Source organism: Macaca thibetana, chromosome 5 (genome assembly GCF_024542745.1).
Source record: "Macaca thibetana thibetana isolate TM-01 chromosome 5, ASM2454274v1, whole genome shotgun sequence".
Classification (NCBI taxonomy): domain Eukaryota; kingdom Metazoa; phylum Chordata; class Mammalia; order Primates; family Cercopithecidae; genus Macaca; species Macaca thibetana.
The window spans coordinates 117402009-117474097 of NC_065582.1; the positions used below are offsets into that span (position 1 = coordinate 117402009).

The window sequence follows — 72089 nt, forward strand, 5'->3', positions numbered from 1 at the left end:
TCATTTCCCTTTGTACAAAAGAGATTTTAGGAGAAAACTCATTTGTGTGACCATGCTAGCGCACACACACCCCCGACTGCGACTTCAGTTAGGAAATTTTTACATTTCTGTATCTTCCAGTTATTTGTCCTGTCTTCCTATTTGAATGAGACGGAAATTCTGCATAACACTAAATGCAAATACTTCTCTCTCTTCTCTCTCTTCTCTCTTCCTCTCTCTCCTCCTCCCTCCCCTGTGGTACCGTATGCCATGGAAGTTAATCTTCCATATCTGACATCTTCCATGCAAAAAGCATACCAACTTTCACAAAGTGTAAGAGGAAAATATTGTCCAGGTCTTAACTAGGTCATGGAACCTAGTCAGTGAGCTGCTACAGGTTTTGACAGCTGTTCCTGGCTACAGCTCTGCTGTGTGCATAGGGGCTGCACCTCTCTCTTGATGCCAAACAGCAGAGCCACAGGGTGCTGATGGCAGTTAGTGCTGTGACAGTCAGCCAGCTTGGTACATTTCCCCAATTGGAAGGCTACTGCTTTCAGAAGTTAGCTTTGGGTACTGCTTTCTCTTATGTTTACAAAAAAACCACAGCCAAATGCCTTGCCTGCCCATCTGTGCCATATTAGACATCTGGGCAAACTTGGCCCTTGTATGCACATCAGCGTGATGGATTGCAGATTTGTTCTGTCAACTTCCACAGAACATTCCCTCAAGATACAGCTCTCCAAGAAAAGTCTCTTTACCTGTGTTTCTAAGAAGCTCTTTATCTTTGAATGCATGACTCATAAATTGGATACATTACAAGAGCTTAAGAAGCAGATTTATAGCAGGGATATTTTGGTAAATCTATTCATCCTGAAAATTCCCTAGGTTACTCAATTTAGTGATATTTAAGTATACTCCCTTTGCTGTTACATAATTGTTGTAAACAATATATCATTGCACTCGGTTTTTACGGCTGTTTACAAATCGGTCAACGTAATTTCAGGCAGAAATTCTCGAAAATGAGGCCAGCCTCTAAGCCATTTTGTGACGCTTACTTAAAAGCATTTTTTTGGGAAAAAAAAAATTACATAAATATTTTCACTTCATTGCTGTTTTGCCCTCTATCATTGCTACACACAAACCCTTTCCCCACCTCTCCTCGGTGTCAGACATAACTGCTGTTATCACTATTTTACTGAAACTTCACTTTTAAAGGTCAGCAATGACTTCCTACCTGAGCCAGTACTCATGTGATTAAAAAAACACTTTACATAGCTGATCACTTGGTTTTAAAAAGTTGTTCCCTCTTAGATTATATAACACTTCAACCAGCTGGTTCTTACCTTACCTTTCCAAACCTTTCTTAGTCTCTTCACCTGGCTCATTTTTTCCCACCTCACACTTAGAGGTTGACAATTTTCAATGTTCTTCCTCTAACTTTTTTGTCATCTTACTTTATTTTTTGCTTCACTTTCCCTTGTCATGGTATTTCACACATTACATAAGTTGTCTCTAATCCTTACACAATTTAAACTTGGATAACAATGAGCTATATACAAAACATGCCATGTAGTACATACATGGCAGCTCCCTCACTGTTTAAAAATGTTTTTATACAATACTTTAACATACAATGTTTATTCAGTTCATTTTTACTTATTCTCTTCTGCATTAGTTTACTATTAACGCTGAAACCAATTATTGCAAAGTTAATATGACATAATTCATTTTCATATAATTTTATAGTTCAAAAGTCCAAAATGGAACTTACTGAACTAAAATCGAGGTTTCAGTAGGTCCATGTTTCTTTCTGGAAGCTCTGTGGGAGAACTTATTCCTTGCCCTTTTCAGATTCTAGAGGCCATACAATTTCTTCACTGCTGGCTCTCTCCCCTGATCTTCAAAGTGAGCAATAGTGAGTCAAATCTTTCTCAGACTGTATCACTCTCACCTCCCCTTCTGCCTCCTTCTTTTATTTAAAAAAGTTCTAATTTTATTAGGCCCACTCAGTTAATCCAGGATAATGTCCCCATTTTAAGATCAGCTGACCAGCAACCTTAATTTCATCTGCAACCTTTTTCCCTTGTCCCATGCAACCTAATAAATTCACAGGTTCTGGGGACTGGGACATAAAAGTCACTGTGGGTAAGGGCCAGAAAAAAAATTATCCTGCTTACCGTATTTTTTTTTACCCTTTTTCACTAGACTATAACTTCCGCCCCAAATGTTCCTCTTATACTCCTTCAAAATACATTATAAGAATATTTGAAGCTTCATTTTTTAATCTCAGAATTGAGAAATAACTTTAAGGGAAAGAACATTTCAGTGTATGAGAAACTTCTGAATCCCTGTGTTTAGGTGGCATGTGTGGCACTGCTGTTAACAATGAATATAAAATGAAGCAGGTGCTACATCAAGGAAACATAGGCACTGGTGTTAATTATTATAAAATGAACTAGCTAATATATCAAAATAATGAAAAGGAGAAAACAAAGTTTCTGACTTCATCAAGATCTTTTATGATATGGCTTTTCTTTCTTTCTTTCTTTCTTTTTTTTAGAGGAGTCTCACTCTGTCATCACCAGGCTGAGTGCAGTGGCGTAATCTCAGCTCACTGCCACCTCCACTTCCCAGGTTCAAGCCATTCTCCTGCCCTATCCTCCTGAGTAGCTGGGACCACAGGCACACGCCAGCATGCCTAGCTAATTTTTGTATTTTTAGTAGAGATGGGGTTTCACCATGTTGGCCAGGATGGTCTCAATCTCCTGACCTCACGATCCGCCTGCCTCGGCCTCCCAAAGTGCTGGGATTACAGGCATGAGCCACCATGACTGGCCAATATAGCTCTGTCTTCATATTCTTGATGCTGAGTTTAATAATCTACTTACAGCTTTATGAAACTAGATGTAGTGACACAGTGTTCATTAGATGTACGCATTACATATATTTGTGAGGAAGGATTATATTCAATTCAAAAAAATAATTTATTTAGAGCTTGCTCTGTCTAAAACTTGCTCACAATTTTAAAAAATGCCAACATCAGTAACGCACAGTCACTGATTTGCCCTTCAGGAAGAAGAGAGAGAGACAAAACAAGGAAATGTCGATGAAGCAAATGAGGAAAGCAATTGTTCTACAAGGTAGCATTCTCCTCAGATATTTGCTAAAATTTCTGTGTGCTTTTTGTTACTGACCTCTCCCTAATTGTCTGCCTTAGCCCAATGAGACTGCTTTTATTACCAGGTATCAGCCATCTGTAATGAAAAAGCCCGGGTTCTAAGGGCAAGTATTTCTAGTACATTATGTTTATTTTCTCTACAGAATACCACTTTCTATATTAACAGGACTTCTATGTACCAGATATTTACATAGCATGTTTAATGTTACTGCAGAAGATAGAGAATTTGTTAGCAGAAAAAACAATTATTTTTCTACACTTCCTGTCTTTTTTACCTATAGCATCCTCTTCCAAGTTTGGTTAGTTATCCGTGTTAGATTTATTCTTACCTTTTTTGTCATAAGAGTAATAAAATCTGTGCAGGAAACTATAAGTAGTTACACACTAAAACTCTCAGAAGCGTGGTGAATACCCAACAGGTACTCCAGTTTTTGTTGAGCTGCTGTTATATATTTTGCATTTTTACCAAAACTACTGAAATTAATTTTCATTATTGACTGTTTTCAATAGCTCCCTTCCCATTCTGTGTTCAATTCATTGCTATTGAGGCTTCAAACTGATCACCCATCTGAAACTGGTCTTATCATAGTCGTTAATAATTGCCACCTTCCTAAATCTAATGGCCAATTTTCAGATCTTGATTTTATCTCTCAGCAGCACTTTATATGGCCAATTTCTACCTCATCCTTGGAAAGTTTTTCTTCATTTTGTTTTTGAAATGCAGTACAATCTTGTTTTCATAATACCTCAATGGCTACTCCTTCTTGTCTTTTGATAATTCTTCCTCTTCTACCATCTGTAAGTATTGGGGTTTTCTAGATTCATTTACTCAATTGTATACCATAGTGTCTATAGATCAAGAACCCTAATATGATATGTTTCTCCTGAATTTGAGGAGAGCCCCATATGCCTGTGTAATAAACATTTTAATCTACACACACACACACACACACACACACACACACACACACACACACACACACAATTTGAGCTCTTGATCTCTGCTCCACAATCCTTCTCCTGCTTCAGTCTTTCTTATTTCAGTTAATGGTAAGTTTTTCTTCAAAATTACCTAAGTCAAAAGAATCTGGAGTCATTCTTGATCCTCTTCTTTTTATTTCACAATACATCTAATGCTTTACTAAACGCTGTTGGATATATCTTATCACCTGTACTGCTCTTCTCCCAATCTAGGTTACAATCTTTTCTTGTTTGGATTATTGAATATCCACTTTACTGGTCATACTACTTCTGCCCTTCCCTTTCAGTCTATATTTAATACAGTATCCAATGTTCCTCTTAAAAAGTAAGTCATATTTTCGTCATTCCTTTCTTCAGAATCTTTTTTTTTTTTTTTTTTTTTTTGAAGAATGGAATGGCTTTTTATTACATAAAGTGTTAAAACCAAAATCCTATTAATGATCTACAAGGCCTCATGGGATCTGGTTCTTGCCTGCTATTTTATCTCATACCCTGCACTCTCACCTTCATTCAGTGCTTCAGCTGTGCTGACTTCCCTCTGCTCCTTCAAACTACTGAGCTCCTCCCTTTGCAGGGCCCCAGCATTTACTAGTTCTTCTTCCTAGAATTCTCAACGATTTCTGCAAATATCCACAAGGCTCTTTCTACCTTGTTTGTTCTTTTTGAGTGCATAGATCTAAGAAAAAATGCATTAAGGTTGGACTAACTTACTTAATTTTTTTAAATTTTACAACTTTACAGCGTGTTTTCTCCAACACACTATAAATGAGTGGCTTTGCAAGCTGTACTGTTTATCATCTATCATTTTTTACTTTTCATGTTTAACTTGAGAAGGAAGAGCTGAACTTGCATAATAGTAAAGAACATGGCTGCTGATAAGACTCTCAGGGTTTAGCTTTTTGATCAGCTGTTTAACAGTTGTTGAAACCTTGAACTCACAACTTTTACTCTCTTTACCTTGGTCTCCTCATCAGAAAATAGAAGAATATAAAATGCCTACCTCACAAAGTTATTGAAGCTGGTGAGTTAGTACATGTAAATAACTTAGAGTAATGTCTGGCAGTAAGTGAGTATTATGTATAGGTCTGTAATCGTCAACCATTTTGACTGCTTGGAGGGATCATGCTCAAGTTTTAGATTTGTATTGTACCTTAGATTAAGTAGTTTTATATCTTAGTGACCACAGGCTGATTTCTTAAACTTTGTGAGCCTCATGCACTGTCTGCTGTGCTTACTTTCCAAAGTGGTTGATATGCCTTGATAGTAAATCATTCATCAATTCTACTTTAATAGAAATGCATATTCTTTCTTATAAAGAATAAAAATGACTACTTCGAAGCCCAGATATTTTGTTCCTAGTAACTAGGTTCTTTTATCAAATGTAACATTGAGTGTGAAAAGCTTTGTTGAGTACCAGATGTGAGGACATAGTAGTTTCTGACCTCAAGAAATCTATAATCTAATTGGGTAGGAGAAACATATGCACGTAAAAGAACAAAAATGCAGAGTATAAATAGTACCACTTGAGGTATAGCTTTATGCATGTTTAAGACAGAAACATGTTTTATTCATTGAATACTATTGATAGAGGCAGGAGGCAGAGAAATTCTAGGCACACAGGGGTGGGTCTCTGGTGAAACCCCACCTTCAAACTGAAAAACCTGAAACCTGCAGCCCAAAGTGAGAACTTCTATTCCTGTTTGCCAACTTTCTCCCGATTGTTTTTTTCTGAATGTAGCCTTTTCGAGAGATGGACTGACTTCAGAGAGATGGCTTGACTTCGGGGAAGAGACAACCTGACCTCGGGGAAGGCAACCTGCCTTTCCTGTCCCCTTTTCACATCCTCTCTTCACTGAGAGCAGTTTTAATTGTTAAATAAAATTCTCCACCTTCACCATCCTTCAATTTGTCTGCACGACCTCATTCTTCTTGGACACCAGATGAGAGCTTGGGACACACTAAGTGTGGATATCCAGCAAATCTGTCACACCATACCTTTGCCCTCGCCAGTGGAGGACAGTTACCCACATGACGAGGCAAGAGGCCAACTGAGCTGCTAACACACAGCCGTCCATAGACGACATAACTAAAGGAACACTGTAACATCCCCTCTGGGGCTTCGGGGTGGTGGGAAACCTCATCTGGGCACTGCCGTGGGCCCTGCTTGCTCCTGTGTTGGCACCCAGAGTGGCTGACCAGATCCCACACTTGCCTGCTCACATGCTCCCTCCAGCAAGGGGTTGAGTATGGTAGGCCAAGTAAATGGGGCACCTATGCCGCAAGTCTGACAAAGGGGCCAAGAAAAATCCTGCATCACTAGCATGATGCCTGACACGATTTACCTTTTAAGCAAATTAAATAACTAAAAAACAATGCAATACATTTTGCAACTATAAATTCTGCCTTTCTTGGATGCAAAAACACTTTCTTCCTTCCTATTTGCAATTATTTCCTTCCTTGTATGCAATCCAAGGAAGGAAAGATCATTTCTCCTGTGATTGTCAGAAAAACTTTATGTTAGACCTTCAATTTGATCTATACCATAGAGGCCAGGATTTATACTAGTTAAAAATATAGTAAGGGAAAAAGTGTGAATCAAAGTAGGAGTGTAGAAAATAATGAAGTCCATTAAGAATTTAAGTAAATGGAATGGAGAAGTCATGATTTTTTAAAAAATGATGATGTCAGAAAACCGGGTTCTTATCCTTATTCTATAAATTGGATTCATTTAAGTAAGTGGTTTGATCTCACAAGTTCAGCAGATGAGGTTTAACAGAAGTGGTTGATAATCTCTAATTTATACATCTCATACACAGAATGAATAAAATTCAATGCAAGAGGAAGTATGGGTTGTGAAGCTGAAAACAATTTTAATGTTAGCACAAAATAAATTTTCCATATAAGTAACTATATAGAGTTATGAAATTAAATGATCAGATAGATTTGTACTACATTTAATCAGTTAAGACTGTGAATACTTTAGAAAGTTAATTTTTTTTAAAAATTAAGGTATGACTAAGGTAGTTTTGTTATTATTTAGGAATAATTAATCTAGCAGAAAATTCAGGAGAATCAATTTATCTAAAATATTTGGATTAATAAAAAGCAATGAAATAGCCATTGTAGCAATCCTCATGTTAGGCCAGACACAGTGGCTCATGCCTGTAATCCCAGTTTGGGAGTCAGTACTTTGGGAGGCTGAGTCAGGCAGATCACTTGAAGACAGGATTTTGAGACCAGCCTGGCCAACATGTTGAAACCCCGTCCGTACTAAAAATACAAAAATTAGCCAGGTGTGGTGGCTCATGCCTGTAATCCCAGCCACTTGGAAGGCTGAGGCAGGATTATCACTTGAACCCAGGAAGTGGAGGTTGCAGTGAGACGAGATCATGCCACTGCACTTCAGCCTGGGTGACAGAGCAAGACTCTGTCTCAAAAATAAATAAATAAATAAATAAATAAATAGCAATCCTTGTGTTAGATGATGAATAGCTATGTTGTTATTAGGTAGGATGATTTTGTGAAAGATAGAAAGAAAAATATATAATATTAAAATACTGATTTATATGTAAAAGTTAACGAAAATATTATTAGACAATGTCAATTTGGTACATAAGTACCTGAGAAAGTAAGTGAGACTAGGGTGAAGACATTTCAAGTTCTGAAGGAGTGAGATGATTTAGTTGTTTTGGAAAATTCAAGTTCAGAGGACAGAAGCCTTCAAAGGAAATATTAAATAGATTCTAAAGCAAGAGAAGGTTAAGCTTGAAAAATGATATTACAATAAATACTGGGTCTTAATCAAAGATATAATTTAAGCTGAAGTTTGTATAGAGGGAGCCATACTAATCTGTGTTTTCCTCATTATTATCCTTTTTACATTTCTCTTTATCAAATTACTACATTTCCTATGATCATGGCAACATCAGATCCATTTTCTGCATTTTCCATGATGCCTTTTATATTTTGTCACAGATTCTATGTGCAAAACCGATAAGCTTTAATTACAAGAATGTGAAGATTTCTGGGTAGCTTTTTTTGTTGTTGTTATTATGAGAAGTAGCAGCAAGGGATCAAAGATAGTCAGGGTACAACTGAATGTATCAAATCAATTTAATACATCACAGAGTAAAATCAACAGCCCAAGGTTCTTCGACAATGAACACCACAGGCTATAAAATTACAATTCAAAGTATGATCAAACAAAGCATATTGTATAATCAATCAAGCATTCCAACACAATTATCAAAATATACATCATGTCATAAGCAAGTACAAGGTTTATCCAAATTAAATTAGGCAATATCAAATGATTACTTGTGCTTTTCTCTCTCTTTTTTATAATTTATTCCCATATTTGCTTTTCAAGTTGACAATATAGAATTTAAATGTAGAAAAACTTTTTTTGTTGAAAAACAAAAACATAATGACAATAATTAAAACTTCAAAATCTTACTACATTTTAATCTTTATAAAATTGAAAACGCCATCTCTTTCTGGACTTGTGTTAATTGATGTTTTTTTCTTCATCTAGTAACCTGCAATGCCAACCTCAAAAATGCTCCCAACTGATCTCGTGACATGATTATGAGAGCTTTAACTGCAGTTTTTACAGATAATCACTGTTTTAAATTCTTAGAATGCATTAATAAAACAGACAAAAAGTTGAGACTTTGGGCTAAGGAGAAAAAAATCAGATGCCTTCTTCTTATAATTGAAACCTTAATGATGATGATAATTATAAAATGACGAGGATTAAAATACTCATCTGAGCTAGAACTGACAAGAATAATACATAGCAAAAGTACTTTTATAATGGCATTTTAAAATTATGGAGATTAAGGATGATAAAACTTCTCAAAGTAATTTTATCTAATTTAATAAAACTATTTACCCCATTCAATAAAACTAAAATAGTTCACATCTACTACAAAAGACTATGAAATGAATTTGGGCATTTTACCCCTTTTCACAGTTTGTTTTTTCAAAAACCAGTCTGAGACAAAGACTGATGTATAAAAGTTTTATTGGGAATTGCTCTTAGGATCAATTGCTGTGGAAGAAGCAAAAAGAATTAGGACAAGGTAAAGGAAGAAATCATGCTGCAATGCAATCTCAAAGAAGATTTCAGGCAATCCAATGGATATGAAGCTAAGGTGGCCCATCAGAGTTATTTATTTATTTTTTATTTATTTATTTATTTATTTTTGGAAACAGAGTCTCACTCTGTATCCCAGGCTGGAACGCAGTGGCGCGATATCTGCTCACTTCAAGGTCCGCCTCCCGGGTTCACGCCACTGTCCTGTCTCAATCTCCAGAGTAGCTGGGACTAAAGGCGCCAGTCACCAGGTCCGGCTAATTTTTTTTTGTATTTTTAGTAGAGACGGGGTTTCACCGTGTTAGTCAGGATGGTCTCTATCTCCTGACCTCGTGATCCGCCTGCCTCCACCTCCCAAAGTGCTGTCAGAGTTATTTCTAACTGAGCTAAGGGGTGGAATCTTTTATCCTCGGTCAAACAGACATCAAATGTGAACTGCTCTGAAAAGGGGGAATGACCTCATCATTGTAACTGTCTTCTACCGGGGCAATGCCAAGGGAGCTTGACCACTGAGTGCTATTTACTGGCAGCACTCTGAACACAGGAGAATGTAAGACTTCCTTATAAACAGGAGGATAAGAGAGGAACATCCCAGGATTCGCTGAAGTCCACCTCTTGACTGCCTGGACACACGTGTTTCTGTGAGTCCTTGGAGCAGCTCCTCCCAGCAGACTGTGATGGGCCTCTTTCCCTTAGGGAAACTGAGCTAGAGTCCTGCTGCTGCAACTCCTCTTGGGACAACAACTGATATTCAGTGTTTACTTAATCTTTTCATTCTAGATGCCCCTTACCCTCAGTTAGCCATTTTGATGGTTTTAAAGGTTCCTCTTGTGGCAGAAAATGGGTTTTCACCAGTGAGATATCTGAGCCTCTGGTCATTATGCCCTTTTCAAGCTTTTGCTGTTTCATTTTTTCCATTTAAGATCAAAACTGGTCAAGAGAGTAACTAAAATAGAACACATTATGTAATGGTAGTACCAGCTCCTCCTGATAAATAGGGTCAATTATCCCAGAAGAGATGATGGCTTTTTTTCTTGTCTGCTACTTTTTTGGCATGAGAAACGCAAAGTCTATAATCGGTAGAACTGCTTTCATGCCCATTTTTGGAAACCATGGCCTCTACCCTCACATAATATAGATTTTGAGTTCACGCCTGCTTTTAACACTGGATTCTTAGATCCAGTTATTCTCTCTCTTAGGAAACCTTATTTATTTATTTATTTGTTATTATTTATTTATTTAGTGTCTGCTTAAAGTTTATAGTGATTTCTGGAGAATAGCGCTCCAGCCTCACAAGATATTGCCTGTGAGTGGCTGCTGCACTGTGTCTTCAACAGTCTGTTCTATCATTCCATCAGGCCAACAACTTCTGCATCTTATAGTATATACAGTATATAATCTGGCCAGTAGATCCCATGATCTTATACTGACTCCTACACAGTTGTGGCTGTAAGTTCCTACATTTAACATGACGGTGTGTGTGATCCTTTGCAGGTGGGTCAAAACAATGTAAGTCCTTGCAGAACAGCATTGGTTGTGTTTTTGTGACCAAAAAGGCAAACACATACTCAGAATTTGGGTGTATTTCTGACAAAAATTTTGCAATTATTTCCAGGGAATAAGGGATCCAATGTAGTCAATCCATCATCAAATAGCTGTTGGTGTTCTCAAGGGATATCAGAATCTTGGTTGTAGTCTATTCCTTGCAGGTTGGACATCTGGCAACAGCAGTAGCTATACTAGTCATGGTAAACAGAAGTCCATGCTTTTGGCCTGTGCCTAATGTTCGCTTATGATTGGTCATTCTTTTAGGTTTCAGATTAGCAGGGATCCTTCCTGCTACTACTTCTGTATTCTCGGACCCAGTGTTTCCACTCATTTGGGACAGTAAGAATTACTGATGACAGAACTGGGTAAAGTCAAATATCAGTAATTTTGGTGACCTGGTTTTATAGTCCCATTTCCATGGATGATCTCTGATGGCAGTGCAATAGAAAAAAAAAAAAAAAAAACTTCACATACAATATGCCCACTTCCCTATGTATAGCCATGTGCCTCTAGCCCAGACTGCTGATTTTTCAGAATTTTTCCTCTAGACTTTACAACCAGCTAGTCAAGCCATTTTTTTCTAGTGCCTGTGAGTCCATGTGTGTTCTAATTTTATCTAGTTTTATTTTCTCACAAAATAGATGGCCAAATGTACTGCCCAGAACTCAGCACTTCAGGAGATTTGTGTCCTACTACTATCTTTTGAGGGTCACACTTGACTGAAGCTGTAATTCAGCTAGCATTCCCTTGTGGTTTGCACTCACATATTGAGCTGACCCACTTGAGAATGAGAATGAAACTTGAGTTCTGTCTTTATTTCTTAAAAATCCAGAAATGGGGATCGAGAAAAAAGTGCTGTTGCAAAAGTGGTAAATAACATGATCCAGGCTACCTGCTCAAACAACCTGTTTGTTTCCTCTATCTCTGTCCATGCTCAATCCTGCATGTACCACTTCTATTTTAACACACATGACTGTGAAACTCCATGATTTATGACTTGGTGACTCTAATAGAAACCAGCATTAGATGGTCAATTCCAGTCCCAAATCTCAGAGTCATATGTTATCACATGATCCATATCTCCATCTCTGTTAGAACCCAATAGTGTTTTTTTTTTTTTTTTTTTTTTTTTTTTTTTTTTTTTTTGAATACAATTCTCCACTAAAAGTGGCATGGTCTCCCTCCAGAACGCTAGTGGACTTGCCTCAAACTCCATATGGTGTTTTTCCAAGCATTGCTACTTTCAATACCACAGTGCAAGAACTGTATGCATTACAGCCCAGTTCTGCTGCCGAGTGCTTCCCTGTTCTTGTCCCCCTCAGAGCTGGAAGCCTTTTATGTCACCCGGTTTATAGGTTGCTCAATATTCCCAGGTGTGGAATACGGCATTCTCCAAGGACGAAGAGACATACTCAGTGGTGACCTTCTTTTTGTGTGTATTTTGAGTACTTTGGTGGGGATAGCCTAGCAATCATCCACTGGACTCATAATAATTTTATAGGTACTATAGGCCCATGAATGCTTACACAATTTTTCACTCATTTTCAGAAGTACACGTTTCTTACCAAGGCCTCAAATACACTAGCCATTTCTTGTTCACCTTGTCTAATTAGCATGATGTCATTGATGGAGTTGACGGATGCGATGTTTTGCAGGATGTCCAGGCTGTCTAGAACTCTTTAGACTACGTTATGACAAGAGGTGGGAGAGAGATTAACCCCAAACATCCAAGTGAGTATAAATAGTCTCTGATCTTTTTTTTTTTTTCTGAAAGAAAAACAGACAAAAATGCACACAGTTAAAAAAAAAAAAAAAAAAAAAGCCCTCATTCTATACTTGAGACCAAGTTAATGTACTCTGGCAAAGGCACCATATCTGTCACATCAGATACAATCAGATGAGTTTGCTGCAGTCCAGTCATTTTCCAAATCGATCTTGTTTTAACAAGCACCACGCTGCTGAATCAAATGATGGGAACCAATGTTCCCATGTCTTTCAGGTTTTCAAGGGTGGTATTAAATTCTTCTATCCCATTGGGATACAGTATTGGGATTTACTATTTAGATTTGAGTGGAGGCTATTTCAGAGGCTTCCACATGGCCTTCCCTACCACAACTGAATTCCCTTCAAAGGGTGAGATACCAGTGTAAGACTTGTGCCAACTCCCAAAGGGATCTGCTCCAGTTCTACATTTGGAGAACGGAAGAATGAACAGTGAGTAGGCCTTAGGAGCACTGTGAACTAAACCTGGGATTAGAAATCCACTTATCATCTGGTCCCCATGAACTTCCACTTTAAGAGGGCACCCAGTATGATGCTTTGAGTCCTGAGGTATAAATATCAACACAGATCATATTCAAAAAATCTCCAGAATATTTAAATGTACAGTTTCCCTCTCAGCAACTGGAGTAATAGGTCCCTGAGTCCTAAAAGAAGAATTCCACATCACATCTCAATGCAAATCTATAGTTCAAATTCTCAATACCACTTACCCTTTAATTGGGATTAATCAGATGTTGAAATCATCAGAGTTTAATCAAGTTACCTTCTTTAGTTTTTTTAACTTCATGAAAATCTATTCACCAGTCAACCACTAAATATGTTTTTTCTCTAAAACGTCTACCCCGATCTATTCTCTACACAGGTTCTAGATGTCACCCAGTGAGCATGGACTGAACCATTTTTCTGAAATTATTAAAGTTGTATGTTAAAAATCACACTGACATTTTGAAAAACCTGTATACAGACATATTGTTGGTATTTACCCCAAAACATATTTGTTCATATTCTTTGCTCTTCTTGAGTTTCCGTTAAAAAATATTAGATGTCTAACCTAGTAAAAAGTATACCTTTGGCTGGGCAAAGTTTTTCACACCTGTAATCTGTGAAATTTACCTTTGGGAGGCCAAAGTGGGTGGATCACCTGACATCAGGAGTTTGAGATCAGCCTGACAAACATGGTGAAACCCCCTCTACTCAAAATACAAAAAATTAGACAGGCATGTTGGTGTATGCCTGTAATCCCGGCTGCTTGGGAGATTGAGGCAGGAGAATCGCTTGAACCTGGGAGGCAGAGGTTGCAGTGAGCCGAGATTGCACCATTGCACTCCAGCCTGGGCAACAAGAGCAAAACTCCATCTAAAATATATATAATAGATAGATAGATAGATAGATAGATAGATAGATAGATAGATATAGATATATATATGCAAATACACACACACATATATATGTATATACCTTCACTTAATTTTAGTTAGTTTGAAACAGCCATTATTGACAGAATTAATTTCCTTTTTTCCAAGTGGATGCTAAAGAGTACATATATGCAATCAACATTATTTTTTTCTAATAATCCTTAATCTCATAGTCCCTAACAATAAAAATGAAGGCATTGATTTTACTTTCATGTGCATGAACTACTTTTGTCTTTGACTACAAATCTGAATCTTATCTTTGACCTCACAGGAATTACCATCAGTGGTGTACTTAGCTTATTTGACACCTACAGTGAAAGATATTTTTGACAGCACACTTCTCTATATGACAAAATCATTGTCAGGAGTAACTATGACATGAAATGAATAGTAATAGTCAGAAAAGAAATGCTGACAGGGATAATTCATTGTTATTGAACTTTATATGTAATCATTAAAGTGAAAGTACAAATAATAAACAACTGAAATAAAAATAAGTATTATAGTTCACAAAAGTGAAAAATTACAAAGTATTACTTTCACTTGTAAGAGTGTATATTTTAAAATAGAGAAAAATAAACTTACAATTACATATTGGTTTGTCATACAAATGAATAATGACTAGTTTCTGTTTTTTGAACTATAACTTCTGGAATTTTTTCAATGACATAATCAAAACTGATTGTTACATAATCATGTTTAATAGATAGTGCACCCAAGTTTGTCAATCTAGGTTTGCTCATACTTGATTGAAGAATACTTTTTACTAATTTTTATATCAAAAAGTTTCTCTCACACATAAAAAAAAATATGTAACTAGTTTGAAAAGGCTTAATCATAAAGATAAGTTTGACAGAAATTCCTAAGTTTGACATTTCACAATGTGTTTTAGAAATGATAATTCTAAAATATAAGAATTATAAGTCTCACTTTTTCAGGATCAATTTTAGTAGCTTTCAAATTTCTCTGCAGGAATATGTGTGTCTGCATGTATATAAGTGATAAAAAGAGTAGAATAGAAAAAGAAAAACTCACAAATTGAAACTCCAAGTTGTCACCTATAATGACAGAATAAAACTAACTCGTGTATTTTATTTTCCTTTGCCTTTACAATAATTGTGCTATCATTGTTTATTTTGAATTTACAGTATAATATCTGAAATATGTAGCACCACAGGGTGGGAGACATGCTTTATTACCAAAGTGAGTTCATATAATCCCAAATCTTACTGAATTTAGTTTCAAAACAAATGCAAACTGTTGAGCTTATGATGATCTGAATGTTCATGCTGAATATTCATTGGATGCAAACTTTCTTGGAAAAGTGGGAACTTTAGGTGAAGTGGCTCTCTGTAAAACTTTCAGTTCTCCAATTTAATATCTACATAAAATAGGTTTCATAAAAATAAATATTTTAAAAAGTACTATGGTAAAAATTGCTCGTATATACCATCGTGCAAATATAAATATGAACTTAGTCCTTAACAGTAACTGCAGCAGTTGCTTAGAGGAGCATTTATCACTGACATAGTTCAGAATTGCCAGCACATGTTGATAGTAAAAAGCTGACCAGATTTAATCGGTTTTATGATTGTTTCTAAATTTCCCATAGTTTATTGTGGGAGCTGTATCAGGCTACTTTTTTGACCCAGCCTTTTAGTCTCATTGATTATATTACTTTCTTTTCACATTTTAATACTTTGCCTGCTGTTACCCTTAGGAGGAAGCATACAAGGAATAATTTTTAAAAATACAATAGCGTTTTTTAACTAATTGCTTTTAAATCACTCAGATACACAAAAACAAAACTGTGGACCCTTGCAAGGAACGATTTATTCTCTAATCATTCTGTGACAGCATTTCTAAAAATGGCGCTCAGATCACTTGAATAAGAATCATTTATGGTTTGGGTGCCCTGCTGTAGACATTTTGAACTAGAATGTCTGAGGGTTGGTTCTGCAACTCTGATTTGAAGAGGGGGAAGAGAAGAGAAAGGCTATGGTCATTCATATATAGTTATCTTTTCTCACTTCTTGAAGTCTTCCACATCTGACAGCTCATCTTTCCACCATGAAACAATTACTTCACCTAGTTTTTGTTAACCTCTCTTCCTATTTTATTCTCCTGTTAAAGGACCTATCCTTCTAGATTTCTCTTCTGGTTTCTCCTTTCCTACTAATTTATATTTGGCAGAACATTTGAAGGCTCAGTTTTCAGACATTCTTTCTTTCATTCTTTCTTTTCTGCATGCTCTGCCTGAGCTATCACATAAAAATAGTATTCCTATGTTCATGACTTCCTCTACTCTGATTTTCATATTCATTTAACAAAATAGATTCTTGCATGTTTATTAAGCATCTCAAACTTAATATACTGTAAACATTACCATCAATTGTTTTCACTCATGTGTTTTTTATCCTCAGTATTTCCACTTTTATAAATGACATCATTCATTGTTGCTTATGACCCAGAAATTAGGCATATCTTTATTTCTTCATTTGCCTTATCTCTGATATTTAATACATAATCAAATTTTGTTGTCACTACAGAATATATTTTAAATCAAGAATTATTCACCTTATCTTCCCTATTATCCCAATGGAAACCATCTCTTTCTTTGACTTCCGTAATAGCTTCTATTTACTTTCTTCATCAACCCATTCTGCATACAGAATCCAGAGTGGTCTTGAAAAATATAAACCTGTTGTATAAAAGCCCAGCGTAAAACCTTCTTGTCTCACACTGCCATAAAAAGCAAGCTCCTTAGCACATATTAGGTAATCTTTTCTGACCTAGTCTTGTACATCATCCAATCTCATTTTATACAACATTCCCCCCGTCTCACAAAGTTCCAGCTGCATGGATCTATCTTTACTCCCAACTTCATTGTATTGCCAAGTTCATTCCATTCTTAGATATTTTGTACTTTTTCTACTCTGTACCTGCAATATTCGTTTTCCTGCCAGTGATGGCAGCGACAGTCTGTCTGGAGCGGCTGCTGGCATGATGCCAGCTGCAGTGGGGGAGGCACGGCCGGGACTGTGTGCTCCATGGAGCCACTAGGAGGCAAGAACCAGTGGGAGTCCTGCCCTCTTTCAAGTTGGAGAGGCAGGAGCCCTGCCCTCTCAGGTGCAGCTGCAGCCACCTAGCCACAGCTGCAGACCAGGCATCCCTATGCTCTCAGGGACCCAGGAAGTCCCCTCCCACTGCAGACTCAGAAGTGCCTGCTCCTGCTGCCTGGCCTCTCTGCACTCTGGTGCCTGCTCTGATTTTGGAGCAAATTTGGGACTGACCTTAGGCACTGTTGTAACCCAACCAGGTGTGAGCATGCCTGAAGAAGCACTGACACACCAGCCCTCTGCTGCCTCAGCCCACTCTGGAATTCGGTCACCAATGAGCACAGGAGAAGGGAAGAGGATGGCTGAGGGTGGGCAAAGGGCTGCTTGGTGTGGACCTGCAGGCACTCCTCAGCACGAGCAGTCTGGGCATCACGGAAGCCATGGGTGGCAGGTCGATGGCTGCGGGAGGCAGACAGGTTGCTGGACAGAAAGGGGCAGGTCCCCAGTGAAGCCTCATCTTCAAGCCAGGGATGGCTTTAAGCCTGGGGGCTGAGCTGCCAGTTCTGCTGACTGGAGTGAGAACTTAACGATGCTTTTTCCAGGCCCAGCCATGGCCACGTATGGACCAAGCAGCACACAATTCCTTCCCTCTGAGGCTAAAAAAAAAAAAAAAAAAAAAAAAAAAAAAAAAAAAAAAAAAAAAGCACTGGACTCAGCCAGACTCAGGCAGACAACCAGAAGACTGCCTGTGGAAAGGAGTTACCCCCTCCAGGTCTGCTTTCCACTGAGGGCTGCACAGATGTTGGTATAACCTGCCTGTGGACAGGAACTATCCACTCTGAGTCTCCTCTCTGCTGAGAGGTGCACAGACATTGGGACAACCTGGCTGCAGAAAGGAGCTATGCACTTTGGGTCTCCTAAGAACAATGAAACTCCTCTCCGTTTGCTCACCTTCCAGTTTTCCCTCACCCTCCAATTGTCCACATACCTCATTCTTCCTGGATGCGGGAAAAGAACTCATAACCCACTGAATTTCAGGACTAAAAAACCTGTAACACAAACAGGACTGAAACACGTCTCCCCAGTTACCACTTTACAGGCGATGAGAAACAGAGAAGAGCTGTGGCTCTTTGGGAAGCCCAGACCTAAGGCCTCCCTAAGCCAGGGCTGTGACACCCTCTTTGGGGTGCTGAGGTTCCTGGCATCTCCAAGCTTGCAAGTACCACTACGTCCCTCTCGTCCAGAGGCAGGTGGCCTCAGCAGAAGCAACATGCAGTACATCTGGTCCAGCCACAGCCTCGCATGGAGCCAGCACTTATGCCAGTGCCTGGAGCTACCTGCCATGCCACAGCAGCCAGTTTGACTAGCTGGCTGTGCACAGTGGCTGAACCCTGTGCTCACTTGCCCCCACACCCCTTGCCGCTCTGTGCTCCGCTTGCATTTGGCAGGTATGGGATCTGGGCTGGCGGCATGAGCCGAGCACTGCTGCCAGATGAAGTGGGCAGAACAAGCCCAGCGGGCACAAGCAAACTCAAGCAGAACGTGCTGCTGGCCACAGAGGTTTCTGGCTAATGAAGTGACACCCTAAGGATCCTGTGACACTAGGTCTGTGCAAGGATGCCTTTTACTATCATTTAGAACTCAGCTCACATGTCACCTTTTCAAAGAGGTCATCACAGGCCAATGTACATGAAGCAGCCCACACTCACTCCAGGCATTCTCCAACATGGTGCCCTGTGTCCTTACCTAATCCCTATATAGTTGTCTCAGTGATACTCATCCATCTTGTCACATAGTTCCAAAACATACATTCTAGTAAATTGATAAATGGAGTGACTTTTATCACTTAATGTTTGATACAGTCTACTTAAATTACAATAATTCTGAAGCCTTTTCTGACTTTTACTCTCTTATCCTTCGGTGGTGAATGAGAAATAACTAATATGTGAGTTTGACAGTAGAACTGAGCAGGTATTGGGCAGCTTCTTACTATTTTTATTTGAGACCTGCCTGAATGAATAAAGAACGTGGTCCAGTTTGTATTTTGTCAGTCTTAAGCATCCTAAATTGTAATGAAGGTTTTCAGTACTGTCTATGGCCCCATCGACAAGCTTGCTTAATTCACAAAAGCAATGTTAGCAACAGACCATTTAAATTCTGTTGTAATTGTGCTTGAAAACAAAAACACACTAAATGTAATCAGAAATAATATAGCCAATATATCCAAGATATTTATGTTTAGGCAGCAGGGTTTAGCAAATAAGGCCCACATGTCACATTTTCTTGGCAGTTCGTGGTGGGATATTTGAACTCGGTATTTTTTTTTTTTTTTTTTTTTTTTTTTTGATTGGGAAAGAAAGGGTGTGTTTGATTTTAACAACAAAGCCTGGGAAAATAGATTTAGGACTTAGGTTTTTAATAAGCAGGGACTTTTGACCTTGGCAGTTTCAAAAAGCTAATTGCAACTTTGTCCACACAGGTGACAGATATTTTATATAGCAGAGCTTTTTAAATGTCAGGGTCACAAGCACTGACCTTATAAAAATGAGTTTGGGCCTCATTGGCCTTAGTAGATGACTGGTCATGTGTGGGTTACTACTGCCTGACCTTGAAATATGGAGGCATGGGGCAGCCCATGGTGTTTCCGGAAATTAAAATAAAAATCAGCTCTTAGTAGTCTTTGGTCTGCAGAGTAATTTTGTAACTCTAGTGTGTTTTTCAGGCAGGTCCACAGGACAGGACTTTAAGCTGCAATGTGAGCTTAGTTCAATAATTGCTGTAGAGTATTAGCAAGGTTTAATACTTAAGTTGTTAGTGCATATCTAAGTATGTAACTCTATAAAAGCTACCAAACCTCATTGTTCTTCTTTGTTAGTTTTTTTGTTGTTGTTGTTTTTGCATATGTTGAACTACTTTTAGCCTGAAAGAGGAGAGTCTTTGAATGTAGGTTACTTGCCCACAGTTCTTTAACAATCTCTTCCCGCTATGTGGTCTCAAGCTGCCAGTTCTCTTAAGTATCAAAACATCACGGCCACAATTTCTTTTTCTTTTTTTATTTTGTTTTTCTTTGTGATGGGGTCCCTGCTATGTTACTCAGGCTGATCTCAATCTCCTGCACTCAAGCAATCCTCTGGTCTTAGCCTACATAGTAGCTGGGATTACAGACGAGCCCCACCGCACCTGGCCCCACTGTCTTGGATTTATGAGAGGCAAAACTATTCATTCATAGGCTATCCCAGATTCAAAGGGAGAAGTAATAGACTCTATCTTTAAATGTGTGAAGTGATCATGCACATACAGAAATGAGAGAAATTGTTGGTAACCAAATCTGTAAACCATACCATACGGTCTTCCCTGTGGCCACAATTCATTCCCAACTCATATGCAAATATATTAATCTCTTCCCCAAATGTCTCATTCCATTATCTCACCAATTTAAAGTTCAGAATCTCATAATCTGATAAAAATGGAATATAAATGAGCTTTCTCAGTTGTGGCTCTTCTCCAAGTGAAGACTTCTAAACTGAACAGACCTGTTATCTGCCTCCAAACATCCAACATTCATTGGTGAGAAGGGGATGGGAATAATACAAAGAATACTCCCATTCAAAAGGGAAGACATGAGAGGCACTGGTTTATATCTGAACACATGTTAACAGATTCGCTTGATTAAACCCTGGTTCTGTTTCCTGGAAGTGTTTATCTGAGGCTCTGAGATCCATGCTCCATGCCATTGGCTATTTTTTTTTTTTTTTTAATGAGTCAGTCTCCTTTATTATTAAGAAATGATTCATGTTTCTTTTTACAAAGTGCAGGAAAAAAAGGAATGGCTAATGTTTATGTTACAGCATGTAGTCAGGCAGACATAAGCAGGGCAGGAGAGAGTCCTCACCCCCTGAAACAAAGAAAGTCAGGTGACCATCAGGTGATAATCAAGTGGTTGTTAACTGTCTCTCTAAAATAATAAGTAGTTGCAGCTGGTGCCATGGAGAGTGAGTTTCTTAATAGACAGAAACACCTGAAATATGGTCAATAGCTTCCTGGTAAGATCTCAGGAGCTGGGCAAGTGGGCTTAAGCATGCATAGTAAGAGGCAAAATGGCAGTTTAACTGGTGTATGATTTTCCTCTTGGTCACACAATTGGTAAGGGAAAAACGCCTCACTTGAGCATGTGTACAATTTCAGTAAACACATTGTGGATGTGGTCCTTCCCGAGTGGTGGCAGGCCACTCTACATGTGGACAGCCCACCCCAATGGAAAACTCAAGGGAGAAGTAACACAACCCCAGAAGCATGCCAAATGTATAAGACCCCAAATCAAAGGTCAAACTGCACACTTAACTCTCAAGTTCCCCACGTGGCCGTCTTCCAAGCATAATTTACTTCCTTTCATTCCTACTCTAAACTTTTTAATAAACTTTCACTATTGTTCTAAAACTTGCCTGGGTCTCTCTGCCGTATGCCTCTCAGTTGAATTATTTCTTGTGAGAAGGCAAGAAGTGAGGTTGCTGCAGACCCATACAGATTTGCTGCTGGTAACATTTATAGAAGAGCTTTTTCAGTTGGATTCTTACAAGTGGAAATTTGGGCTCAGAGGCTTATATTCATGTTGTTCTCTTCTGGTTCTTTAGTTTAAACTGGCAAGTTCTTTAAATTATTTGATTTATTTTCACATAACAAATTATTTTCCACTCCTTTAGGGTAAAACCACCACACAGATCTCCTGGAGGTAAGTCTTTCTTTACTTAGGTCTGGAAGTCAGATGTTGTTGGAATACATCCTATGACTCTTAACAAGCATTTGCATTTAGTTTTATTTGTCTAAGAGAGTCTAGAGGCCCTGCCTTAAATCTTTCAAAGATCTTAACTAGGTATCTTATAGGCACAGACTTCATATAATCTTTAACCTGAGAAGGCATTTTTACTGGCAACAGTCTGGATATAAACATTGCCCAAAGCTACTTTTTATGTTAAGAATAATTTGCCATACAGAGAGGCTGAAAAGAAAAATAACTTTGTTGATTTAAAAAAATCAGTATGTAAAATATTTCAAGAGATTTATGCTGAGCCAAATATAAGTGACCATGGCTGGTGACATAGCTCCAAGAGATCCTGAGAACATGAGCCCAAGGTGGTCCAGCTACAGCTTCGTTTTATACATTTTCAGGAAACACAGGACATTGATTATTACATGGAAGATGTGACAGAGAAGGAGCATCACCATCTTGGACACGTCCCTCATTCTAAAGTTCACATTAATTTAAAAAACCACCTAAATCCGAAGGGCATCAGCCTAATGGCTAGTCAGCACGACCATAAACCACAGATAACATCTCCAACCAAAATCATTCCAAACTCCTCCCCAACCAGAGACATGCTATCCCCAAGATAACCCTGCTCGAGCAGGCCAGGAAGATGCCTGCCCCAAGATAATCTCCCCTCCTCTCAGAGACATTCCAACCCTGCCATATAACTTCTCCCTCAAACAGGAACATTCCAAGCTTCTGATAAGCCCCCTCACCTGAAAACCAATATATACTCTTGGCCTGTAAGAGAAAAGGCTCCTGACCAAAATCGGCCAGGAGCACCTCTCAGGCTTTATCTAAAGTAAACCTGTCTTTAATTGCCAGCTGCATTTCGTGTTTCCTTCCACTTTAACTATTACAAGATGTACATTGATTTGATTGGTAAATGTGGGACAACTCGAGGAGGGGGCTTTCAGGTCATAGGCAAATGCAAACATGTTCTGATTAGCAATTAGTTGAAAGAGTTTATTTAGAATCTAAACCAATAAAAGGGAGTGTTTGGGTTAAGATACTGGGTTGTGGAGACCAAAGTTCTTGTTATGCAGATGTAGCCTCCACGTAGCAGGCTTCAGAGAGAATAGACTGAAAATCTTTCTTATGGGACTTAAAAAGGTGCAAAACTCTTAGTTCTCTCCTGGATCAGGAAAAAGACCTACGAATGAAAGATATTCTCTACAGAATGTAGATTTTTCCCCACAAAAGACAGTTTTGCAGGGCCTTTTCAAAATATAAAAAAGAAATACATTTCGGGACAAAATGCTTCCGTTTCTTTCAGGCTTGCTATCTGTCATGTTATTGTCTTATTGCTACAGAGAGTCTTGGTTTCCATGTTAATACTAGTCAGCTATGCTTGAATTTCAAAAAGAGGAGGGTATGATGAGGCATGTCTGGCCATCCATTTCCATCAGAACATGAATTAGTATTGCAGGTTGATTTTAGAATGCCCTTGGCCAAGAGGAGAGGTCCGTTCAGTTGATGGGGGGTTTAAAATTTTATTTTTGGTTTACAGATTTTATTTTGTGACCCAGCAAACTCTGAGTTAAAAATATTTTTTCTAAGATGTGAAATTTGAATATTTTCTGACTTGAGTTTATTAATTTTTTCCTAGGTGATAAATGAAACCAATAGACATTATCAAAATTCTGCCTGAAAATCTTCTTAGGTAGACAATTCAAATAGGTAATTTTTCTATTTTTCAAGACAACAAGCAATGTACTTGCTAATTATTCTTCAGATTATGATTTCTAGTCTCCAGTACCAGTTTCCTTACTGCCCTTCCAGTTTCCACCTGTAGGCAATCCCCAAAGTCGTGTTCAATGTTTTTGGATTTTGATCTAGCAACACAAAACTTCAAGCAGTCTAGGTACCAAGCTCTGTATCAATTATCAATTGCTGCAGAATCAACCATAATTTTAGCTATAATGAAGACTGTCTGCCACAGATACTAAACTTAAATACCTCAACAATGTAAGAAGTAGATTTTGCTAAACTGCCTAAATTGGGTGAGAAAATCTGTTTGATTCTCTGGTTGAATATTAAGAAGTCCAAAATCTGTATTGTTAGAAAAGCTGACATTTTGTTCTCTCTCTACCCATTTTGTTTATCCCATTTGAAATTAGTTTAAAGCTTAAGTGTGTCATTTGTTAGTCCTCAAATCCAAACTTGAACCTCAAGTTTTAAAAAAATCTACCCAACACACATAATGATGGGAATATGGTAGACTTTCAGTACATATTTGTTTAAATGAAGAAATTCTGAATGCACACTAATACATAAAGACTCCTGGGAGACATCTTCAAGAAATAATATTTGCAACATAAAGAAGATTCCTATCCCAACATATGCTAAACTGTTGGGGTCCGCGTGTTTCCTAAACAAAGGAATGAACACACAAGACAACACAAGATAAGACAAACATGGCGGCAGCCTCGAATGGCGCGATCCGCTTTATTTTATACAGTCGTTTGTGGAATGTTGCCAAGTCACAAGACACATTGTTGTTTTTCTGACCTTTCCCTGACTTTCTGGATTTTCAAGATGTTTACATATAAACAGGCCCCCAACGCCCTGCTTCGTTTGCAAGAGCAGGACTTATGGGGAACGCCCTGCTTCGTTTGAGAGAGCAGGACTTATCGGGAACACCCTGTTTGCGAGCACGCAGTCCTCTACACTAAACTTTGTCTTTTAAATTTCTCTGAGACTTAAGAGTATGCATCTAAAATTAAAAAAAAAAATCACTGTACAAAATAAATTATGTTGTCTATGATACGTAAATCTTGGTGTATTTACAGAATTTACACTTATATTGTAATATGTATTCAATAAAACATTATAATTGAGGATTATAATAATAAAGGATTATATCGCAACATCAGGGCAAGATGTGAAGCCTAACAGAAATCCCAATATTTCTCCTTTAGTAACATCAACTGCTAATTATCACTTCAAAATTGAACAATCCAAAATCAGAGTATCTTGAAAGTGAAACATTTAATTTTCTGTCAGAGAGCCAGAAGATTTCACCCTTGGTTCAGCTTTCTCTGAACTAGAAAATTCTAATCCTGTTTTTTTTTCTAATTTTGTGTAGTAACAGAACAGACATACACACATATAGAAAAAACATTCAAATTAATGATTCATAGTTTTAAAAATAAAAAAATTATGAATTTTTATATAGTTAGTTATATAGGAAAGAACAATATATCTGTACAGATAGAGTGTTAAAAATAAGGCAAAATAAATATTTTTGATTCTGATAACAAAACAATAGACAATAGGAAATGTAGAATATGTGAGTTTGGTTGACAAGTAGTATTGTGAATGAAAATTACTATATATGTGTACAGTGTATTTATAAAATTATATATATATTCATAATTGCAGTATTTCTCTGAATATTTATGTAGCATAGGATATGCAGAAGTTCAAAAACACATGTCTTAGGAAATACATTCTACTTTTATTTTTTGTTTGTATACTTATTATTTTATGCCTGTATCCATGGGTAGACCAATCCTAGTGAGAGAACCTGGTGGGAGGTGTTCCCTGGAGAAACTGAGGTGGAGGCTTGGGAATTTCACCACCTTTGCAGCAGGGAGGAGACTGGTCCCTCCTCTTCCTGTGTGGAACTTGGGATTCAAGCCCAGGTGGAAAGTGCTGTAGCAGGGACTTTGGCCTTCGGACAGTCCCTGTTTCCCCCTTTTCATCCAATAAATCTTTGTCTTACTCACCATTCAAATTGTCTGTGAGCCTGAATTTTTGTGGCTGTGGGACAAAGAACACCGTCTTTAGCTGAACTAAGGAAAAGTCGTGCAACATTTTTGGCCCACAATGTGGGGGCTCCAAAAGCAGGGAGTGAGATGGGAACTCAAAATCTCTCACCATTGCTTCTAAGTCTTTTCATCCTGGGACTTCTGAGGGTGGGGGAAACCGTGCTCCTACCTCCCATCGCTCCTGGGCTTTTTCATGGCATTTTCTTTCCTTTTTTGGAACCCACCAGTGAGCAGCAGCTTTCTGCTGCACCCCGCTCCCCTGCCTGATGTGGCTGGGACACATGGCCCAAGATTCCCACACATGCTGCTGGCTGGTTCCCAGCCAGGCACCACTGCAGCCTTCCCCTACCAGGCCGAGGGGTTGAACTCTATCAGAAAGTAATTAAGCTTTTCTCTGGGTGGAGAAGCCACTCACCTAAGAATAAGAGGGTCTTCCCCAGGCATTTGTAAACTGTTCTTTTTTCTTTCCCCTTCTCCACTTGATAGGCAGTTAACTTTTAAAGTTTTTTTTACAAGATGTTTTAGTAGGTCAGGCGCCACCCAGCGACTGGGTTTTCTTCTGCCTGTCTGTGTGTGTATTGTGTATGATGTCTGTAAAAAGAGCTCTAATTAATTTGGCCTAATCAAGTGTGTTTTTTTTTTCTTCTTTTTTTTTCCTGGAAGGTAACAGCTGTGATACCTTTGACTTCACACGACTTTAATCTTTGTGAATTTTTTTTTTCAGCGGGACCAGGAAGCGTCCAGAAAAGAGGTAAACAGGATTATTTGACATGTTTAGGTACATGGGATTGGCAAAATGGTGATCAATCTTTTTAGATTATATCTATGGTCAGTAAAGAATGTCACTTTCTAACAGGTCTAAAAGATCCAAGTTTATCTTGGGACCTTAAGAGTAGAGGATCACCCAACTCACATGTGTTGAGGATACAAACCCATGGTTGGGCTCAGCTTTAAAAGATCTCATCTGAGATTCCTTGTAGAACAAACTTCCATCAAAGCAAACCCAAAGGTCTATATATAAATAATTATTCTTGCTGCACTTTGTGCAAACAATCAGGCCAAGTATAAGAATAAAGTCTATTTTGCTCACCACTCGGTCCTATGTGCTTTTTTTTTTTTTTTTTTTAAACAAACATGAGGACTGGAGAGAGAAATAATGTGTTAAAACTTACATATTTCTCATTGACTTCTAAACTCATTAGTGGTTTTTAAGTTTTTGCCTACATTTTAGAATAATCCTGCTTGTTCCTGTGAACCTACTAGCAATCTCTGGCTGCAGCTCAGAAAGAAAAAAAGGATGGGTAATGTAGAAATCTGGATCAATATTTTAATTCTGAGCAATTATCCTGCAAATCCTGCCAGGCGATGGAATAAATAGGGAATACTTAGGAGATTACTTTTAGGAAAGTAAGACCAAGAGTGATAATTAAAGTCAAGCACCATGCACCCAAATCCTAGCAAATATGACTATAGCCACCAGTTATCTGGGTGTGTCACAAGATATCCTTTTCTCTTATTTGTTGGAGGAGGATTCAGTTCCACAGTTTCGCCTTAGCATCTGGCTTATGTTAAGGAGTCTGTGCGACTCCCTGAGACACATTTTTGTCCCAGACTCAATTCCAAGCTTCGGGTCAAAGCCCTAGAAAGAAAACTGGATCTAAGAGAGCCAGAGGCAGACATCAACAGAGGTTAAAAGGCACAGCACAGGTGAGCATGGTTGATTCCTGCTGATGAAGCAAACCCCAAGCTTCCTGTTTCATGGATAAAGGATATTCACACTAATATCCATGGCGGAAATGAGGTCTGGGGAACTACAACGATACTGACAGTAGGTAAGAAAGAGACAAAGGTGAGAGTGGATAATTTCTATTCTCTAGTCCTTTCCTGATTCAGAGGTTCAAGCTGCTTCGGCACTCATGGTGGCACGTGTCAAGGTCACTGGAACTGGGGGATGTAAGGACAGAAGAGGAAAGAGGAAACTCTTCCCTCTCTCCCTCACATACCCTGCATATCTGCTAGGAAGAAAAGAGAATCAGGGATGCCTGCTCCCCTCTTTCTAAATGGGTAGCCATTAATCGTTAGTCTGTACCCCTTTAGAATGCATCCTGAACCTCTGGGACTCCTTTGAAAAAAATGCCTTCATTTTATTCCTTTCTCCTCCTCAGTCCTCTCTTCACTGATAGGTAATTGTGTCTCTATACTATAGGACACTCTCCTCAGATGCATCCTCCTAACTAGAAAGAGTTAATTTTCCAGACCTTAAACTGGTTGGCTTAGGATTGGGGTCAGGAGGAGGGAACCCAGAAGTTCAACATGCCATCAAAAGGGTAAAGTTTTTTAGCTAGTTGGGGTTTTGGCCTCCCTCTCCCTGTTCAAACTGGTAAAAGGCCTCAGGATTATTAAGCTGTCTTTACCCCTCCCCTTGTTTTATTTTGATACATGATTTTTAATAACCTGGTTTCTGTGCTCTTGCCTTCAGGACATCAAATTCTAAATGGTCATGCAACCAGCACCTCTGAAGATGGTCCCTCCTCTTGGGAACCCTTCGATTGGCCTCTGAGGAAGCTCTGACTGCTGGATCCCCAAACAGCGCCCCCTATCAGCAGGAAGCCCTTATGATCAGTCTTTATCCTTATCTGTTTTTTTTTTTTTTTTTTTTTTTTTTTTGAGACCGAATCAGGCTCTGTCACCCAGGCTGGAGGGCAGTGGCATGATCTCTGCTCACTGCAAGCTCCGCCTCCTGGGTTCATGCCACGCCCGGCTAATTTTTGTGTGTGTGTGTGTGTATTTTTAGTAGAGACAGGGTTTCACCCTGTTAGCCAGAATGGTCTAGGTCTCCTTACCTCGTGATCCACCCACCTCAGCCTTCCAAAGTGCTGGGATTACAGGCGTGAGCCACCGTGCCCGGTCGTCTTTATCCTAAGGGCAGTTATATGTACTTTTTTAGAGGGAGGAAATGAGACAGCCAGATGGCAGGGAGTCCCTGGAGAAACTCTGACCAGCTTGCTCACTGAGGTGGAGCCTAGGGAAGTTCATGACATTTGCAGCAGGGTGGAGCCCGGCCCCTCCTCTTCCTGTGTGGAAACTGGGATTCAAGCTGAGGGAAGGAAGCGCTCTAGTAGGGACTCTGGCCTTGGGAGAGTCCCTGTTTCCTCCTTTTCTTCCTTTTTCCCCAATAAAACTCTACATTACTCATTAAAATTTTTTGTGAGCCAGAAGTTTTGTGGCCGTGGGACAAAGAACCCCGACTTTAGCTGAAGTAAGGAAAAGTCCTGCTATACTAACATAGTCCCCAAGATCTTCACCCCATGAGCAAAGTACTCTTTAAAATCTCTTCTTGTATATAGGTGAGACCTTTGGATATGATCCATGTGTCTCCTTGACAGGTTACATTTTATGGGAGATGTGTTTGCAGATCCGATTAAGGGTTTTTAGTCAGTTTGAGTTTGAGTTAATCAACAGGAAGTTTGAGGGTAGACCTGATCTAATCAGGCAAGACTTTCAAAAATGATGTTATTCTTTTCCTAAAATCAGAGAAATTCTCCTGGTAGCTTTGAATAAGTAGCTTCCATGAGTTCTACAGCTCCAAGAAAATACACTGTGGCAACAACCACATAAGCTTTAGAAGAACCTAGAGGTTCAGAAAGAAACATAACATGGTTGACAGCTAGGCAGCAGTTTTAGGAGACCATAAGCAGAAGACCCAGGTTAACTATTCTAGATTCCTGGAGCTTGGAAACAGTGAAATATTCATAATAAATGTATGTTGTTTTAAACCACTAAGTTTATGGTGCTTTGTTATGTAGCAATAGAAATATAATGTGAAAGGAAAGGGGAAGAAAAGAAAATTATAATTGTATACTTAAAACTTTAATGTGCATGCAAATCACCTAAAAGTCATGTCGTGATGAAATGAAGATTCTGACTGGGCAGATCTGAAGGGGTACATTAGGCTCCCATGTGATGCTGATGGTGATTCTGTTGGTCCATGGGCCACAATTGGAGTAGCAAGGATTTAAACCATACAGCAAATTCAAAGTACAAAATAAAACTATTTTGGTTTAGCTATATCTACTCAGAAGATGAATATATATAAGGCCAACTGTATATAAGTGCTAATTAAGGTATGATGGCTTATATTTAAACACAAAATAAATAAAACTTTAAAAACATTCAATGTAAAATAAAAGGAGGAATGCATTAAAGGAGAACGATTCTACCAGAAAATCTAGGTAGATTAAAGCTACTGAAAATGAGTGTAAACCTTAATTTCAAATTTCTACCTAATATGATAATATTCTACTGAGAAGAGAAAAAATGTTTTTTTCTGGTTCTGGATTTCTAATCTGTAAGTTTTATAGAACTAATTTGTTCTATAGTATAAATTAGAGTTCTGATTATTCTCATCTGTTAAATTGATTTAGGTTAATCATCAAATCCCACAGGCACATATTTCTATAGGCCTAATTTAAATGAAGGAGTCTCTGAGGCATATTCACATTATGGAAGCTCTAGCATTCTGTGCCTCAGTCTTCTTGCTCAACACAACTACATAGTGTAGTCCTTACATGTGAAGGTTGAGAAGGAATGAGGTGACCATACACTGCCAATGAATAGGTGCCCTTGGCCCAGCCCCATGTTGTTCTTACAATACATTTCAGAAAAATGCTTCAGAATCAGGGGAAAATGTTTGGCTTCTTTTCAGTAGCAATTCTCCTACCTGTGTTTGTATCTTTTTTTTTTTTTTTTCTTATTTCCACTGGTACCTTACTACAGTAGTTTTAACTATTGTTTACATTTAAAGTCCTACATCTGTTTTAAAAACATATTTTCTAAAAGTGTGTGAACATACTCTCCCATTAAAAAAGAAAACACAGTCTTGTGTTTGATCCTCTATTTACCCTCTCATTTCTACCATATGTCTCCTCTCCCTTCACTGCCAATACCCGTAGGTGGAGATGGAATGACAAGTACACATTCTGTTACAACTTCCTTATTTTCTTAGTTCTTATTTTTTTTTTTTCAAGTAAGAGTTAATACTTCCATGTACCTATCTTAGCTTTCATAACTTTCCACGTTAGCATTTTTCTATTTTCATATCTCTCCCACAAGATCTGAAAATTCTTAAGAAAAAGAATACTCACACCTTTATTAATATCACCTGCACCCAACACCTATCCCACTGCTTCTTACAAGGTGAACACCAAGCAAATATTTAGAAAGCAAAGGATATTATTTAAAAAATTCTATTTTTTTACATCCATATTATCTATGTTTACAGCTGCTGGATTTTAACAAATGCAATATATTTTTGTAACCAGAACCTAAATTGAGAGATAAAACATTGTTAACTCCATTGATCCTTTTTTTAAATCACAGATTTCTCTCTTCAAGGGTTACCATTGATTTTAACAGCACAGATAAATTTCAATATTTCTGTAACTTACAAAAAGCAAAATATATTGTTTTCACTCTTTTGTATCTGACATCCTATACTCAACTTTTTTGAGATTTATTAATGTGTTGCTTATTATAAATTACCCATGTGTTAATATATGACAAAGTTTAACTATTCATGGATATTTACGAATTTTCTAGTTTGGAACAATAAAGAATAGTGCTGCTATAAATAATTTTATAGAATATTTATAGATGATTTTTGGTAACTGTACTCATATTGTTAGATATATAGTTAGAAAAAAATTCATTATAGTATGTAATACATTAAGCTTTAAGAGACAAAGCTAAAAATTTCTCATTTGTTACATAGAAATTACAATACACATTCTGGTCTTAATAGAATCAAACATACATGACTTTTAGCACTTAATGCCACTAACATTTTATATCTTTAGACTCAATTAATTTCTCACATTTAATGCTATTTTTATGTATAATAAATTTACATATAATTTGAACTTTCATGCTGTGTTTCAAAATGCCATTCATCTAATAGTTTTAAGCCATTTATTATCTTAAAGATTCTGAAAGTCAGGAGTTCAGGTACAAGAGTATTGTCTTAAAGATTCCAGAGTCAGGAATTAGCTGAGTTCTCTGCTCAGAGTCTCAAAAGAATGTTAGCAACTTGTCAGACAGCTGTACTCTTATCTGGAGGCTCAATCAGGAAAGAATTCACTTTCAAGAGCACTTAAGTTGTTGCAGTATTCATTTCCTTTTGGCCGAAGAACTGGGAGCCCTGGCTTCTTGCTGACTGGAGACTGGTAGACAGCTTCAGCTCCCTGGGGGACTTTTTTTAAAAATTATTTTTATTTATTTTATTTTTATTATTATTATACTTTAAGTTCTAGGGTACATGTGCATAACTTGCAGGTTTGTTACATATGTATACTTGTGCCATGTTGGTGTGCTGCACTCATCAACTCGTCAGCACCCACCAACTCGTCATTTACATCAGGTATAACTCCCAGTGCAATCCCTCCCCCCTATCCCCTCCCCATGATAGGCCCCGGTGTGTGATGTTCCCCTTCTCAAGTCCAAGTGATCTCATTGTTCAGTTTCCATCTATGAGTGAGAACATGCGGTGTTTGGTTTTCTGTTCTTGTGATAGTTTGCTAAGAATGATGGTTTCCAGCTGCATCCATGTCCCTACAAAGGACACAAACTCATCCTTTTTGATGGCTGCATAGTATTCCATGGTGTATATGTGCCACATTTGCTTAATCCAGTCTGCCACTGATGGACATTTGGGTTGATTCCAAGTCTTTGCTATTGTGAATAGTGCCGCAATAAACATACGTGTGCATGTGTCTTTGAAGCAGCATGATTTATAATCCTTTGGGTATATACCCGGTAATGGGATGGCTGGGTCAAATGGTATTTCTAGTTCTAGATCCTTGAGGAATCGCCATACTGTTTTCCATAATGGTTGAACTAGTTTACAATCCCACCAACAGTGTAAAAGTGTTCCTATTTCTGCACATCCTCTCCAGCACCTGTTGTTTCCTGACTTTTTAATGATTGCCATTCTAACTGGTGTGAGATGGTATCTCATTGTGGTTTTGATTTGCATTTCTCTGATGGCCAGCGATGATGAGCATTTTTCCATGTGTCTGTTGGCTGTATGAATGTTTTCTTTTGAGAAATGTCTGTTCATATCCTTTGCCCACTTTTTGATTGGGTTGTTTTTTTCTTGTAAATTTGTTTGAGTTCTTTGTAGTTTCTGGATATTAGCCCTTTGTCAGATGAGTAGATTGCAAAAATTTTCTCCCATTCTGTAGGTTGCCTGTTCACTCTGATGGTAGTTTCTTCTGCTGTGCAGAAGCTCTTTAGTTTAATGAGATCCCATTTGTCAATTTTGGCTTTTGATGCCGTTGCTTTTGGTGTTTTAGACATGAAGTCTTTGCCCATGTCTATGTCCTGAATGGTACTACCTAGGTTTTTTTCTAGGGTTTTTATGGTATTAGATCTAACATTTAAGTCTCTAATCCATCGTGAATTAATTTTTGTATAAAGAGTAAGGAAAGGATCCAGTTTCAGCTTTCTACTTATGGCTAGCCAATTTTCCCAGCACCATTTATTCAATAGGGAATCCTTTCCCCATTTCTTGTTTCTCTCAGGTTTGTCAAAGATTAGATGGCTGTAGATGTGTGGTATTATTTCTGAGGACTCTGTTCTGTTCCATTGGTCTATATCTCTGTTTAGGTACCAGTACCATGCTGTTTTGGTTACTGTAGCCTTGTAGTATAGTTTGAAGTCAGGTAGCATGATGCCTCCAGCTTTGTTCTTTTGACTTAAGATTGTCTTGGCAATGCGGGCTCCTTTTTGGTTCCATATGAACTTTAGAGCAGTTTTCTTCCAATTCTGTGAAGAAACTCATTGGTAGCTTGATGGGGATGGCATTGAATCTATAAATAACCTTGGGCAGTATGGCCATTTTCATGATATTGAATCTTCCTATCCATGAGCATGGTATGTTCATTTGTTTGTGTCTTCTTTTATTTCACGGAGCAGTGGTTTGTAGTTCTCCTTGAAGAGGTCCTTTACATCCCTTGTAAGTTGGATTCCTAGGTATTTTATTCTCTTTGAAGCAATTGTGAATGGAAGTTCATTCATGATTTGGCTCTCTGTTTCTCTGTTACTGGTGTATACGAATGCTTGTGATTTTTGCACATTAATTTTGTATCCTGAGACTTTGCTGAAGTTGCTTATCAGCTTAAGGAGATTTTGGGCTGAGACAATGGGATTTTCTAAATATACAATCATGTCATCTGCAAAGAGGGACAATTTGACTTCTTCTTTTCCTAACTGAATACCCTTGATTTCTTTCTCTTGCCTGATTGCCCTAGCCAGAACTTCCAACACTATGTTGAATAGGAGTGGTGAGAGAGGGCATCCCTGTCTTGTGCCAGTTTTCAAAGGGAATTTTTCCAGTTTTTGCCCATTCAGTATGATATTGGCTGTGGGTTTGTCATAAATAGCTCTTATTATTTTGAGGTACGTTCCATCAATACCGAATTTATTGAGCGTTTTTAGCATGAAGGGCTGTTGAATTTTGTCAAAAGCCTTTTCTGCATCTATGGAGATAATCATGTGGTTCTTGTCTTTGGTTCTGTTTATATGCTGGATTATGTTTATTGATTTGCGAATGTTGAACCAGCCTTGCGTCCCAGTGATGAAGCCCACTTGATCATAGTGGATAAGCTTTTTGATGTGCTGCTGAATCCGGTTTGCTAGTATTTTATTGAGGATTTTTGCATCGATGTTCATCAGGGATATTGGTCTAAAATTCTCTTTTTTTGTTGTGTCTCTGCCAGGCTTTGGTGTCAGGATGATGTTGGCCTCATAAAATGTGTTAGGGAGGATTCCCTCTTTTTCTATTGATTGGAATAGTTTCAGAAGGAATGGTACCAGCTCCTCCTTGTACCTCTGGTAGAAATCAGCTGTGAAGCCATCTGGTCCTGGACTTTTTTTGGTTGGTTGGCTATTAATTATTGCCTCAATTTCAGAGCCTGCTCTTGGTCTATTCAGGGATACAACTTCTTCCTGGTTTAGTCTTGGAAGAGTGTAAGTGTCCAGGAAATTATCCATTTCTTCTAGATTTTGTAGTTTATTTGCATAGAGGTGTTTATAGTATTCTCTGATGGTAGTTTGTATTTCTGTGGGGTCAGTGGTGATATCCCCTTTATCATTTTTTATTGCATCTGTTTGATTCTTCTCTCTTTTCTTCTTTATTAGTCTTGCTAGTGGTCTGTCAATTTTGTTGATCTTTTCAAAAAACCAACTCCTGGATTCATTGATTTTTTGGAGGGTTTTTTGTGTCTCTATCTCCTTCAGTTCTGCTCTGATCTTAGTTATTTCTTGCCTTCTGCTAGCTTTCGAATGTGTTTGCTCTTGCTTCTCTAGTTCTTTTAATTGCGATGTTAGAGTGTCAATTTTAGATCTTTCCTGCTTTCTCTTGTGGGCATTTAGTGCTATAAATTTCGCTCTACACACTGCTTTAAATGTGTCCCAGAGATTCTGGTACGTTGTATTTTTGTTCTCATTGGTTTCAAAGAACATCTTTTTTTCTGCCTTCATTTTGTTATGTACCCAGTAGTCATTCAGGAGCAGGTTATTCAGTTTCCATGTAGTTGAGTGGTTTTGATTGAGTTTCTTAGTCCTGAGTTCTAGTTTGATTGCACTGTGGTCTGAGAGACAGTTTGTTATAATTTCTGTTCTTTTACATTTGCTGAGGAGTGCTTTACTTCCAAGTATGTGGTCAATTTTGGAATAAGTGCAATGTGGTGCTGAGAAGAATGTATATTCTGTTGATTTGGGGTGGAGAGTTCTATAGATGTCTATTAGGTCTGCTTGCTGCAGAGATGAGTTCAATTCCTGGATATCCTTGTTAACTTTCTGTCTTGTTGATTTGTCTGATGTGGACAGTGGAGTGTTGAAGTCTCCCATTATCATTGTATGGGAGTCTAAGTCTCTTTGTAAGTCTCTAAGGACTTGCTTTATGAATCTGGGTGCTCCTGTATTGGGTGAATATATATTTAGGATAGTTAGCTCTTCCTTTGAACTGATCCCTTTACCATTATGTTATGGCCTTCTTTGTCTCTTTTGATCTTTGATGGTTTAAAGTCTGTTTTATCAGAGACTAGTATTGCAACCTCTGCTTTTTTTTGTTCTCCATTTGCTTGGTAGATCTTCCTCCATCCCTCTATTTTGAGCCTATGTATGTGTCTGCATGTGAGATGGGTCTCCTGAATACAGCAGACTGATGGGTCCTGACTCTTTATCCAGTTTGCCAGTCTGTATCTTTTAATTGGAGCATTTAGTCCATTTACATTTAAGGTTAATATTGTTATGTGTGAACTTGATCCTGCCATTATGATATTAACTGGTTATTTTGCTCGTTAGTTGATGTAGTTTCTTCCTAGCCTTGACGGTCTTTACATTTTGGCATGTTTTTTCAATGGCTGGTACCGGTTGTTCCTTTCCATGTTTAGTGCTTCCTTCAGGGTCTCTTGTAAGACAGGCCTGGTGGTGACAAAATCTCTAAGCATTTGCTTATCTGTAACGGATTTTATTTCTCCTTCACTTATGAAACTTAGTTTGGCTGGATATGAAATTCTGGGTTTAAAATTCTTTTCTTTAAGAATGTTGAATATTGGCCCCCACTCTCTTCTGGCTTGTAGAGTTTCTGCCGAGAGGTCTGCTGTTAGTCTGATGGGCTTCCCTTTGTGGGTAACCCGACCTTTCTCTCTGGCTGCCCTTAAGATTTTTTCCTTCATTTCAACTTTGGTGAATCTGGCAATTATGTGTCTTGGAGTTGCTCTTCTCGAGGAGTATCTTTGTGGCGTTCTCTGTATTTCCTGGATTTGAATGTTGGCCTGCCCTACTAGGTTGGGGAAGTTCTCCTGGATGATATCCTGAAGAGTGTTTTCCAACTTGGTTCCATTTCCCCCTCACTTTCAGGCACCCCAATCAGACGTAGATTTGGTCTTTTTACATAATGGCATACTTCTTTCAGGCTTTGTTCATTTCTATTCTTCCTTTTTCTTTTGGTTTCTCTTCTCGCTGTTCCTATTCAGCCATCTTGCTCCGTCCCCCACCCCCTGGGGGTCTTTTAAGTTCCCAGAAACTGACTGTTCTTCCTGGAAGATTACTGCTATTCCTGGCCTCATGCCTTCCTCCATCATGGCTGCTTAGTGAGGGAAGTCTGGAGAGCAAGTATACTAAAAATATGGAGTCTTATGTAACATAACACAATCATGGGGTTGAATCCAATCTCTTTTTCTATATTATTTACGAGTAAGTTATGGATTCTACCCACAGTCAAAGGGAAGGGATTACACAAGAGAATACTAGCAAGTGAGGACTTTTGGAGGCCTCTATGGTCTACTGCCTTGCATTTCACAGTGTATCAAATATTGTGCTGTATACCCCATAGTCAATTGTATTTACCTGCATATATTTACCCTTTTTGGTTTTCTTCACTTCTTTGTGTATTTCCAAATTTCTCAGTTGTATTATTTGCTTCTAGAATTACATTTTGTTATTTCCAAATTTATTTTGTTTTTAGTTCATCTGTGGTTATCAACAAATTCAATCTTTATGTACCTTTAAAAATTTTCCATTTTGAGACTCTTTTCTTTGTTGTTGTTGTTGTATAGAATTCTAGAATGGAAGTTATTTTCCATTAGCAACTTAAAGATGTTATTCTATAACCTTCTAGCTTTTATTGCTTTACTTTCAAAGCCAGCTATCCGTCATAATTATTCTTTAAAATGTAATATTTCTTTTTGTCTGACTACTTTTTACCTTTTATTGAATAACCTTTATATTCTGTTCTGTTTCTTTTTTTTTTTTTTTTTTAACTCTGTATGATTTAATTTGGATATATGTAATGCAGCAGTCTTGTATTGTACTATTTCCAATCTACGGTTAAAAAACATTTATTATTGCAGTTGTCATTTTTTAGATCTATTAGGTCTCATTTATTTTATTTCAATTACTTTTTTTTTGAATTTTCCACTTTTTACATTCTATGTATTTATTAACTTCTATTTTAAGTTCACAGGTACAAATACAGGTTTTGTTACAGAGGTAAATTTCTGTCATGGGGTTTGTTGTACAGATTATTTCATCACCCAGGTATTGAGCAGAGTGCTCATCAGTTATTTTTTCTAATCTTCTCCCTCCTCCCACTCTCTGAAAGGCCCCAGTGTGTGTAACTTCTGAAAGTAAGTGTCCTTCTGAAACGCCCCAGTGTGTGTAACTCCCCCTATGTGTCCATGCGTTCTTGTTCTTGATTTAAATCTTTTTTTAAAATGATTGTAATATTTATTTTAGATTCAGTGGGCACCTGTACAGGTTTGTCATGGGTGTATATTGCATGACACTCAGATTTGGGATATGAATGACCCCCATCACCCAGGATGGGTGCATAGCACCCACTGGGTAGCTTTTCAGCCTTTGCCTCCCTCTCACTCTCCATTCACTAGTAGCCTCCAGTATCTATTATTCCCATCTTTATGTGCATGCGTGCCCAATGTTTAACTCCCACCTATAAGTGAGAACATGCGGTATTTGGTTTTCTGTTCTTAAATTAACTCACCTAGAATAATGGTCTTCAATGGCACCTACATTACTGCAAAGGACATGACTTTGTTCTATTTTATGGCTGCATAGTATTCCATGGTATAAGTGTGCTATATTTTCTTTATCCAATCCACCATTAATAGGTACCTAGATCCTCTCTCCTCCCACCGCCCAAGATGCCGAAAGGAAAGAAGGCCAAGGGAAAGAAGGTGGCTCCGGCCCCTGCTGTCGTGAAAAAGCAGGAGGCCAAGAAAGTGGTGAATCCCCTGTTTGAGAAAAGATCTAAGAATTTTGGCATTGGACAGGACATCCAGCCCAAAAGAAACCTCATCCGCTTTGTGAAATGGCCTCGCTATATCAGGTTGCAGCGGCAGAGAGCCATCCTCTATAAGCGACTGAAAGTGCCTCCTGCTATTAACCAGTTCACCCAGGCCCTGGACCGCCAAACAGCTACTCAGCTGCTTAAGCTGGCCCACAAGTACAGACCAGAGACAAAACAAGAGAAGAAGCAGAGGCTGTTGGCCCGGGCGGAGAAGAAAGCTGCTGGCAAAGGGGATGTCCCCACTAAAAGACCACCTGTCCTTCAAGCAGGAGTTAACACCGTCACCACCTTGGTGGAGAACAAGAAGGCTCAGCTGGTGGTGATTGCACATGACGTAGATCCCATTGAGCTGGTTGTCTTCTTGCCTGCCCTGTGTCGTAAAATGGGGGTCCCTTACTGCATTATCAAGGGGAAGGCCAGACTGGGCCGTCTAGTCCACAGGAAGACCTGCACCACTGTCGCCTTCACACAGGTGAACTCGGAAGACAAAGGCGCTTTGGCTAAGCTGGTGGAAGCTATCAGGACCAATTACAACGACAGATACGATGAGATCCGCCGTCACTGGGGCGGCAATGTCCTGGGTCCCAAGTCTGTGGCTCGTATCGCCAAGCTCGAAAAGGCAAAGGCTAAAGAACTTGCCACTAACCTGGGTTAAATGTACACTGTTGAGTTTTCTGTACATAAAAATAATTAAAATTCAAATTTTCCTTCAAAAAAAAAAAATAGGTACCTAGATTGATTCTATATCTTTGCTATCGAGAATAGTGTTACATTATATGTATGACTGCATGTGTCTTTTTGGTAGAACAATTTATTTTCCTTTGGATATACACTCAATAATGGGATTGCTGAATTAAACGGTAGTTTCATTTAACTTTAGAAATCTCCAAACTGCTTTTCATAGTGACTGAACTAATATACATTTCCACCAACGGTATAAGCCTTCCTGTTTTTCCACAGCCTTGTCAGCGTCTATTATTTTTGACATTTTGATAATAGCCATTTGGACTGGTGTGGTGGTATCTCATTGTGGTTTTGATTTTTGTTTCTCTGATCATTAGCAAAGTGGAGCATTTTTTCCATGTTTATTGGCCACTTATGTGTCTTCTTTTGAGAAGTGTCTGTTTATGTCCTTTGCTCATTTTATAATGAGATTATCTGGTTTTTGCTTCTTAAATTGTTTAAGTTTCTTACAGATTCTTCATATTAGACCTTGTCAGATACATAGTTTGAGAAGATATTCTTTCTGTGGATTGTCTGTTTACTTTGTTCCTTTTTGCTGTGCAGAAGTTTTTTAGTTTAATTAGGTCCCACTTGTCAATTTTTGTTACTGTTGCAATTGTTTTTGAGGGCTTAGTCATTTTCTTTTTGCCAAGACTGATGTATAGAGAGGCATTTCTTAGGTTTTCTTGTAGGACATTTCTAGTTTGAGATCTTACATTTAAATGTTTATTTCATCTTCATTTAATTTTTGTATATGGCAAATTCTGGGAGAACAGTTTCATTCTTCTGTATGTGGCTAGCCTGTTTTCCCAGAATTATTTATTGAGAGGGAGGACTTTCCTCATTGCTTATTTTTGTTGACTGTGTCGAAGATTAGTTGACGTTATTTCTGGGTTCTCTATTTTGTTCCATTTGTCTGTGTGTCTGTTTTCCTACCAGGATCATGCTGTTTTGGTTACTATATTAGTCTGTTTTCATGCTGCTGATGAAGACACACCTGACACTGGGCAATTTACAAAAGAAGGAGATTTAATGGAATTACATTTCCACATGACTGGTGAGCCTTCATAATCATGGTGGAAGGCAACGAGAAGCAAGTCACGTCTTACACAGATGGCAGCAGGCAAACAGAGAAATAACTTTTGCAGGGAAACTCCCATTTACAGAACCATCAGATCTCATGAGGCTTATTGAAATTTCATGAGAACAGTATGGGAAAGACCGGCCCCCATGATTCAGGTATTTCCCACCGTGTCCCTTCCACAACATGTGGAAATTCAAGATGAGATTTGGGTGGGAACACAGCCAAAACCATATCCATTACTGTAGCCTTATTAAATAGTTTGAAGTCAGGTAATGTGATGCCTCCAGCTTTGTTCTTTTTCTTAGGATTGCCCTGGCTATTCTGGCTCTTTGTTAGTTATGCATGAATTTTACAATTTTTTTTTTTTTTTTTTTTTTAATTCTGTGAAAAGTGACCTTGGTAGTTTAATAGAAATAGCATTGAATCTGTACATTAATTTGGGCAGTATTACCATCAAAATGATATTGATTCTTCCAATCCATGAGCATGGAATATTTTTTTGTTTTTTCATTTGTCTGTGTCCCCTATGACTTCTTTCAGCAATGTCTTGTAGTTCTCCTTATGGAGATCTTTCAACCCCTTGGTAACATATATTCCTAGGTATTTTATTTTCATGTGTGTGGCTATTGTAAATGAGATTGCATTATTTATTTGGCTTTAAGGTTGAAGGCTATTGGTGTATAATAATGCTACGGATTTTTTTACATTGATTTTGTATCCTGAAACTTTAGTAAAGTCACTAATCACTTCTGCAAGCCTTTTGGCGAAGTCTTTAGGGTTTCTTATATATAGAACCATATAATCAGCAAGAGAGATACATTGACTTCTTCTTTTCCTATTTAGATGCCTTTTATTTTTTCTCTTGCCTGATAGCTCTGGCTAGGATTTCTAGTACTCTGTTGAATAGGAGTGGTGAGAGTGGGCATCCTTTTCTTGTTCTAGTTCTTAGGCATCATGATACCAACATTTGTGCATTCAGTATGATATTGGCTGTGGGTTTGTTATAGATGGTTTGTACCATTTTGAAGTATGTTCCTTCAATGCCTGGTTCGTTTGAGGATTTCTGGAGGATGTTGGATTTTATTGAAAGCCTTTTCTCCATTTATTGAGATGATTCTATGGTTTTGTTTTTAATTCTGTTTATATGGTGAATCACATTTGTTGATTTGTGTATGTTGAACTGACTTGGTATGCCGGGAATAAAGCCTTCTTGATCATGGTAAATTTACACTGATGTACTGCTGAACTCAGTTTACCAGTCTTTTGTTGAGGATATTTTCATCTATGTTAATTGAGGAACTCGGTTTGTAGTTCTTTCATTTTTATTTGCCAGATTTTGATATCAGGGTGATACTGGCTTTATAGAATAAGTTAGGGAGGAGGCCCTCTTTGATTTTTTTGAATGGTTTCAATATGATTGATACCAACTCTTCTTTGTACTTTTGATATAACTTGTCTGTGAATTAATCTGGTTCAGGGATTTTTGGTTTGAAGTTTTTTTATTATGGATTCAATTTCAGAACTTGATATTATTCTGTTCGATATTTCAATTTCTTCCTGATTCAATCTGGAGAGGTCTTGGGAGGTTATGTTTCAGGAATTTATCCATTTTCTCTAGATTTTCTATATTGTGTGCATGGAAATGTTTAATAATTGGCTCTGAGAATCTTTTATATTTCTGTGAGATCAGGTGTAATATTGCCTATATAATTTCTGATTGTATTTATTTGGATTTTCTTTCTTTTTTCTTTGTTAATCTAGCTTGCGGTCTATTGTTTATTATTTCAAAGACCAATTTTTGGTTTTATTGTTTCTTTGTGTGGATTTTTGGATCTCAATTTCACTCAGTTCTGCTATGATTTTAGTTGTTTATTTTCTTCTGCTTGCTTTGGGGTTAGTTTGTTCTTATCTTTTGTGGTGTTTGGATTAAATTATGTTTTATTTGATTTAAGAATAGTAACCCCTGCTATGATTTTAGTTGTTTATTTTCTTCTGCTTGCTTTGGGGTTAGTTTGTTCTTATCTTTTTGTGGTGTTTGGATTAAATTATGTGTTATTTGATTTAAGAATAGTAACTCCTGCTCTTTTTTGTTATCTGTTTGTGTTATGGATATTTCCCCATCCTTTTATTTTGAGCCTGTAGATGTTATTACATGTGAGGTGTGTCTCTTGAAGACAGCAGATTATACACACACACACACACACACACACACACATATATTTTTTTCTTTAGTATTGACTTTGAATAATCTGATGACTATATGCTTTGTTGATGTATATGTAATTTGCTACTCTGTGCCTTTTAAGTGGGGTGTTTAGACCATTTCATTCAACGTTAATATTGACATGTGAGGTTTTTTATTCTATTGTAAAGTTTTTCGCTGGCTGATTTTTAGTTTCTTTTGTGTCGTTGCTCTATGGGGTCTGTAGGATGTGTACTTAAGTGTGTTTTGTGGTAGCAGGTATCATTCTTTTATTTCCATGTTTAGAGCTTCCTTAAATATCTCTTGTAAGGCTGTTCTGGTGGTAATAACTTCCCTTAATGCTTGCTTTTCTTAAAAAACATTTTATTTCTCCTTTGCTTATGACGCTTAGTTTGATGGGATATCAAATCCTTGGTTAGAGTTTCTTTTCTATAAGAATGCTGAAAACTGACCATTATTCTAGTCTAGCTTGTAAAAATTTTACTAAGAAGACCACCATTAGTCCTACTGGGTTCCCTTTTTGTGTGATCTAACCTTTCTCTCTAGCTGCCTGTATGATTTTTTCTTTAGTATTGACTTTGAATAGTCTGGTGATTATATGCTTTGTTGATGTTCATTTTCCATAGTATCTTATAGACATTCTCGGATTTCTTATATCTGAATGTCTACTTCTCTAGCAAGATTAGTTAAATTTTATTTAATTATTTAAACAAATATGTTTTTCAGGTTGTTTACATTTTCTCCTTCTCTCTTAGGAATGTCGATAATTCATAAGCTTGATCACGTTACATAATTCAATATTTCTTGAAGTCTTCTTTATTTTTTGGAATTTTTTTTCTTTATTTCTAACTGACTGAGTTAGCTCAAAAGACTAATATTTGAGCTTTGAAATTATTTTGTCTGCTTGATCTAGTTTATTGAAAAAGTTTTCAAGTGTATTTTAAAATTTCTTAAGTGAGTTTTTTAATTCCAGAAGCTCTGATTGATTTCTTTGTAAAATATTTATATCTTACTTCATTTCTTGGATTGCTTTAGAATTTTTCTTGTTTTTATTTTCAAACTTTTCTTGGATCTCATTGAGCTCCCTTGCAATCTATGCTTTGAATTCTTTATCAGTCATTTCATCATTTCTGAGTTTTCAATTTGCTTAGGTAACATTGATGGTGAGCTAGGGTGACCCTTCGGTGCTGTTGGTGCTGTCAAAATGTTCAAATTTTTCATGGTGCCAGAATTATTGCACTGGTTTCTTCTTTTATTGAGATTTTGACACTTCTAATATTGTCATTATTTTTGTGTGAATAGGATTTATTTTCTTGCTTTCTTTTCATATAATAGTATTGTTATATTACTCTGTATTATTACTATTTCAATTATTAAAAAGGATTATCCATTATTTTTGTTAATGACATTGCTCTTCCCTATTTTTCTAAAGGTTTTAAAATATTTTTTATGTATATAAAAACATATAATTATATAAATGTATGAGTGTGTGTGTGTGTGTGTGTGTATGTGTGTATATATATATATATATATATATTTTTTTTTTTTTTTTTTTTTTTGGAGTCTTGCTCTGTCACCAGGCTGGAGTGTAGTGGTAAAATCTCGGCTCACTGCAACCTCCACCTTCTGGGTTCAAGTGATTCTCCTGCCTCAGACTCCTGAGTAGCTGGGACTACAGGTACCCGCCACCATGCCCAGCTAATTATTTTTGTATTTTTAGTAGAGACAGGATTTCACCACGTTGGCCACGATGGTCTTGATCTCTTGACACCTGCCTCGGCTTCCCAACATGTTTTATATTAAAAAATATATATATATAGAAAGCTTAAAAAATACTTAAAAATTTTTGTTTCTAGAGATAGTATCTCACTATATTTCCCAGGCTGGTCTCAAACTCCTGGCTTCAAGTGACTCTTCCACGTAAGCCTCCAAATTTGCTTGAATTACAGGCTTGCTCGCCACCATATCTGGCCTTCTTAAACATATTGATAATAGTTATTTTAAAAGTCTTTGTCTGCTAAGTCTAATATCTAGATCAAATGAGGCTCTACTTCTGTCTGCCTTTTCTATTGATGATAGGTCACAATCTTCTGCTTGATTTTTATATTTTGTAATTTGGGTTAATATTCTAGCAGTATGCAGAAAGAAACAAAACGAAGAAAGCAAACCTACAAATTGCAGGGGCTTCCAATGATAAAACTTCCTATTGGAGAAAGTTTGTCTTTTCACATTTTAGTTAGGGAATGACCACTTTAATCCCTTTAGAAATTATGCTAAATTGAAACTGGGTTGTATTTTAGTAAAACTAAGTCTTTTTGAGGTGCGCTTCTGTTCTTAGTGTGTGGCCAGCCCAGGCTTCTGATTGAAAACCTGTCATATCTCTGTCTTCACAGAAATTAAAGACTGTGGAATATCCAGCTGTGATCATAATATCTGCATGTTCAGTTTCCAGTCCATCTCTTCAGCCTCAGGGCCCAGGCAACTATCCCAGATAACTTCAAACCTGGCAAAATCTGGAGACTGGGACCTACAGTGAGTTAAAGGCATGTCTTTATCATAACTGTTCTTTGTTTCCTAACCATAGTGAGATTGGGGAAGATGTTATTTCATTTGTTTTAAAAAATAAACATAAAGCTCTAGTTTTAAGCCTAACTTAACTACCATCTGCATAGCACTAAAATCAGCAAACATGCCCAGGAAAACTATTGGATGGATATAATCAGTTTGCATAAAATAGGGTTTTTTCATTTCTGGAATTTGGTTCATCTAATATATCTTCTAGACAATGTCGATGACTTTAAAATATGATTTTTATAATTTTTGTAATTTATCTTTTTTCCAGTAGCTGTAGTGTGTATGGGTTCGCTATGAATCAGTATATTATACTCCAGAGCAGGAGCCAAAACTAATTTACATTTTACAGATAGAATTTCTAAAATTACATCATTTATTGATTTATTATCAGGAATAAGAAAATTGCCTTATGTTATCTACTTATCTTTTTTAATTGACTTTTTTTTTTTTGGCTTTCAGTTGTTCACAGTGGGTAATTTTTATCCTGCCATCTTTTAACATTAAAGACTCCGAGGTGATTTAGAAAATGGTAAACCCACAGGGTACAGTTAAAGTGATTCTGAAAAGTGTCAAATAATGGAAATCTTGAATTTGAAAGAATGCATTCTCTTCATATCACCCTTTTCCCCTCATCTGTATATTTTAATAATTGCTTGACCAAATGCTGTTTGCCTTACCCAAACTTTAGGACCTTCAGCTCCCTATTTTATGTACAATTATTCCAGAAACTTTGGCTTATTACTTTTGCCCATGTCAAAATAGTGGTTTTGTATGATTCTTTATATAAGTATCAACTGCATAAATTAAAACATGACTCTAAAACTTAATATTCTTTTAAAGACTTTTATTTAAAAAGTGGTCTTAGCATTTGGATCCAAATTGATAGATAAATAGAAAGTGGTTGAGAGTTTAGGTTCTGGGGTCAGACTGAGTTTTAATCACTTTTCTACCTATTCTTAGATATCTGATTATGAGGAAATAAATTAGTTGATATTTCTATGCCTCTGAATTTTCACCTGGATAATAAGAATAATATTTTTATCATTTTTAGATTTTTACAGTAGAGAGCTCAATAAAAAGTGTGAAAAGCACTTATGACAGTGCCTACAACATTGTACTTACATAAAAAGTAATATGTCTTTTCATTATTACCTATGCAACTTTTCACATAGCCTAATTTATACACATGTATTCACAATTGTTAGAATAATCTTCTTTGGCTTTCTTTTTTTGGATGGAGTTTTGCTCTTGTTTCCCAGGCTGTAGTGCAATGGCGCCATCTCAGGCTCACTGCAACCTCTGCCTCCCGGGTTCGAGCAATTCTCCTGCCTCAGCTTCCTGTACATTGGCTTTCTGGCTTTCTAACTCCTAAAGCTATAGTAAAACGTAAGTCCTGATTAAAGTTAAAAATAAATGAAACCTTATTTTATAAGTTACTATCAAACCCTGCAATGGCGGTAGTTCCTAGTTGCTTATTCCACTGTTCTTTCGAAGAAGAATCTTCCCATTTATTCAAATAGAGGAGATATGGCAAATATTTATTAGAAATTAACTATTACATTTCCCAGTGTCTTGTAGAATTATCAGCAGGCAAGAGACACAAGAATTCACTAAGTGGAACTAATAAGTCAGTTTTCAAAACAATACAGTCTAGGTGGTTTGTATATTTTGTGTTTCATTCTTACCTTTTTTTCCTGATGGAAGCCTAGCACACTGGCTGGAGGTAAATCAACAGTCTTGCAACCACTAGTTGAAAATAATGAAAACATATATCATGTTTCAAAGACGGTTTCATTGAAAGATAGAAAATGACTAAGCCCTGGTTGGCAAATGTGGACTTACTGTATTATACCAACGTAGCACCTGTGAGAAAAATAAAATAAAAATAATATTATTTGGTTGAGCTATTATAAAACTAGTTTTCTATTATATTTCAACAAGAAATTGAGAAAGAGAAGGCAGGAGGAACTGGAAATCCAGTTCAAAGAAGTCATTTTACAGTTTTAATTATTTGACTTGCCAAAGATTGTTATTCCAAAATTTTAAAGGAAATACAAGATACTAAAAATGTAATAACTTTGTTACTAATAAGACTGATACAGCTATTTAAATTATTTAATTAAGTTATTCATACTTTGGAAGAAGCATCTGATGCTATATGCATGCTTGAGTCAAGTGTAAGACACACAGCAGTGGTAATAAGAGGAAAGTCAATGAATGCATTCTTAAACTGTACAGGATTTTAAATTCCTGAGACCATTTCATTCATTTCACTCGTAAAAGGAGCCAAATTTCCAATACAGGTATTTTTATTTTATGTATAATGTGATTCTGGGCTTTTGGGGATGAACATTTTTCACATTTCTCACTTCCTCAATTTTTCTTAATTTTCTTCTGTGATGGTATTATAATAGTTACATTTAAATTACAAAACCTGAAGCTTTTGCTATTAGTGCCAAAATGTGGCATATTAAAGCGCATATTAATCACATATTTATGGAATTAAATTGATTGACTTTTAATCATTTGCAAGTGATTTGTGCTTTATAATTGAAATATATTGTATTTTTTTAGAATTTCAATAGATTTTCAGGTAAATGAATATACATTTACCTTGTTGAGTTAGAAATATATTTGAGAGAAAATAACTGTATTTTACAACAAAATAAATAAAGATTTGAGATGTTAAAACACCATCCAAATCTGCCTAAGATCATGTACCTATGGAACTACTTTTAAAAAGAAGGGACATTTTGCAAATGGCTGTGAAATATATACACATCATTCAAAAGCAAGCAAATAAATAAATAAACTAATTTGTTAAATATATACAAGCATAGGTATTTCCAGCCAAATTTTTAGATACCATGTATGTAATCATGTCTGTAATACAAACCATTTGACTGTGTGTGGTTATTCAACCATCTGTAGGTAAGGAGCACAAAAACATTCATAAGATTTCCTATTCCTATCGTTTCTACCATTCCTATCCTTGCTTCCTTTCCTTATTTTCTAACAAGCAAATGCTGGAATCCAAGGAAATGGAGCAGCAAGGAGAAAGGGGTGACACTTGGAAATATCATGACAATTCCTGGGAAGGAAGAAGCCAGTTAGTGGAGGTGGAGCAAAGAACTAGTGGGCAGAGGAGGTAGCCAGCTAGTAGATGTGGAGCAAAGAAGTAGTGAGAAGACGAAGTTATAAGAATGGTTGGGAGGCCGGGTGTGGTGGCTCACTCCTGTAATCCCAGCACTTTGGGAAGCCAAGGCAGGTGGATCACAAGGTCAGGATATCGAGACCGTTCTGGCTAACATGGTGAAACCCCGTCTCTACTAAAAATACAAAAAAATTAGCTGGGCATGGTGGCGGGCGCCTGTAGTCCCAGGTACTCTGGTGGCTGAGGCAGGAGAATGGTGTGAACCCAGGAGGCGGAGCTTGAAATGAGCCGAGATCGCTCCACTACACTCTAGCCTGAGCAACAGAGCAAGACTCTGTCTCAAACAAACAAAAAAAGAAAAAAAAAAAGAAAAAAAAATTAAGAATGGTTGGGAGATTTAGGCAAAGAAGTTAATTAAGGAAATAATATTGAGGATAATGAGAGGCAGATTTCTCATGCTCTGCAGAAGGATTTACAAAATAGAAATGAGTAGGGCTACATATAGATGTATACTAGGTATAGAAATAGATATATGTATATTGTATGTATGTGTATATACATATAGGAGTGAATGTGTGTATACGTATGTATGTATAAATGTATGTGTATGTGTATATATATTATATTAGTATAAACATAGACATTTTGGTATAGATAAATTTACATATATGTCAGTAAACAATGTACATACTAGAGAGAGAAAGTGCACGCAAATGAGGTAAAATGTTAAGAACTAAGGAATCTAAGTATAGGAAATGTTGAAATTCTTTGTCCTGTCCTTAACATTTTTCCACTTTTATCTAGATTCGAAGCTATTTCAAAATTAAAAAAAAAGCAAGTTTACAAAAATGAACAAAATCCCTTAGAAATGATACATGTTTTCCATAGATTTCTTTTAAAAAAGTCCTTTGAACATGATTCATATTGGCCAAGAATTACTAAGACAAAATAATATAAAGTAGCTGATATTAATTTTTAATAAAATTTAAGTTCAACAGGCAATTCCTGGATCTCCAACCTCATTCAACTATTGAGACTGGCTTAGAAGAAGCTTTTCAGGTAAAAAATAAAAATTGGAACTTTCTGGCAAAGTTTTAAAAATGTTACTTAAAATACTTTGACAGCTGAAAACGAATACCATCTGACACCTAGAAAACCTCATTCTTATACTGTTTACTCTTAGTTTTGATCAAGAATATCCTATGGCTATCTTCAAAGATTTTGAAATGAGGACACATAGTGCTTCAGCATTGCAGAGATGACTTTTAAAAAAATCATTTTTAATACTTTTTAACTTCTGACAGAGCAGGAGCACCATCAGCTCCGACAAACACCATCACTTTATGTTCCAGCTCCCTTTCTAGCCTCATGCATTTCAAGGAAGTCACTTTTCTTCTAACTATAAGGAGCCAACAAAAGCAGGCAGTAAAACACAGATAAGACAGCTTGGGCAAGGAGGGAGGTGGGGGGAAAGTCTCTTGTGTAACTGCCAAACTTCACCCACATACAATGTGTCCCAGTAAAACAGTGGGCCTTAATAAGCACATTTCTTTCCCTTCAGGTTCACTAAGATAGGGAAGTTGAAAGCAGACTCAGGCAGGCTATGCCTGAAGCTGCAGAAAGATGTATGGGAACAGACACACAACTCTCCCTACCAGATAAGCATAACAAAGAGACAAAGAAACACTACAAACTTTTAATAAACTCTCCCACCCTAAATCCTTAAAAACTCTTAGTCTGTAAGAGAGTGTGCCTCTGACCTGACATGGCCAGGAGCCACTCTCAGGTTTGTTTTCTCTAAAATAGACCTGTCTTTACTGGTGAGCCACCTTTTGTGTTTCTTCCCTCTTTCTTTAATTCTTAGAAATGGAGCACCAACAAATCTCTATTACACAACCTTTCACAAAAGAAAAATAATATGGATATAAGAAATTCTTGTCCCGAGAACTGCACACATAGTATACAAGCAACAAATACTTGTGATTGATTGTTTAGATAAAATCATTTGGTAAGCTAGCCCCTTTAAGGTATAGCCAATTGGCTGAAATTGACCAAATTTAACAACAATATAATATCCACTGATTACATAGTTAACTAGTCTTTTAAGATTATTCTTTTTAGTATAATGGCATTCAACTAAAATAGAGTCTTCTGATATAATAATTACAACAATAAAAATAACAGAAATTGCCATTTATGGATGGTCTATAATATTTGTACTAGGAAATTATTTAATAAAATGTTCATAATAACATTGGAGATTGTAAAAGAAAGTCAATTAATATTTTGTGAGAAATTTATTTGTTGGGTAGTATTTCAGATATTTTAAATATGTTACTTCACATTTAATACTTGTATAATGGAGACAAAATTAAATCTCAAGTTCATATCACTAACAAATATCACTGTTAGAAATTGAACTGATATACAATTTTAAAATTCATGTTCATTTAATCATAATATGTTGAGTGTAACAATATAATATGCATTAATTATACAAAAAAATATAAATCATGTCAGTCAGAAAGTGGTAACCATTTAGTCCAAAATACTTTCAATTTGTAGGAGGTTTAAAGAGGTTTAATATATGGGGCTGGGTGCAGTTGCTCATGCCTGTAATCCCAGCACTTTGGGAGGCCGAGGTGGGCGAATCACAAGGTGAAGAGATCGAGATCATCCTGGCCAACATGGTCAAACCCTGTCTCTACTAAAAATACAAAAATTAGCTGGGCATGGTGTGCACACCTGTAGTTGCAGCTACTTGGGAGGCTGAAGCAGCAGGATCCCTTGAACCTGGGAGGCGGAGGTAGTAGTGAATCAAGATTGTGCCACTGCACTCCAGCCTGGTGACAGATCAAGACTCCGTCTCAAAAAATAATAATAATAATAAATAATAATAATAATATATGGTTCCCGTTTTTTTTTTACTTATAAAGATATTAGAGAGATAAGACAAAAAATAAGCAACATTGATACATTAAATAGATATTCAACATAGATATTTGAAGTATTTAAGAGTGAGACAACAAATTATTTTAAAATTCAAACAAAATGAATGTTTTTTAAATTGTTACGGAGAAAGGAGAGTATGATCTGGACTCCTAGCTAATCTAATTCTGTTTCTTTTTTTAGTATTACTTAGTAGAGAACAAATTTCAAAATTCGAAAGGTGCTGGGAAAGTTGCTCATTCTAGTAATATAAAGTCAACTGTCAGAGTTGCTCTATTAAGAAGGCTTTTACAAACAGTTTTATTGAGATAGAATTGCAACAATTAAACTCAATACATGATATAAATAAAACCATAGAGTCGGGCATACACTACTTATGTCTGAATTTTTTCACTCATTATGATTATTTTGAGGTTCATCTCTGCTTTGGGGTATATCAAAAGTTTATTCATTTGTATTGCTGAGCAGTGTTTCATTATATTGATACATCACAGTTTTTTAATTCATTCACCTCTTCTTGGCCATTTGAATTGTTTCCAGGTTTTGACTACTACACATAAAGTTGCTATAAATATTTCTGTAAAACTTTTTCTATGGATATATGCTTTCATCTCTTTTGAGCAAATGCCTAAAAGCAGAATGGGTGGTCAAATAGTAAGTATATGTTTAACTTTTAAAGAAAATGTCAAACTGTTTTCCAACGTGATTGTAACATTTTACATCTTCATCTGCAGTGTATGAGATTCCTAATTTTTCCAAATACTAATCAATACTTGATGAAGTCAATCTTTTTAACATTAGCCATTTTAATAGGTTTGTAGTAACACTTACTCCTAAACAGATGCCTGGAAGATTCCATGATTTCATATTTATGCAGTTTGAGTGGTATTAATTATACATTTTAAAGAAGATAAAATGCACTCCCTTTATGTATTGTAAACCGTATTGCCAATGATTGTTTAACTATCATTTGTATACAAGGATGTTTATATAATAAAAGAATCTTGTAACATTTTCTACCAGAAGAGGAAGAAAATTATTAGGAAATCAGTCTAATTTATTTTATATATGGAAAGAAGTTGCCAACATTTTATAAGTTTCAAGATAGAATGATATATTATGGTTTTTCATATCCATTATGTATTAACTTTTATTATCCTTACAAATATATGACACCTGCTTCCTTATAACTTAAAAATTTTACATTCAGGTATTCTACATTTTCTTTTATTCTTAGTTAGCAAAATTTTTAAAAATGTACTATGTCTTTTACACTTTTATTCTTTTAAGTAACAAAAAAAGTTATGCTAAAGAAACAATTCCAATATAAATATCACTATTTGTGTGTATTGCATTTTTATCTTATTTTAATTTTTGAGTGCTGTGTGTTAAGAAATTGTATTTCATTTTTAAAGTGAGACATAAAATATATCTGCTTCTCTGATGACTAATATACCTACAATATATATGAAAGCAGAATTTAAATGAGTATAAACCATTCAATGTTTAGGAGTGGGATGTAAAAATGGTTTGTCAAGTTCACTTAGCTTTAGGAATGGAATTGTATTGAATGGAATCCTGAAATCCTCATAGTTTTTATAGTTTTGAGTAATTTCAACACAGAAATGGCTATAAATGTTCTAGTTAATACTTACTTGTATTTCATTAGCAAAGGGTTTGTTAAAATGAAGTATCTTGCCAAGACATATTTTTAAAACCCCACAAAAATACTTCCACATAGTATCAACTGCCAACATAGTTGGGTGTATAAGGCACTTTATCTTATTTCTACATTCTAGTAATATGTGTACACTGCCAATAATTGCATCGTATCAATGAAAAATAAGGAAAGAAATCCCTAAAAATACAAATATTCTCAAGTTTCCTGTTTTAAAGAAAGAGCATAATGATTTCCACTGCCCTTTGTATGTCTTAGTTGCTAGATTTACATTTATTTTTTCCTGCTGTCAAATTAGGATTTTGGCTAGAAATAATTTGTCCATAAATAGCATATTTACAGGTCCTATTTTAGTATAGGCAATCAACTCAGAAACTGATAAAGTCTTTGGTTAATTTTAATCATTAGTGAAGACACAAAGCTCTGAATTTAAAAGACTTTATTATTCACAAGGACAAAACCACTGAGTTAGAATGAAAAAGTAAAGACCATTTATAAATTTTTTGTTTGCTCATGCATCTATAAATGCCTCATGATTTTATACCTTATTGTTACCTATATGTTGGCTACCTTCCTATCAGGTCACTGCCATATGTAAAAAACTATTTTGATTTCTTCACTTTAAAGTAACAATTGTTCTTAAATATTAAGACCCTATATTTCCATTGATTAACAGTCATTTGTTCAAAGAACATAAGCATCATATATTTGACCCTGTCACTATGTCAGCATCCATCATGCTTGAAGCTTTTAAATTTTTTACATCTTTTCATGTGTTCAGCTCTTTCATTAGTGTGAGATATTTAAACTCATATAGCATACAGATTTTTACTAATTATATTTTTTCATGGGCTGTTGACATTGAGCTACTAATTCTGACATTTTGAGATTGAGGGAGTATCTCAAGAATACCTGTGAATGGAGCAGTTTGGCAGAAGGAGAAGCTGAACTGTATGCAGTGGGAATAAAAATCTCTGCTGATGCCACAGAGATTCCGAAGTTGGGGTGACCATCAGGGACTAACCTGAGAGGTAATTCTCTTAATGATTAGAGTAATGGATGTCTTAATCCTGAAGAGTAGATCACAGCGTCTCACCATAACATGCACTCTAATTGTAAGTAGTTTTAATCTCATATATGATTTTCTGAAAACATTTGAAATTTAACTTTTAAACCTTTAATAAATATGGCATTTCCTCATAACTGTAATTTTTATATATATTTTAATGTTTCTAAGGCAGAGTATGTCATAATCAATGTATACCATTAATTTCATTTCTTTTTCTGAAAAAAACTAAACCAATATTATACTTTATAAGCAATCCCAAAGTCTGTGTAAAGGAAAAAATATATAGCATGTATCAAGTGGTGTAATTTTATGTTATGCTTCACACCAACAGAAATATATCTGGTTTTATGAGTCTCTTTCTGATTCTCAAAGTAGATCAAGTATTTGACTAACATTCTTTCTATGTATCCATAGATAGATTTTTGGTAGGGCTTTACTTTCTGATCTTTCTGTATAGCCCAGGGAATTGATCATGATGATTTTAATCATGTTGATTCAAATTCTGTCAAGCTGCCCTGGGATCACTGTTTATTTTTTACGTTTGAATGTATATCTCGAAACTATTGCCATCCACACATTTCTGTAGCCTTCTGTCTTCATTTATCTTCTCACTGTACTTTTTAAGTCATTTTTGATGCATTTCAGTTACTAAACATAATCAGGATCTTTGGAATTCTCCAGGCCAGCACATCACTGCTCTGAGATTATTTCTGTAGCTGAGAGGAATGTCTTGAAATAGAGGTAATAGGGCAAATAATTTTAAATAAGCTTCACAAGATAATCTCCATAAAATCATGTTGATGGACCAGTGGATTCTCCTTAAAGACACAGAATGGGAAACTGGGCTTGCAAGATTGCGTAAGACCATTCTTTAGTGAAAACCACAATGCATTTCTCACATGGAAACACATTAGAATAGTATAGCATATCTGGTATCAGCATCTATTTCTTTTTTTTTCTTTTAATTGAGACAGGATTTCACACCGTCACCCAGGCTAAAGGGCAGTGGTACAATCACAGCTCACTGCAGCCTTGCTGTCTTGGGTTCAAGCACTCCTCTGGCCTCAGCCTCCCAAGTAGGGTGAACCACAGGCCCATGTCACCATGCTTGGGCTTTTTTTTTTCTTTTGTGGAATTGAGGTCCCACTATGTATGTTGTCCAAACTGGTCTCAAACTCCTGGACTCAAGTGATCCTCCCACCTTAGTCTTCCAAAGTGCTGGGATTATAGGCAAGGGCCACTCCACCTGTCAGCATCTATTTTAATTTTCTAATCTTTCAGACAACTTGTTTCCAGAATGATGCTACTATTTTTTTCTTTATAAACAAACCTCTAGGGAACAATAAACACTCTGATTCCTCCCTTTACCCCTAACTGAACACTGTTATATATTTACATAAGGAGTAATGATGGGAGGAAGACTTCAGAGAAAGATTAACTCAAATTCTATAATCTGTAAGAGAACAACGTTTACTTGTTTTTACAGAAAGCAATGTTAAAATATATTACCAAAGATGCTAAATAGCATAATATTTTACATTCTCTTTCAAGTGCTGATTTCAAATAATCATACATTATTAATATTGGTACTCAAATCAAGTATCACTCATATATATTTAAATATACATTTCTAAGTTTTTATATATTTCTCACTATAAATTTAATGACGTTGATTTTTTCTTGTGTTAAAAAAAGGAGTTGCCATTACATGTGGTTGATCTGATAAATTTCACTATGCTAAAGACTGCAGAGAATGAATGAATCAATGTAAGATATAAATGTTTGATTTGAGGTGACCTAGTAAAGATTTGCTTATGCCTTTGAGTGATTCACATAGGAAGAGACTTTCAGTTCTAGGATGTACATCTGAATATAAATGTGCACTGTGTCACAGTAAGTTAAAGTTGATCTGAACATTATACTAGTCCAGCGATTCACCACATAACCTCAAATGCTGGAAAGCACGTAAGCAGCAGACTAAATTTTGAGAGTCAGAGAAATGGAAAGAAAAGCAATTTCTGGTGAGGGAAAGAAAAATAGAAGTTTAAAAAAATCCATGAAATATTTATGGATTTTGCATGTATCATTCTAATAAGAATGCAAATATTGTGAATTCTTTCTACTCATACAGTACTGACATTTACCAAATAGAATTCTGTTATTTGACCTCTTTCTGTAAACATTGACATTGCACTCACATTTATAATAGATTTCTGTCTGTTTTACCACAGTTGAATGTTTCCATTGGGAATGTCATTAGTTATTATGGCTCAAAATGCACCTGCACCAGCTGTGCGACTAAACATAAAGAAGGCACCAGCCAAAATCCCGGAGACTCTTAACAGTCCTTTGCTGCATTACTGCCATAGACCCAACATCCATCCTGAAACAGCAGGAAGGAAACTTCTCTAACACTTCATTTCCATAGAAATGAGAGTCTGACTTGTACTCTTGCTTTCTTTCATAGCAGTATCTACTGTCCTATTCCTTGCATCCTTAACTTTAGGCAGTCTCATGTTGCATTAGTACAAATTATTAGATAAAAGATGATAAACTCAGTTGAGTAATAGCCTAGAAATGCTAAGAAAAAATCAATATAAGTAGTTTACTTAGAAGCACAAAAGCATAAAGAGAATGGGGGAAAACAGGAACTTAGCATACTTTGTAAAAAAACTATCGAATCATTAACATAATTAGCATTACCAAGAGATTCTCTGAGATCAGAAAGTATTTTATAAACAAATATATATATAAAGCTCTGTCATTATGTTTTTATAGTTTTGCAGATGTTGAATATGGGTCAGGTCATCATAAATAAAAATGCTAAGAATAATTCTCTTCAGAAACTAAAACTGGAGAGACAAGTAATATAATACTAAACCAAAATATAAATTAAACATATATTTAATCCAGTCACAATGGCTCACGCCTGTAATCCCAGCACTTTGGGAGGTGGACGAATCACCTGAGGTCAGGAGTTTGAGACCAGCATGGTCAACATGGTGAAACCCCATCTCTATTTAAAATACAAAAATGAGCCAGGCCTGGTGGCAAGTGCCTGTAGTCCCAGCTACGTGGGAAGCTGAGGCAGGAGAATTGCTTGAATCCAGGGTGCAGAGGTTGCAGTGAGCCGAAATCACACCACTGTACTCCAGCCTGAGCGACAGAGCGAGACTCTGTCTCAAACAAACAAAACAAAACAATTACATATCTTTCATAGATATGGGCTCCAAAAATCTCTGAAAATGTTTACAGACACTAGCAGAATGTTATTGGACTGTCAACTAAATTGACTTTTAAAAAATAGAATAATTTCCAGAGGTTATTTTTCATGTTAAATATTGATTTTATTGTATTTATTTTTTAATTAGTTCCGAAGGCTACACAGACATTTCTCAATATCATATGATAAGCCCATTCTTGACTTGTTGGACTTCTGTGGGGGTAGATAATGATGGGAAATCTATTTATCTGAGAATCAGTGAATTCTTTTGTTATTGCCACTCACAAAATTGTAAATTTTCTCATTTCTTTTTCCTGGTGTTTCCTCCAATCAATATATTTATGACTACTTGACGAATCAGTGGCAGCAAATATATAGATGTTAGTTTAATCAAAATGTTAATTAGGTAATATTATTTATTCAGTAGTCTTTTATCCAGCTAATATGCATAAAACTCTAAACTACGGATTAGGTTAAGCTCTGGGGATAAAAATTTCCGCTCTTAAGAAGTTTAAAATTTATTAGTGACTATAGATAATCAAAAAAATCTATTTCCAAGTTATTCAGATACATGGCAAAGTGTGGTAGGAGTTTGTCAGCTGAAGGTGCATGATTGAGGAGGGTGAAACTGCATTAGATAAAACAGCATTGGCTGAATGCGATGGCTCATACCTGTAATCCTAGCACTTTGGGAGGCCGAGGCAGTGGATCACCGGAGGTTAGGAGTTTGAGACCAGCCTGGCCAATGTGGTGAAACCCTGTCTCTACTAAAAATACAAAAATTAGCTGGGAGTGGTGGCGGGTGCCTGTAATTCCAGCTATTCAGGAGGCTGAGGCTGGAGAATCACTTGAACCTGGAGGGCAGAGGTTGCAGTGAGCTGAGATTGCACTGCTGCACTTCAGCCTGGGCAACAGAGTCACACTCATTAAAAAAAAAAAAAAAAATACAGCATGTACAAGGAGCCAAGGACAGTTTTTAGCTGGCAAATAAAATCAGAGATGAAAAGGAGACATTAAAACTGACAACAGAAAAATATAAATAATTATAAGAGAGTATTATGAACAGTCATATACCAACAAATTAGAAAACAGAAGAAATGAATAAATTCCTGGATGCACAGCTTACCAAGATTGAATCATGAAGTAATAGAAAACCGGAACAGACCAAAAGTGAGTAATGAGATTGAAACAGTAATAAAAAATCTCCCATCAAAGCAAAGCCCAGGATCTAATGGCTTTATTGCTGGATTCTATCGGTCATTTAAAAAATAGCTAATACCAATTCTACTCAAACAATTCCAAAAATTGAAGAGGATGGAATACTTCCAAACTCATTCCATGAAGCCGGTGTTACTGTGATACCAAAACTAGACCAGGACACAGCAACAACAACAACAGCAACAACTACTGGCCAATATGCCTGATGAACATAGATTCAAAAATCCTCAACAAAATACTAGTAAGCATAATTCAACAGCATATTTAAAAGATCACTTATCACAATCAAGTCAGATTCATTCAAGAGATGTAAGGATGGTTCAATATATACAAATCAATAAACATGATACCTTACATCAACAGAATCAAGAACAAAACCCATAAAACTGTTTCAATAGATGCTGAAAGAAATTTGATAAAATTTTAAAATTTTTTATAATCAAAGACCTTAACAAACTGGGTATAGAAAAAACAGACCTCAAAACAGTAAAGGACATACATGGCAAACCCACAGCTAACATTATACCGAACAAGAAAAAGTTAAAAGTGTTTTCTGTTAGATCTGTAACAAGATAATATGTCCATTTTCCCCAATTTTATTCAACATAATATTCAAAGTTTTAGCCAGAGCAGTTAGGCAAGCAAAAGAAATAATGGACATCCAAATTGGGAAGGAGGGAGTTAAATTGTTCCTGCTTGCATACAAATGATCATATATAGAGAGAACATGTTAATGACTCCAACAAAAAACTGTTCAAATTAGCAAATAAATTTAGCAAATTTGCAGAACAGAAAATGAACATATGAAAACTAGTAGTGTTTCTATTCAACAATAGTGAATTCTCTGAAAAATCAAAAAAGCTATCCCATTTATAATAGCTCTAAAATACAATAAAATATCTAGGAATGAACTTAACTAAGTATGTGACAAATTTTTACAATAAAAATAAAAAACTAAATTGATGAAAAAAATTAAAGAGGACACAAATAAATGAATATACAGCCCCTGTTCATGGACTAGAAGAATTAGTATGTACAAATGTCCATATTGACTATCTGTTCTCAATGTAATCTATATTAAAATACTAATGGTATTCTTCACAAAAATAGTAAAACAATGCTAAAATTCACATGGAAATGCCAAAGACCCTGGGATAGAAAAAACGATCTTGAACAAAAATAACAAAGCTGGAGACATCACACTACCTGACTTCAAAATATACTACAAATCTATAGTGGTCAAAACAGCATGAAATTGGCATAAACATAAACACAAAGACCAGAATAATGAACAGAATATTGAACTCAGATATAAATTCATGTATTTACAGCCAACTAGTTTTCAACTAAGACACCAAGAACATACATTAGGGAAAGAACTGTATCTTCAACAAATAGTTCTGGGAAACCTGACTAGCCACATGCAGAAGCATGAAACTAGATCCTTTTCTCTTACAGTATACAATAATAAGCTCTCAATAATTTAAAGACTTAAATGTAAGACATGAAATGTTGAAACTACTAGGAGAAAATGTAGGCTAATTGCCTCATAAATTTTAACTGGGCAAAGATTTTTAGAATAAGGCCTCAAAGCACAAGCAACAAAAGCAAAAATTGACCAATGAAATTACAACTAAATAATAAGCGTCTTCACGGCTACAGAAACCATCAATAAAGTAAAAAGACAACGAGCAGGATGGGGGAAGTTATTTGCAAACTATGCATCTGACAATGAATAAATATCCAGGATATAAAGGTAACCGGAGCAGCACAATAAACACACAAATAATCTGACTTGAAAATGGCAAAAGGTTTGCATAGATGTTTCTCAAAAGAAGACATATATTTAATATTTGAAAAAATGTTCAGCATCACTAATCATCAGGGAAATTCAAATGGAAAACACAATGGGATATCACCTCACCCCACTCCGAATGGCTATTATCAAAAAAGATAAAACCTAAGAAATATTGAAAATGAAGCAGAGTAAAGGGAACTCATACTCTATTGGTTGGACTGTAAATTAGTATAGCCAATAAAAAAGCAACATCGATGTTCCTCAAAATATTAACATCCCATTACTGAGTATATATCCAAAGCAAATAAAATCAGTATGTCGAAGATACATCTGTTCTTGCTTGATTATTGCAGCATTATTCACAATAGTTAAGATAGTGAATCAACTTACGAGTCCATCAAGGGATGCATGGATAAAGTGTGGATTATATACACAGTAGAATACTATTCAGCCATGAAACAGAATGAAATTTGTCATTTCTGGCAACATGGATAAATCTAGAGAGCATTGTGTTAAGTCAAATAGCTAGGCATAGGAAGACAAACACATTATTTCACCCATATGTGGAATATTAAAAAGTTGAATTCATGGAAGTAAAGAGTAGAATGGGGGTAACATAAAATGGAGAGGATAGGTGGGAGTAGGAGGCTGGAAGTGGTTGGTCGACATGCAAAAATTCCAGTAAGACAGGAAGAATAAACTCTGGTATTTTATTACATAGTAGAATGACTTTAGTAAATAAGAATGTAGTCTATATTTTAAGATAGAAGATACAATTTTGAATGTTGTCATTACAAGAAATGATAAATGTTTAAAGTGAATCGTATGCTAATTACCCCGATTTGATCATTATACAATGCATCCATGCATTTAACCTTCATACTACAACCCATAAATATGTAGTTATTACACGTCAATTATAAATTTAAAAATTATTAATACAAATATATCTTCATTTGAAAAAGATCAGGCAATGCTATTGTCTTACATTGCTTTGAAAAAATTAAATATTAAATAGAGAAGAAAAACATAAAATAGTGTCTAAATAATACAAATATTTTATTTTCATCCATACAACAGAGCTCTCCATACTATGTTTTAAACCTCATGCCTATAATTCTGAAGAGTTTTGCAAAATATATGAAGCTATAAAAATTATGAAAGATTATTATCAACAAGGAAAATAAGGTGTGTATGTGTGAACATGGACACACATATATGCATGTGTATTTGACTTGATTATGTTTAAAATAAATGCAAACAAAATCCTATAACTTATTTTTCTTAAATTGTCTCAGATGCTTTTTTGCAATCAATATGGCAAAATCAATGTGATTCCTCCCTCATGAAGAAAATGTTCAGCCCCTAGAAACTTGCAGGCCCCATAGTGCTTCTGCTTCTCCTTATTCAATGCTTGTATTTGAAAGAAAAATCATTTTACCATAAAAATAGCACCTGCTCTGGAGTCAGACAGATATGGGTCACATATTGTATCTCAGGAACTAATTAGTTGTGTAACTTCGGTCAAATTTAATTAAAACCCTTAGCTTCAATTTCTTCATCTGCAAAAGGAGAATGTTATTACCATGTATAGTTGTGATAATTAAGGATAATGTTGTAAAATGTTTTTAAACATAGTAATAGTAAGCTCACATTATCTTGGTACTTATTTGTTTTTATTTAACCTCAAAAAAATTGTAATAAAGATGTGGACAATGTAGTATAATTATCCTAGGAATTTAGTTCACACTTGGATTAGCTATATGCAATATACTCCTTTTTGTTTTCTCATTTACCAGTTCATTAATATTCCTTAAGCATAGCTTTTATGATCAACTTATAAAATGGTAGTATTATTAGTTATTAACTGCATATTTATATAAGACATATAAAAACACAAATAGTAAAAAATAAAAGTTAAAATCTAGGTTTAACATTCTTGCAACCCAACAAATACAAACCATAAATAAATTTTGATCAAATATAGGAAAAAAATTAGAACAGAAGGCAGAAAAACAGCTTGTTATCTTCATCAATTAATTTCTTTATAAAATACTAAACAAATTTCAATGCAATTATCTAGATTAAATTTTTATAAGAGAAAAATTTGAAAAATTAGGAACAAATTATAATTACTATAGCCTTCAATATTGATAGAACTTCATATATTCCAGATATGTAATAAGAATTAAGTATATGAATATAATTCAGCATAATATAGTTGCAATTAAAGTTCTGCCAACTATTTATAGTCTTAAAAAGAGCAACTGATCATTGAATAAATATTAAATTACTCTTAGATCATTTTCTCTGTGGCACAGCAGTTGTTGCGGTCTCCTTATTATCTAATTTGTTTCTATGTCAAAGTACCATTATTAACACTTAGAAAATATTGTATGTAATAAGTTGCTTTATGCTACTCATAGAAGTAGAAGCAAAGAACTTTAATAGAAAAAGAATGACACCAAATGTAGATGGCCAAGATTGATAGATATCCTAATGGTATGGTTTGACTTACTATCTTAATATCTTAATAAATGTAGTATATTAACTACGTGGTTAAGGCAATCAACCAGCAACACAGAATGGGAGAAAATTGTTGCACTCTATCCATCTGACAAAGGGCTAATATCCAGAATATACAAGGAACTTAAACAAATGTACAAGAAATAAACAACCCCATCAAAAAGTGGGTGAAGGATATGAACAGATGCTTCTCAAAAGAAAGCATTTATGCAGCCAACAAACATGAAAAAAAACTCATCATCACTGGTTATTAGAGAAATGCAAATCAAAACCACAATGAGATACCATTTCATGCCAGTTAGAATGGCGATCATTAAAAAGTCACGACTCTGTTCTGTTCCATTGGTCTGTATCTCTGTTTTGATACCAGTACCATGCTGTTTTGGTTACTGTAGCCTTGTAGTACAGTTTGAAGTCAGGTAGCGTGATGCCTCCAGCTTTGTTCTTTTGACTTAGGATTGTCTTGGCAATTCAGGGTCTTTTTTGGTTCCATATGAACTTTAAAGCAGTTTTTTCCAATTCTGTGAAGAAAGTCATTGGTAGCTTAATGGGGATGGCATTGAATCTATAGATTACCTTGGGCAGTATGGCCATTTTCACGATATTGATTCTTCCTATCCATGAACATGGTACGTTCTTCCATTTGTTTGTGTCTTCTTTTATTTCACTGAGTAGTGGTTTGTAGTTCTCCTTGAAGAGGTCCTTTACATTCCTTGTAAGTTGGATTCCTAGGTATATTATTCTCTTTGAAGCAATTGTGAATGGAAGTTCATTCATGATTTTGTTCTCTATTTGTTTGTTACTGGTGTATAAGAATGCTTGTGATTTTTACACATTGATTTTGTGTCCTGAGACTTTGAAAAAATGCTCGTCATCACTGGCCATCAGAGAAATGCAAATCAAAACCACAATGAGATACCATCTCACACCAGTTAGAATGGCAATCATTAAAAAGTCAGGAAACAACAGGTGCTGGAGAGGATGTGGAGAAATAGGAACACTTTTACACTGTTGGTGGGATTGTAAACTGGTTCAACCATTGTGGAAAACAATATGGTGATTCCTCAAGGATCTAGGACTAGAAATACCATATGACCCAGCCATTCCATTACTAGGTATATACCCAAAGGATTATAAATCATGCTGCTATAAAGACACATGCACACGTATGTTTATTACAGCACTATTCACAATAGCAAAGACTTGGAATCAACCCAAATGTCCATTAGTGACAGACTGGATGAAGAAAATGTGGCACATATACACCATGGAATACTATGCAGCCATAACAAAGGATGTGTTCGTGTCCTTTGTAGGGACATGGATGCAGCTGGAAACCATCATTCTCAGCAAACTATCGCAAGAACAGAAAACCAAACACCGCATGTTCTCACTCATAGGTGGGAACTGAACAATGAGATCACTTGGACATGGGAAGGGGAACATCACACACCGGGGCCTATTATGGGGAGAGGGGAGGGGAGAGGGATGGCACTGAGAGTTATACCTGATGTAAATGACGAGTTGATGGGTGCAGCACAGCAACATGGCACAAGTATACATATGTAACAAATCTGCACATTGTGCACACGTACCCTAGAACTTAAAGTATAATAATAAATAAATAAATAAATAAATAAATAAATAATAAAAAGTCAGGAAACAGCCAGGCACAGTGGCTCACACCTGTATTCCCAGCACTTTGGGAGGCTGAGGTAGGTGGATCACGAGGTCAGGAGATTGAGACCATCCTGGCTATCACTATGAAACCCTGTCTCTACTAAAAGATACAAAAATTAGCTGGGCATGGTGGCAGGCACCTGTAGTCCCAGCTACTTGGGAGAATGGCATGAGCCCAGGAGGTGGAGCTTGCAGTGAGCCCAGATGGTGCCACTGCACTCCAGCCTGGGCAACAGAGTAAGACTGTTTCTCAAAAAAAAAAAAAAAAGTTAGGAAACAACAGATACTGGGGAGGATGTGGATGTGGAGAAATAGGAACGCTTTTACACTGTTGGTGGGAGTATAAATTAGTTCAACCACTATAGAGGACAGCGTGGTGATTCCTCAAGGATCTAGAACTAGAAATACCATTTGACCCAGCAGTCCGATTACTGAGTATATACCTAAAGGATTATAAAACATTCTACTATAAGACACATGCACACGTATGTTTATTATGGCACTATACACAATAGCAGAGACTTGGAACCAACACAAATGCCCATGAATGATAGACTGGATAAAGCAAATATGGCACATATACACCATGGAATATTATGCAGCCATAAAAAAGGATGAGTTTATGTCCTTTGCAGGGACATGGATGAAGCTGGAAACCATCATCCTAAACAAACTAACATAAGAACAGAAAACCAAGCACCACATGTTTTCACTCATCAGTGGGAACTGAACAATGAGAACACATGGAGACAGGGAAAGGAACATCACACACCAGGGCCTGTCGGGGGGTCAGGGGCTAGGGGAGGCATAGCATTAGGAGAAATATCTAATGTAGATGTTGAGTTGATGGGTGTTGCAAACCACCATGGCACGTGTATACTTGTGTAACAAACCTGCACGTTCTGCACATGTACCCCAGAACTTAAAGTATAATAATAAAAATGTTAGCTGGTCTAAAAAAACTGAATAAAATAAAGATCTTGTCTCAATCTGTTTATTTTTCTCATTATGTCTACTATTTTTATAAAGGCAAGACCAGATATTACAGGAAAACTTGTTCTCAGGGACAGATTGGATTATTTCCTATTATTTCCATAAACTCTAGTGAAATTTCCTAGTCTGCATTTGTAGAATATTGTTTCCAACTATTGCTTTTTATTGCACTTTTAAGTAAATGTATTTTGTATAGAAAACTATGTATACTAGTCTACTAAATGGAATTATAATACACTTTTGCTGTAGCGTTAATTTTAACATTAACTTCGCAGTGAAAACATCTCAGAGGCCCATTTTCCATTACATGAACAACAACAAGAGCAAGAGCAACAACATGATAGCTAACTTGTTTTGAGCATATACTTCGTGTGAAGTATTATATAAAGCACTATAAAAAATTAAGTTTTACTAATGGTCACAATAATCTTGAAGTAGGTATAATTATGACATTTGTTTAGTGAATAAGAAAAGTAAGGTTTGGAGTAGTAAACTACTCCTGATTACAATCAGAATTCAAACTTGAATCTGAATTGAATAAACAGAACTGGGTTTAGTTCACTAGAAGATAACAATATAGAAAGTTTCCAGTGTGCTATGCCTTGATATTTTCATTCATTATAATGACATGCTCATGTCCACATGATTCAAATGTCAGAATGCTTGTATCTCCTTCAAAATTCATATGTTAAAATTTTAAATCCCAATGTGATAGTATTAGGAGGTGGAGTCTTTGTTAGATAATTAGACCATGAGAACCAAGCCACATGAATGGAATGAACGTCCTTATAAATTAGGTCCCAGAGGCCCCCCTTATGCCATCTGCCATGTGAGGTTGTTGAAGAACAAGGAAGCAGGCTGTTACCAGGAAACAAATATGCAGTTGTCTTGATCTTGGACTTCCCGGCATCCAGAACTGTGAGAAATACATTTCTGTTGCTTACAAACCACCCAGCCTATGGCATTTCGTTATAGAAGCCTGAAAACATGAAGACAATATGTTGACTTTGGAAGCTTTAGCTTGACTTCTGGTTTCCAGTATGCCGAGCAAGAAACTAGAAGTTGCCACCTTATTCTAACAACAAGTAAGAAGCTTAACCAGCTGAAAGTCAGCATCTCTTCTTAGATTCATCAACAAGAGGAGGTCACAGTGCAACCCCCTGCCCTAAGAGTTGGAGAGACCAATAGGTAAATGTAGAGAACTGTGACTTTCCAGAAGTTAATAAGCACAAATCTTCATGGGAAACAGTGCTGAAGTAGAGAAAACTGAAGTATAACTGACAAATTGCTGGAGATTTATTGTAGACAAGGCTGAGAGATAAAATCTTAAGGGTACCTCAGTCACAGGGGTCCCAACACTTTTGTGAGCTTTACTTTTAGGAGCCAACAAGGTTATCACGGTGGGTACTAGAGGAAAATCCCCTTATATTTCGGCAGCAAGAGAAAAAACAGGACTATTTTGAAATGACCAGAGCATTCAGTTCTTAACAAGGCCTGTCCTCCAGAGAAACCATTTAATTAGACCGTAACTGATCAGGGGAAAGGGAAATATCCAACTGCAGATGGTTCTAGACTTCCATGTGGATGAAGGGAAATATCCAACTTCAGCTTGCCCTAGCTATTCTGTCCAACAGGATGGGAGGAAAACTGAGAAGTACTTTAGAAGTTTACACTCCAGAGTTATAAGTTGATAGAACAAGACCTTTACATATAACTATGTAACACTTTCCCCCTCCACACATCTTACCACTGCATGAGTAAAGGATTATTTATAACAGTTAATTTTACCCAATATGTCATGCCTGGCTATGAAGAAAAAAATACAAGCCACACTAAAAAGCAAAAACACAGTTTGGGGAGACAGGGCAAGGAAGCATATCAACCAGACTCAGATATTACAAGAATGTTGAAATCCTCAGTATGGGAATTTAAAAAACTATGAGCAAAATGCTAAAGGAACTAATGAATAAAGTAAAACACACGTAAAAACAGATGGCTGATGGAAGGAGAGAGATGTAAATTAGAACAAAGAACCAAAAAGAAATGCTAGATATACATAAAAAAAAAATACTGTAACAGAAATGAAGAAATGCCTTTGATGTACTTCACGGTAAACTGGACATAGCTGAAGAAAGAATTACTGAGCTTGAGGATGTCTTAGTAGAAACTGGCAAAACTAAAAAAGCAGAGATAAAAAAGACTGAAGAAACATAACAGAATATTCAGGAATGAGAGAACAACTCCAAAAGGTATAACAAATATGTAATGAAAATTCCAGAGGAAGAAGATAGAAAAGAAAAGAAAAATGTGAGCTAATGACTCAGAATTTTCCCCCAATTAATATTAGACACCAAACCACTACACAGGAAACTCAAAAAAAATCAAGCAAGTTACATTCCTCAAAACCCATACCTAGTTATGAACTTTCAAACTATAAAAACCAAAGACAAAGACAAAATCTCAAAAGAAAACAGAGGGAGAAAACACATTACTTATAAAGAGAAAGGACAAGAATTACATTAAATTTATCCTCAGAAGGCATATAAGCAAAAGGAGAGTGTAGCAAACTATTTAAAGTGTTGAGAGAAGAAAAGCCATGAAGCTAGAAGTCTATACACTGAAAAATTGTCTTTCAAATGTGAAGGAGAAATAAAGACAAAAATTGAGAGAATCTGTTGCCACTAGGCGTACCTTGCAAGAAATATTAAAAGAAATTCTTCAGAGAGAAGGAAAGTGATAAAGGTCAGAAACTCAGATCTAATAAGATAAAGTAAGAATGATGAAGAAGATATAAGTTAGGGTAACATAAAGCTTTAACTTTTCTTATTCTTAATTGACATAACATGATTGTTCAAAGTAGTAATAAAAATTGTGTATTTGATTATGTGTGTGTGTGCTTGTGTGTATATATATACACATAGGAAAATGAATGACAGCAATAATATGAAGGAAAGAAAAAAGAATTAGGATAATTTTTATTATGAAGTACTCATGCTACTCAGGAAATGGTAGAATATTACGTGAAGATAAATGGTACACAGTAAAACATAGAATATTGTAATGCTGTAGTTGTATATAAACTACTCATATCTTTAGTATAAAGACTAAAAGGATAACCTATCAAAAGTAACAGCTACAACAATTTTTCAAGACATAGTATAATAAAATATAAACAGGAACACAAGTTAAAAAGCAGGGAGTGGAAGATCAAGTAAAAGTGTAGTTTTTATTAGCTTTATATTCACGTGTTGGTTTGTGCTATCACTGTTAGGTTGTCATCAGCTTAAAATAATTGATTATAAAATGTTATTTCCAAGCCTCATGGTAACTTCAAATAAAAAACTTACAACAGATACACAAAAATTGAAAAGCAAAAAATTAAAACGTAGCACCAGAGAAAATCATCATCAAGAAAAGGAAGACAGGAAGGAAAGAAGGAAGGGAAGAAAGGAGAAAGGGTGGAAAGGAACACACAAACACCAAATCAGAAAACAAATAAAATGGAAGTAGTAAGTCCTTGCTTAATAGTAATATTGAAAGTATGTGGACAAAATCCTCCACTCAAAGGACATAGAGTGACTGAATGGGTTAAAAAACAAGAACAATCTCTTGTCTACCAGAAAGACACTTAACCTATAAAGACACATATAGATTGAAAATAAAGGGATTGGAAAACATTTTATGAAACTGAAAACCAAAACAAGAGAAAGAGTAGGTGTATTTAGACAAAATTAATTTCAAGATAAAAACTATACAAAGATGCAAAGAAGGTCATTATATAATGACAAAGGATTCAATTCAGTAAGAGTATAAAATAATTGTAAATATATATGCACTCAACTGGAGTACCCAAATACAAAAAGCAAATATTATTAGAGCCAAAGAGATAAATAGACCCCAATACAATAATAGTTGGAGGCATTAACATGTCACTTTCAGCATTCGACAGATAACCCAGACAGAAAATCAGCAAAGAAACATCGGACTTATTCTGTTTTGTAGATTAGATAGTCCTTATAGATATGTACAGAACATTTCATTCAATGGCTACAGAATACACATTCTTCTCAGCACACAGATCATTCTCAAGGACAGACTATATGTTAGGCACAAAACAAGTCTTAAATAAATTTAAAAAATTGTGTCAAGCATCTTCTCTGACCACAATGGAATAAAACTAGAAATTAATAACAAGAACTTTGGAAATTATACACACACATGGAAATGACAAAGCATGCTTCTGAATGACCAATGGATCAATGAAGAAATTAAGAAAGATGAACATATTTTTTGAATCAAACTAAAATGGAAATGCAACATACCAAAACCTATGGAATATAACAAAAGCAGCAGTAAGAGGAAAGTTTATAGCAATAAGTGCCTACATCACTAAAGTAGAAATACTTCATATAAAAAAATTAATGATCCATCTTAAAGAACTAGAAAAGCAATAGCAAACTAACCCAAAATTAGTAGAAGAAAGAAATAAAAAAGATCAGAAGAGAAATACATAAAATTGAAATGAAAAAGTCAATGAAATTAAAAATTGTTTTTTTAAAAAAATAAAATCAACAAAACGTTAGCCAACCAAAAAAAAAAAAAAAAAAAGAGAGAGAGAGAGAGAGAGAAAAGACCCAAATAAATAAAATCGGAGATTAAAAAGGAGACATTACTACTGATACCACACAAATGCAGAGGACTTTTAAAGGCTACCATGAGCAACTATATGCCAACAATTGGAAATCTTAGAAGAAGTAGATAAATTCCTAGACACATACAACATACCGTTACTGAATCATTAGTAAACCTAAAACTAAAGAGACCAGTAATAAGTAATGAGGTCGAAGCTATAATAAAAAATCTCTCAGGAAAAAAAAAAAAAAAAAAAAAAAAAAAAAAAAAAAAAAGAAAGCAACCTGGGCCTGGGACCCAATGGCTTCTCTACTGATCTTTATCAAACATTTGAAAAGGGCTAATACCAATCCTACTCAAACTAAACCGGATAATAAAAGCAGGGAATATTCTTCTAAACTTACTCTACAATGTCAGTATTACCCTGACACCAAAAGCGCACACACACACACAAACCAAACAAACAAACAAACAAAAAAACACTGTAAGCTAGTATTCCTGATCAACATTAATGCAAAAATCTTCAACAAAATACTAGTACATAGCATTCAACAACACATTCAAAAGATTATTCATCATGACCACAAGGGATTTATCCCAGGGATGCAAGGATGGTTTAACACATGCAAATCAATGTGATAATTCTATCAACATAATAAAGAACAAAATTCATATGATCGTTTCAATTGATGCCGAAAAAGCATTTGATAAAATTCAATGTCCCTTCATGATAAAAACTCTCAAAATAACTGATTATAGAAAGAACATACCTCAAAACAATAAAAGGCACATATGACAGACCCACAGCTAGTATCATACTGAATAAGGGAAAACGGAAAGCCTTTCCTCTAAAAACTGGAACACTACAAGGACGTTCACTTTTACCACTGTGATTCAACATGGTACTGGAAACCCTAGCCAGAGCAATCAGAGAAGATAAAGATAGAAAGCACATACACATAAGAAAGAAAGAAATCAAATTATCCTTGTTTTCAGGGTAATATGAGTCTACATTTGGAAAAACCTGAAAACGCCACCAAAAGGCCAGTAGAAGACATAACAAAATTCAATAAATATCAATGACATTTTTCACAGAAAAAAAAAAAATTCTAAAATTTATACAGGACCACAAAAGACCTGGAATAGTACAAGCTATCCTGAGCCAAAAGAACAAAACTGGAGGAATCCCATTACCTGGCTTCAAGTTATACTACAGAGCAGTAGTAACTCAAACAGCCCTTGCCATTTGACCTTGGGCAAATGAAATAACCTGCAAGAGTTCTATTCTTATCTACTTGTAAAATAGAAATAAATATGTGTGTCACACAAGGCTATTACCAGGATTAAATGGCATAGCATATGTAATGGTACTGGTATGAACACAGACACATCGACCAATGGAACAGAACAAAGAACCCACAAATAAATCCATACATCTACAGTAAGCTCATTTTTGACAAAGATGTCAAGATCACACATTGGGCTAAAGACACTCTCTTTAACAAATGATGCTGTGAAAATTGGATCTATATGCAGAAGAATGAAATGAGATCCTGCCTCTCACCATATACAGAAATAAAATCTAAATGGATTTAAGACTTACTAAGACCTCAACCTATGAAACTACTGAAATAAAACATTGGAGAAACCCTTCAGAACACTGGTCTGGGCAAAACTTTATTGAGTAATATCCCTAAAGCACAGGCAATCAAAGCAAATATAGACAAACGGAATCACAACAAGTTAAAAATATTCTACATAACAAAGAAAACAATCAACACAATGAAGAGACAGCCACCAGAATGGAAAAAAAATTGCAAATTATCTGCCTGACAAGGGATTAGTCACCACAATATGTAAGGATCTCAAACAACTCAATTAGAAAAAATCTAATGGGCGAAAGATCTGAAAAGATATTTCTCAAAAGAACACATACAAATAGCAAACAGGAATATGAAAAAATCATCAGAGAAATCCAAATTAAAACTACAGTGAGGTACCATCTCATCATCATTAAAATGACTTTCATCCACAAGAGCAACAAATGCTAGTGAGAAAGTGGAGAAAAGGAAATCCTCATACACTGTTGGTGGGAATATA

The 72089-nt window shown here is 36.1% G+C and overlaps 1 protein-coding gene across 1 annotated transcript; it reads left to right on the forward strand.

The window, feature by feature from the left end:
* Window positions 1–38320: 38320 nt before the first annotated feature.
* Window positions 38321–39205, forward strand: LOC126955764 (60S ribosomal protein L7a-like). The gene has a single exon (XM_050792673.1). The coding sequence runs from the start codon at window positions 38340–38342 to the stop codon at window positions 39138–39140; it is 801 nt and encodes a 266-aa protein (XP_050648630.1). The 5' UTR covers window positions 38321–38339; the 3' UTR covers window positions 39141–39205.
* The last annotated feature ends 32884 nt before the right edge of the window (window positions 39206–72089 follow it).

Excerpts from the sequence above, each read along its gene's own strand:
- LOC126955764 (XM_050792673.1), top strand. The coding sequence starts at position 38,340 with ATGCCGAAAGGAAAGAAGGCCAAGGGAAAGAAGGTGGCTCCGGCCCCT.